We start from the raw sequence: 60948 nt of genomic DNA, 5'->3' as shown, positions 1-60948 counted from the left end.
GCCTGGAGAATCCCAGGGATGGGGGAACCTGGTGGGCTGCCGGCTATGGGGTCGCACAGAGTCGGACACGACTGAAACGACGTAGCAGCAGCAGTAGGGCTTCAAGGAAGGAAAGGCATGAACAGAGAGTGTGTTTTCAGGCCTCTATGTATCAGGAACTGTCCAGCTTCTAAGATGTGAGACCTCCAAGTTTTCCAAAAGGCTTAACTTCCAGAGATAGGGCAGTGTGTCTCCCTGCACTTTCTGAGCCTTGTAAACACATTCCTAGGTCATACTGGGACTGCTCATGAGGAAGCAGGTTGCAGGAGTGTGTCTGAGGGTGATGGGTGCCATACTGTGGTTTCCTAGACAAGGTGATATTAGTTCAAACAGTAAATAATCTGCCTGTAATGCAGGAGACCAGGGTTCAATCCCCAGGTTGGGAAGTTCCTCTGGAGAAGGAAATAGCAACCCACTCCAGTATTCTGCCTGGAGAATTCCATGGACAGAGAAACCTGGCGGGTTACAGTCCATGGAGTTGCAAAGAGTTGGACATATCTGCACGACTAACACACACACACACACACACAGGGCACTCAAAAACAGTCATAAATTCCCCAGAACCAGAGCCACTCAGGGGTCAGGTAAGTTGTGACTCAGAAATGAACTGAGTTGCCATTAGTTTCCTGTTGGGCTGACCCCAGGACCGGGCACATGTCACACCTGCTAGGGAAGGACAATCAGGATGTGGTACAAATGGGCAAACAGTGGGTATGCTGTGGTTGTTCAAGTACCCAGTCATGAACACACAGAGGAAGAGAGAGAAAAGACATACAATAAAGAAACGTGAAAAAAGAAAGCTAAAAAAGAGACAGAGGAAAAAAGAAAGAGAAAACCATGAGTCAAGAAACTGTTTTTGTTACTGCTTAGTTGCTAAGTCAAGACCCTTCTTTTGTGACCCCATGGATGGTAGCCCCACAGGTTTCTCTGTCTATGGGATTCTGCAGGCAAGAATACTGGAGTGGGCTGCCATTTCCTTTGCCAGAGGATCTTCCTGGATCAGGGATCCAACCCACATCAACTGCATTGGGGGGCAGATTCTTTACCCCTGCCCTACCTAAGAAGTCTGATCCATGAAAGAAATAAAAGAAATTGGCACCGACTCTTCCAGAACTGTCACAGGAGCCACATTTAGTGCATAGTGAGTGTCACACACTGTCCTGGGGAGGAGCTTCAGGTGGGCAAGCTGACGCTGAGATCACCCCCACCCCCGCCAGGAGCATATCAGGGTCACATCTGAAAACACACGACACCAGCAGGAAGCCCCCTCCACCAAGGCTGTAAAGAACCATCCCCATGGAGCTGGGTGGGAAGGGAAGAGAAGCCATCAGATCAGGACTGAGTTCACAGGAGGGCCCCAGATGAGGAGGGGGGACAGGGAATTGGAGGTCCTCACTGCAGAGACCCGTGCACATCATGCACTGGGCACCGCAGCCCTGGGACGACCCCGGGAGGTCACAACTCCGCAGCTGCTGTGAACCCAGAGGGACCCACAGGAGGCTCCGGAACCTGACTCCTCTCCTGAGACATGCACCCGCTTCTGCTCCTGGAACAGATTGAAGGGGTCACCGGACGCTGCCCAGGACTTGGCCGATTTACTGGGCAGCCCATATGCCCCCAGCCCAGAGATGCCCCCCTCAGTGCCTCTGGATCCAGTTCACTCTCCCTGGGGCGAGGGCCACATGTGCTGGGCAGAGTGGGTAGTGGGGGATACAGAGTTGTATCAGACCAGCAGGACGTCTGGACAGGCCAGGATGGTCATTGGCTATCAGAGAGGAGTCCAAGGAGCAGTGTTCTGGAAATATCCTTCTCCATTTCCCTCATAGTAAAGTTCTTTAAAAGCCTGTGTGACAAGGACCCCCTGCCCCACCAGCTCTCTGAGTTGTCTTCAGCTCCTGTCTCCCCAACTCACTAAATCCACCCACATCAGCCAACTTGCTGGCCTTTAAATGTTCCATGAATATTCTTCCTTCCTGGAGTAAGTGTTTACTATTCCAGAGAAATGCAGGGAGCCACTATCTTTATTTTCAAGGCTGTTTGTAAAAGCAAGCCTGTTTGAAAAGGTATGTGAGGTGAAGGGGATTTGGTGTCTCTGCCTAAAAGATGTACAGAGGAAACGGGAGAGATTGTGCAGAATTATCTCAACAGACACTTACCCATTTCTAACAGCTAAATTCTCCTGATATCATTCACAGTCTCATTCTCCACAAGACTCAAGACATTTCTCATTTCACTTATTGACATTTATTGATATAACAATTTCTTACTAAAGAATGGTCAATAAAGTTTTCCTGAATGACCAATGAATAAACTCAAAATATGTAAGGATTCATCAATATGCTGAGCATGGGCAGACAAACAAGAAATTACATAAATGGGTAAGATGTGCTGCTTACTATACAGGAAGAAAAATATAATATTGGATTTTTTAACTCATATTTTTAGCTCACCAGGATACTTAGGCTATGTTTCAAGAGAAGTATACAACCTGTAGATTGAAGTTTATTTATCTTTGTAAGTAAACAAACGCACATATTTGTCTAAGAAAATCACAAGGTAAACGCATCAAAGGTAACTGTTATCCAATGGGTAAACACAGCTGATCATCATTGCCCATCCTGTCCCTTCTCTATCTAAATATTCTGTCATACATATGTATTATTTCAATCATCAGGAAGAAAGAGTATTCTTACTTTGAAGTCTATGCTGTTTCATAAACTGTTTATTTTTAAAAGGAAAGGCATGGTTTCAGAAGTTCAGACACTTGATTTAAACTTCTCCTTCAGGCACAAAAATTTTCTTCACCACTCTAGAAGTAACAAGTTATGGAAGAACCACAGTGAGAGCTGAGAGTCAATATTCTTCAGAGAATGGATACTCAGGGTAACTGACACCACTGGAAGACAAAGAGATGGATTCATTTATGAAACCTGACATCATTATAACACCATCTTAATTAATATATTCCCCTGACATAAATAGAATTAACAATTAAACATGTTCACTGGTCACTGAAAGAATAATCGGCTGCAGGCATTGTGCCCTTTGTGTTTCCTGGCTCCCTGGGCTCTGAGAGGAGGTACACCAGGCACAAGGTTAAGGGGAACAAACTAGTGAATTCATTCACCTCAATGTCAACTGTGGGAGTTTTACTGATGGGCTGTCCTGGGCCCCAATCACATTTCTGTTGATCAAGGATGGAGCTCTGGAGGAAATCTGGTTTGAGGTCTGCAGGAAGTATCTGGCTGACTCCTACACTAGAAATCAAGACTGTCTTCCAAGAATTAAGCTTTTTAAAAGCTTAGTTTCCCTGCTCACCTGCCTGTGACAAAAAAAAAACAAAAAACTGTGTATGTGAAACAGTCACTTACATAAGAAATTCATAGTATCTTATATTTCTGTTGAGGCCATCAATTGCTTTCATGTCATCCGGACTCAATTCAAAGTCAAACACCTGGAAGGAAGGAACAATCACATTAATCTCTCCCAGAAGGAGCTGACCTCCCCCTGGGGACTGGAGGACTTTCCAGCTGGATGGAGACAAGAAGAGGGGGCAGGAAAGCCATGTGTGTCCTCAGCTTACAGGAGAACAACCTGGGCACCTCTGCTGAGTTCTCACCTCTCCTTCCTACACCCTCTCCTTCTCTGTCCACCTCACAAACATTACAGTGCATCAGTCCCTTATCTTTCTGAGTGAATCACTTGTGACAGAAAACAAACTAAAACCTGCTTTTTCCAAACACACTGCTTTAGACACTCCTGATTTGATACTGAACCTGAGCTAACATTAGACTGTTTGCCTCTCCCCAACACGCCCTAAGGGTGACAGCATTCAGCTGAAGCAGTGTGGGAAGGAAATGCCCCCTTGCAATCCTGTTCAGGAATATGTTATGAAACTTGCTCATTATCTATGAGTAAATCTAAGGAAACCTATACATCAATGCCTTAGTGGAGGAGATCCCAGTGTTGGGAAAATGTCCTGGAGAAGGAAATGACAACCCACTCCAGCATTCTTGCCTGGAGAATCGCATGGACAGAGGAGCCTGGCAGGCTACAGCCCATGGGGTCACAAAGAGTCAGACACAACTAAAGCAACTAATGCTTTAGTGTAAACAGTTATGAATGAAAAGTGTTTAAAACATTAAAGAACAATAAATTATTAAAAATTCACATCACAGTCAAGAAAAAAAAAAAGCTCAACTTTCTAAAGAAATACATTTTCCAGAGTGATTCAGTGTGACATGAACATGACTTAAACACAGATTCCTTTGTGGAAATCAGTAAAGTGATACTAAATTTTAAGTAAAAGAACAGCTAGTCAAGAGCAGTCAAGACATCCTTAAAAACAAATGTACCATTCTGAGAAAGAACATTTATTTTCCATTTTAAAAACACAGAACAGAAAACTGAATAGTTAAATAGAAGAGAAGGGCCACAAATATACTTATGGACACTTGTTATATGACAGAGTTGATGATGAAAATCTATTAAATATATTTCAACAAACATATAGGCAATCATTTTTATATCACATTAGAAAATCAGTTTCAGGTGTATTTTTGAATCAAATTTGAATGGAAACAGAAAAACAAATTTTCCAAGGGCCCATGCACCTGACTCTTGACATGGGCTGACCTGTAACTTGCAGTGAGACTGAAATTTGCAAGCTGTGGTGACTTAGTTCTGAGCTGAGATAATGACATGGATTTTTTCCCACTCCCTGGCTTGAAATCACAGCGCTATCCTGAGATGAAAATCAAGTTAGTTGACCACAGTCTAGCCAAATATATATAAAAAACTGCATGGAAAGCTGTGCAGGCTCCTCTAAGAAGAGTCATATCCTCCTGCTACAGAAGAACTGCCAAACTGCTCTGCACTGAACTGCAAATGCATTAGGGAGCCCAGCCAAGAGGACAACAGTTGAGCTGAGTGCAGGTGGAAACTCAAACCACAGAATCAAGAGATGCATAACTGATCTCTGCATTAAATCTTAAAACTGGGGAGAGTTTTCTATACACTTATGCCTAAGGGTAGAGTAATGGTCTCTTACACAGAAAACAAATGAGAGACATCATGCAAAAGTGGACAAAGTCTTGAAGAGGAACTTCACAAAGACAGAAACTCAAGAAGGTTAAATATATGAAGATGAAACCTTATTAGTATTCAGGAAAATGCAAAACAAAACCACGATGGTTTGGAGATGAAAGATTGCTGCCATAATTTTCATGCCCCAAAATTCACATATGGATGGTGTTAGAAATGGAGCCATTCATGGGTGATTAGGTCATGATGATGGAGCCTTAGTGAATGAGATTTCAACAATATCACAGTCATCTAAGAAACTTGGGAGAACTCTGTTGCCCCTCAACCATGTTAAGATACAAGGAGAACCTTATGACCTAGAGGAGGGGCCATCACATGACCATACAGGCACCCTGACCTCAGACCTCCAGTTTCAGAAATGTGAGAAACAAATTTTCATTGTTTCTAAGACACCAAATCTGTGGCTTTTTGTTAAAAAAAAAAAAAAAAGTCCAAAAGGCTTAAAATAATCACATAATGCAATTTCATCCATTGAGAACAAAGGTAAGAAGACATCATTTGTACAAGGTGATAGGATAAATTGCAGACCTAGCACTGGAACTAAAATCTCCATTTTCTGTCCAAATGTATTTTCTTGGGCTCCAAAATCACTATAGATTGTGACTGCAGCCATGAAATTAAAAGACCTTTGCTCCTTCTAAGAAAAGCTATGACAAACCTAGACAGCATATTAAAAAACAGAGACATTACTTTACCGACAAAAGTCTGTAGTCAAAGCTGTGCTTTTCCCAGTAGCCATGTATGGATGTGAGAGGTACACCGTAAAGAAAGCTGAGCACCAAAGAAATGATGCTTTTGAACTGTGGCGTCGAAGAAGACTCTTGAGAGTCCCTTGGACTGCAAGGAGATCAAACCAGTCAATTTTAAAGGAAACCAGTCCTGAATATTCATTGGAAGGACTGATGCTGAAGGTGAAGCTCCAATACTTTGGCAACCTGATGCAAAGAACTGACTCATTGGAAAAGACCCTGATGCTGCAAAAGATAGAAGGCAGGAGGAATAGGGTAAGATAGAGGATGAGATGATTGGATGGCATCACCAGCTTGATGGACATGACTTTGAGCAAGCTCAAGGAGTTGATGATGGACAGGGAAGCCTGGTGTGCTGCAGTCCATGGGGTCGAAAAGAGTCAGACAAGACTGAATGACTGAACAGAACTGAACCTTCTCCAGCCAAGCCATCTCTCCTGTTGCCTCAGTAGAAGGAGAAAACCATCAGGAATATACATAAGGCATTCATGCACAGAGAAGAACAGATAATTCATCTTGTCTCAAGGAAAGTCTTGAGAGACAGACAAAGAATGACCCTCATGAAGGATATTCCTTAGGACCCCTCTGCCAACAGCCCCACTCATCACCTTTATGTTTTCTTTGATCCGCTTCTTGTTGTAACTCTTGGCCAGAACCACAACCCCACGTTGTATCTGGTAGCGAAGGGCAACCAGCGCAGGAGTTTGCTTGTGCTTTTTGGCAATGGCACAGAGAACTGGGTCCTCCAAGAGAACGGGGTGGTTCGTATTCACCCTGGAAGAAAATTCAGAAATGCTGAGATGCTGAGACTAAGTACTCACTTCGTGAGTAGTTTTTCCAAACAGATCAAGTAGGTACGCTCTACACCAGTGTTTCTCAAAGTGTGGTCCATGGACCAGCATGATCAACATCACCTGGGATTTTGTTAGAAATACAAATTTCATGGCTTAGCTGAAGAGAAACTGAATCAGCATCTCAACTGGATCACCTCCCATTCTGTGTTTACAAAGCTCTGCAGGTGATTCGGATGCATTATTGACCTGAAACCAGGATTGCTAAAGTTGTGGGGTTTTTCTTTAATTCTTAGAGGTTGTTTTTCTTCTATAATCAAGGGCATGAACAGAGAAACAGAAGGGAAAGACCAGGGATTTTTTTTAATTTCACTTTCCTAAGGTATTGATAAAAAGTAAGTAGTCTCAAAATCAGAGACATTTATTCCCTCATTACTCTTCTTTAGATATTTACAAAAATGGTTAAAGTTTAGTTTTTTCTATCATAATAGACCTGAGAATTGTATATTATTATCCCAATTTTAGGCATAAGGTAAATGAGACTTGGAATTTCTATTTTTAGAAATATGTTATTAGTTAATAACTACATAAATCATGATATAAGCTTGTGTCTCTGGTTCTAGCTAGGAGATTATATATACATTTTAATGAAAACATTTGTTAATGATGAGTCTACAAGCTAATACAATGCGTGAAAAATGGCTGGGTGATGGGAAGTTAGAAGAAAATATTCCATCCATCCCCTCTCTCCCCTCTGCTTATGAGAATTATCTGAGTACTGTATTTTAAAATATCTCATCAAAAATTGAATTTTAGGGAAACTCCCACTTGTCTTCAATAGGATTCAGTACCATCCTTTTATTCGTTGGGATCCCAGAGCACCGAAGGCAACAAGAACAATATCATGTGACTTGCAGAAATCCAACAGTTTGCTCTGATTGAGATAAGGGTGACATTCCACCTGTAGAATGTCAACAGAGAAGAGTGTCAGATTATTTGGAAAGGTAATATTAATATGACAGAGAAAGATTAAAAAGTTTTAAGTGCCTACAGGAAAGATAAACTGTGGAAAATTTTGAAAGAGATGGGAACACCAGACCACCAGACCTGCCTCTTGAGAAACCTGTATGCAGGTTAGGAAGCAACAGTTAGAACTGGACATGGAACAACAGACTGGTTTCAAATAGGAAAAGGAGAACGTCAAGGCTGTATATTGTCACCCTGCTTATTTAACTTACATGCAGAGTACATCATGAGAAATGCTGGGCTGGAGGAAGCACAAGCTGGAATAAAGCTTGCCGGGAGAAATATCAATAACCTCAGCTATGCAGATGACACCACCCTTATGGCAGAAAGTGAGGAAGAACTTAAGAGCCTCTTGATGAAAGTGAAAGAAGGAGAGTGAAAAAGTTGGCTTAAAACTCAACATTCAGAAAACTAAGATCATGGCATCTGGTCCCATCACTTCACGGCAAATAGATGGGGAAACAGAGGAAACAGTGGCTGACTTTATCTTGGGGGACTCCAAAACAACTGCAGATGGTGATTACAGCCATAAAATTAAAAGATGCTTACTCCTTGGAAGGAAAGTTATAACCAACCTAGACAGCATATTAAAAAGTGGAGACATTACTTTTTCAACAGAGGTTGTCTAGTCAAGGCTATGGTCTTTCCAGTGGTCATGTATGGATGTGAGAGTTGGACTATAAAGAAAATTGAGCACCAAAGAACTGATGCTTTTGAACTGTGGTGTTGGAGAAGACTCTTGAGAGTCCCTTGGACTGCAAAGAGATCCAACCAGTCCATTCTAAAGGAGATCAGTCCTGGGTGTTCATTGGAAGGACTGATGTTGAAGCTGAAACTCCAATACTTTGGCCACCCAAAGTCAGCAAAGAGCTGCTCATTTGAAAAGACCCTGTTGCTGGGAAAGATTGAGGGCAGGAGGAGAAAGGGACAACAGAGGATGAGATGATTGGATGGCATCACTGACTCAATGGACATGGGTTTGGGTGGACTCCGGGAGTTGGTGATGGACAGGGAGGCTTGGCGTGCTGCTGTTCATGGGGTCACAAAGAGTTGAACATGACTGAGTGACTGAACTGAACTGAAAGGAAAGATTGCAATATTAAATGTAAACTGGAAATATTAACATCTAGAGAGAAATAGAGAAAAGTGTGTTTATACAGTTAATTTTATGACAAACCATAGATGGGAGAACCAGTCCAAGACTGAGTGATCAAAAGGGATACTCTATATTTGAATAGATATTCCCAGGTAAATGTTTTATCTTCTGTTAGCGTCTTCACGAGCCTTTAACTTCACCCTGTAACATGGATGACTTTCATCATCACCAGCACATTTTTCTGTTCTGTGCTCCCTGTTGAGACTCATAAATGCTGAGACAACAAGACTAAGGATTCAGCCATCAGAACCCCACACAAACCCTTATCACCCATCTCAGCTGATTTGTTAATTTATTAATTTACTTTTCATTCTATGTTTTCATTGCTTCCTTCCTGTACACAGTTCATTTCAGGGGACTTTCCCATCCAATCTTGTCATCCTTTAATCTCAGGGAAACACCTCCTACCTCTAGTTCTAGGTTCTACCTACAATTCATCAGGATGCCCTCCCCCACCTTTTCCATCCAGACTACATAGAGATACTATTTTGGGTTCTATTCACACCATCCAGATAGAGATTCTGTTCTCTAGAGTCCTCTGTCCACAAAGGTTGGATGAACAGGAGGGGAGGATAGACAGATGTTTGGCTCCAGTGCTAGAAGGAGGGCCTGAAGAGCAGGAGGGACAGGAGCTGAGTTGCTCACCTGGTTGCAGACGGGCTTGTACTTGAGCCCTGGCTTGTTCAGGATCTTCTCCAGCTGCTTGTGGTTGAAGTTGGACACCCCGATGGACTTGGTCAACCCTGCGTCCTTACACTTCTCCAGGGCCTGGGGAAGAAGGGGTGGTGAGCAGTCACTTGGAACGGGCAATAGAACAAAAATACATGCTGAAAAAAATCAATAAACATGGTCATGTTCAAGAATTAACATTGAGCATCAAGAGGAAAAAACAGAAGAAAGTCAACATGTAAATTGAAGAATTACCATTTCCTCCATAAAAAAAAAACTGAAGAAGACATATCACATGGAAAGAAAAACGCATTGTCTTCATTGTCCAAAATTCTCCATTTCATTCCTCTATGTAAACATTTCAGCAATGGTTTCTTCCCCACAACCCCAGCATCCCAGCCCTTAGATTCATGAACTGCTGAGTCAGATGGTCCACAGCCCATTCTCACAGGTAGAAGAAATGAAGGAGGTTCCCCCTCTCCTGGCTCCTCCACTGGTTCTCTCCTCCCTGGACTCACCTCCCATGTGTGACAGAGATCCACCGAGTCAACTATCAGTTTTCCATTTTCATCTTTTGGAAAAAATTTCTCCCCTGGCTGGAACAGAAGCAAGAATATTAGGGATGTGACCAAATAATTTCTCCACAATTAGCCAGGCTGCAAGGCACCAGGAATTAAATCTCCACAAGGTAGGTTTACAACTTTCTACATACTAATATTTGTAAGGTGATTTGTGTATGGAGTTGTAAGAAATTTCTATAAGAGGGAGGCTTATTTTACTGTCTTACACTTATTATGTGTTACAAAAAATACAATTTTTCTATGTCCTAAAACGGACTTCCAGTGACTTCTGTGAATTTTGTCTGTTTCCTGTACTTGCCTCTCTTGAAATGTCTCTGGTCTGAGAATGGCAGTAAGTTCCATGCCATAATTTCCAGAATAAAATTTGCAAGCTACATCTGGGCTAGATATCAGATTTCCTTTTCCCTTCGAGCATCAGATGCCCTAGAGCAGGCATGTAAACCAGCAAGGCTCTCGTTAGGTTTATATGGAATGTGGAAGATCCAGACATGCTCTCAAATATTCAAGACCCAGAGCCTTGAAATGCCCCCAAAATTATATATGCCACCAATGGAAAATGTTCAATAAAAATATAGTAATGCCATGGTAAGGGATAGAAAAAGAAGACATTTCTGAAGAGTCCTGCAAATCCTCAAATTTCTCTGTGTCTGAGACTTGCAGCCTACATTGTCCACTTAGTTATTTTGCATTAGATGGCTTGAGTTGATGTTCTGTAACTTGAGATCAAAATTTCTAAGTAAACCATTCTTTCTTTTTAATTTCTTTTTTAATTGGAGCATAATTTCTTTACAGAATTTTGTTGCTTTCTGTCAAACATCAACATGAATCAGCCATAGGTAAACATATATCTCCTCCCTTTTCAACCTCCTTCCCATCTCCCTCCAAATCCCACCCCTCTAGGTTGATACAGTGCCCCTATTTGAGTTCTAAGTAAACATTCTTAATGACTAAGTGTGGTCTACAAATCTCTTTGTAAAGTCAGGCAGGATTGTAGACTATGTCTCCCAATTCCCTATAAAGGTACAAGGTTTAGATTCACCCAAGAGGGAACACCACCAAATCTGCTCAATTTAAAAGGATGAAAGACAAGATAAACTCATCATGTTCAATGTAAGGCAGTGTCATGCTCACCACGGCTGCACCAAACTCTTGGTTCATGAAATCCCCAGACACTCAGGAGTCATAACCAAGACTGTGTGCAGAACTCACCTATTTCTACTTCCTCAAGTTTTTCAGGCAGAGACTCTCAGATTATTAACTCCTTTGTCTGGGAGGCATGTAACAGATTCAAAGAAACTCGGTAAATAGATGACCACAAATGATTATTTGGGGGATTCTACTCTAGTGAAGAGCTGACTCATTGGAAAAGACCCTGATGCTGGGGGATGGGGGGGTTGGGGGCAGGAGGAGAAGGGGACCACAGAGGATGAGATGGCTGGATGGCATCACCAACTCGATGGGCATGAGCTTGAGTAGCCTCCGTGAGTTGGTGATGGACAGGGAGGCCTGGCGTGCTGCGATTCATGGAGTCACAAAGAGTCGGACACGACTGAGCGACTGAATTGAACTGAACTCTAGCATAATCATCCCTTCAATCTACCAAGAAAAATCTTAATTCAACCATCCATGCAAGTTGACACACATTCTAACACAAGATATAATATTGATGTAATCACACAGATTTCCAACCTTCATAGCCAGTGGAAAATGAATAATATAGAGATCGACATAGTCCAGTTGAAGATTTTTCAGTGACTTTTCCAAGGCTGGTCTGACCAGCTCTGGCCGAAGAAAGGTGCACCAAAGCTGAAAATATTAAAGAATAGAAATTTTATTAATAATAATTTATGAAATTTTCTTTTGATCTTCCCTTGTGGCTTGTCGGATATTACTTCCTTTACCAATGATGGTAATGTGCCAACTCTTAACCACTGAACACCAAGGATTTCTAATACCTTAAGAACATACCAAAAATCATAGTTCACCAATCAACTCTTCACCAAACAAATGATACTATTATGTATTAGTCACCTGGGCACACTCAGTAGCCCATATATTCACACACACAACACACAATACCTTTGAAGTGTAGAATATGTCTTCTCTCTTCACAGTGCCATCTGCAATCTTGCTTCGAATGGCCTGGCCAACCTGCTCCTCATTTTGATACAAATGAGCACTGTCAACATGGCGGAACCCAACCTCTATAGCGAATTTGGTGACTTCCAGAGCTTCACTCTTAGGAACCTACATGAGCAACAAGGCAGAATTTGAACATCCACATGATTAAGAGATTGTTAGCACAAGCTTTGATTTTCCAAAGATTCAACTTTTCTTCATGTCTTTGATTAGATCTGTATGTGTGGTGCTGAACCCTGGACAGTTTCCCTGAACATTCTTGGTCAGATTTTAAATACACACAGTAACCCTCACATCCCTAATGATCTGTGGTCAATCACAGGCATCAGAGGACCTGAAGCCCACCTCCAGTTTCAGTGGACCCAAAGGACTCAGCATAAAGTTGTAGTCATGAATATTATTTGTACTATAAGATTCTTGCAGTAAAATCAACAAAGGTATACGGTATATGGTAAAGACATTAAACTACAGGAGATAGTGTGAGACAGGGAGCCTGGCCTGTTGCAATCCATAGGATCACAAAGAGTCAGACATGACTTAGTGATTGAACAACAACAATAACAAAAAGCATTAAGAAGCAAGGTGAAAGCTTCTAAGACCACTGTTTACCAGTGAAGCTATGTGGAATACACCAAATGTAAACTGTATCTATTCAAGGTATACAAAGTTAAGTTCTCATATAAGGATCCATTGTTGATGATCACCAAAAACAAGCCAGTTAGCAGATCACTCATTTCACTTACCTTACTTTATGGAGTTTGTAAGAAAACTTAAGATCTAGTCTCTACAAAATCTCAGGGTATCAACCATTATTTATAACTATAGTCACGGTTCTGTGCATCAGGTCACCAACTTATTCATCTTATCACTGAAAGTATAGACTGTTGACAAACATCTTTCCATTTTTCACAGATTTGTCTTCAGCTTCTGGTCTCCATTTCTCTACTCTCTGTTTCTATAAGTTCCACTATTTTAGATTCCACCTATAAAGAGACTTCCTTGGTAGCTCAGACGGTAAAGCATCTGCCCACAATAAGGGAGACCCAGGTTTGATCCCTGGGTCAAGAAGATCTCCTGGAGAAGGAAACGGCAACCCACTCCAGTGTTCTTGCCTAGAAAATCCCATGGACAGAGGAGTCTTGTAGGCTACAATCCATGGGGTAGCAAAGAGTCGGACACGACTGAGCGACTTCACTTTCACTTTTCACAAAAACATCAAGTAGTATTTGTCCTTTTATTTCTGGCTTACTTCACTTAGTTAAAGTTCTCCCAGTTCACCTGTGTGGTTTCAAATGGCAGGATTAACTTTTTTTAATGCTGAATAATATTCCATAATTTTTCATGTGTCAGAATCTTTTCTACTTCAAGGAGATAGATAATTGGTGTAACCACCCTCTGTTGGGTGCAGTCCAGTCTTTCTGAAACACTTGGGCATTCAGGGATGTACTGAGGAAAGGACCAGTGAGCTTCAGTACTAGCCTGGACACTTTACTCCCCACACCCTACTTTGCACTACAAAATCCTGTCTTCTCTTTCCAAAATGCCTCTGAATATTTCCTTCTGTTCTCCAAATGATAAAAGTGAGATGCAAAGTTTCAGGATCAGACCTTGTCACAACCACATTCTCTAAAGACAAGATGGACAGTAAACTTTCTGGCTTCAGGTCTAGGTACTTGTCTGCTAGTCCCTTTTCTGTCCAAGCACTGAAAACTACACTTTAATAAAAAGACATTACAACACCCAAGAATACATTACACAACCTTGCCTGTAAGATGGTAGTTTATCCCCTCAAATAACACTATATTTTCCATTAGAAGAAGTTTCCAAGGAGCAACCAAAGTACAAGGCAAAACTTAGCTGGAGTGTCTTGCCTGGCACCTACCAGGCACCCCACAGTAGAAAAGCAGTTCTCTCCACTCTTTCCTATTCACCTCATCCTTAGGACCTTCCACCTCAAATACTTCTCTGGGTCACATCTTTTTTGAAGCAGATAAGAGTTCTGAAACTAATGAATTACAAAGAGAACCCCAGCCATTGCAATCGCCCTCAAAGCAAAGCAGTTGACAGTCAGTGATCTTGACAGCCGAATCTCACCTCTTCTACCAAGCTGGGAAAGAGACAGAAACTGGGGCAGGGGGCAGGGGGAACCAGAGTAATCTGCAGGTGAGCTCAGCCTCAGACCCTGATGCAGAGTGAAAACTGGATGCTCTCTCCCCTTTCACAGGGCATGGTTCTAGCCTGGTTAGTGGCTAGAGAAGCTAGCCAGGAGCCCAGTGCTTGACAATCCAAGTCCCTTCCACTCATGTTACATCCACTACTATTTATATCTCAACCTCAAACCACCTCTGTTACCTCTTTTCTTTCAGCAGTGCCAAATCCCAGGACAGGAATGAAGTGGCCATCATTAAGCTTCACTCTCTGGCCTTTGGGATCCATTGCCTGTTTCACCTCTGAATAAGCAGACTGATCTTTTCTTCTGCCTCCAAGGTTATAAATAACAGGAAGTTAACGCCCCACCTGACTGTCCAATGTTAGCAGGTACATTGGAGGAGGAGAGGATTAAACCAATGCCCATAGAATAGGAAGAGAATTGAAGCCAGTTACATTGGTAGTTTTTTTTTTTTAATCAGAATAACTTCAGTTATGTAATGGTGAAATGTGCCAAACAATTATTGCCCAAATATTACACAGAAACCTCCACATACCAGTCATTTTACTTTTCTAATTGTGAAGCCCACTTTTGATCAAACATCAATTGAAACAACTATTTCATAGTACAGAATGGCACACTAATCACACAATTAAAAAGTGTTGATTATTAAGCATTTTCCAAAATCTCTTAATAGAGAATCAAAATGTGAAACAAACCAAATTTGCCTTTTTAAATTTTCCAGCAGCAAAATTATTTTGCTTTAAACACCTATGGTGGTAGAGGTATAGTCAGTAAGTCATGTCCAACTCTTTTACAACCCCAGGGACTATACCCCACCAGGCTCCACAGTTCATGGAATTACTGGGCTAGAATATTGGAGTCGGTTGCCATTTCCTACACCACAGTATCTTCCTGATCCAGGGATCCAACTCAAGTCTCTTGTGTCACTTACATTGGCAGGTGAATTCTTACCACTGGGCCACTGGAGAAACCCTTATAGACTTGACTAGGGTGAAATTCTGAAAAGGATACCAAAACCAGACATGTTGGCAAAATGTTTCTTGGCATTAATCATTAATAATTTTAGATATCACATGCAGGTTCAAACAGACTCTTGAGTGTTTATACCTTGTACTGAGTTGCATAACGTTTTAGAGTACTCTTATTATGTAATCATTATATATTTTACATATTTTATTATCATGCTAAACATGCTAACAAGAAAAACCTATAAACAACTGAAATTACAACAAACTTGGGAAGAGTAAGGGAAATCATGATGCACTGGTACAAGCAGATATTGTGAAGGGAAATTCAATTTAACACATAGAGTGATGTCAGCAAAATAGTGAGCTTGGAGGAATGAAGTCTCCCTTGAAAAGGGAAGTATGGAGAGAAAGCAACTGAAAAATGTTGTAGGAGTTCTGGGAAATAGTAAAAAAAAAAAAAATCTATAGCAACAAAGTGTACACACAACGAGGGAAGATTCAAAAGACTGGAAGGACATTTCTGTATGTTTTTATTCAGACTCACCTCTCCCCTAACTTGAGTGGAGCCATCTTGATCTGTAAAGTATGGCAGCTCAGCACCCTGCTGCCTCCCTCAAAGCAGACTCATCGCAGAAATCCTTGTGTGCAATATTCTCCCCTACTTGGAGCTTGCCTGGAAACTGGTGTCCATTTCACTTAACTCTGAGTTTGAACTGAAGGGCAGCTGGAGTGGCTCATTACACCTGCAGGGGGGACTAGATAAATATGGGGCCAGGACCAGGGAGTAAGGGTGGAAACAAACACAAGACCATGTAAAACCCTGATAGAACAGGGGTGTGGATTTGGGGCATAGTAAGGCATTCAATCAAATCCCTTATGACTATACAGTGGAAGTGAGAAATAAATTTAAGAGACTTGATTTGATAGACAGAGAGCCTGATGAACTATGAATTGAGGTTCATGACATTGTACAGGAGACAGGGATCAAGACTATCCCCATGGAAAAGAAATGCAAAAAGGCAAAATGGTTGTCTGAGAAAGCCTTACAAATAGCTGTGAAAAGAAGAGAAGCAAAAAGCAAAGGAGAAAAGGAAAGATATTCCCATTTGAATGCAGAGTTCAACTACTACAGCTCAATTCCAGAAAAAATAAATGACCCAGTCAAAAAACGGGTCAAAGAACTAAACAGACATTTCTCCAAAGAAGACATACAGATGGCTAACAAACACATGAAAAGATGCTCAAAATCACTCATTATTAGAGACATGCAAATCAAAACCGCAATGAGGTACCATTACACGACAGTCAGGATGGCTGCTATCCAAAAGTCTACAAGCAATAAATGCTGGAGAGGGTGTGGAGAAAAGGGAACCCTCTTACACTGTTGGTGGGAATGCAAACTAGTACAGCCGCTATGGAGAACAGTGTGGAGAGTCCTTAAAAAACTGGAAATAGAACTGCCATATGACCCAGCAATCCCACTCCTGGGCATACACACTGAGGAAAACAGATCTGAAAGAGACACATACACCCCAATGCTCATCGCAGCACTGTTTATAATAGCCAGGACATGGAAGCAGTCTAGATGCCCATCAGCAGACGAATGGATAAGGAAGCTGTGGTACATATACACCATGGAATATTACTCAGCCATTAAAAAGAATTCATTTGAATCAGTTCTAATGAGATGGATGAAATCGGAGCCCATTATACAGAGGGAAGTAAGCCAGAAAGATAAAGATCAATACAGTATACTAACGCATATATATGGAAATTAAAAAGATGGCAATGATAACCCTATATGCAAAACAGAAAAAGAGACACAGATGTACAGAATAGACTTTTGGACTTTGTGGGAGAAGGCAAGGGTGGGATGTTCTGAGAGAACAGCATCGAAACATGTATATCATCAAGGGTGAAACAGATCACCAGCCCAGGTTGGATGCATGAGACAAGTGCTCAGGGCTGGTGCACTGGGAAGCCCCAGAGGGATGGGGTAGGGAGGGAGGCAGGAGGGGGGAATCGGGATGGGGAACACATGTAAATTCATGGCTGATTCATGTCAATGTATGGCAAAAACCACTACAGTATTGTAAAGTAAATAGCCTCCAACCAATAAAAATAAATGGAAAAAAACAAAGAAACAAAGAACATCCAGGAGAGACAAGAAAGCCTTCCTCAGTGATCAATGCAAAGAAATAGAGGAAAACGACAGAATGGGAAAGACTAGAGACTCTTCAAGAAAATTAGAGATACCAAGGGAACATTTTGTGCAAAGATGGGTTCGATAAAGGACAGAAATAGTATGGACCTACAGAAGCAGAAGATATTAAGAAGAGGTGGCAAGAATACACAGAAGAACTTTACAAAAAAGATCTTCATGACCTAGATAATCACAATGGTGTGATCACTCACCTAGAGCCAGACATCCTGGAATGTGTGGGCCTTAGAAAGCATCACTACAAACAAAGCTAGTGGATGTGATGGAATTCCAGTTAAGCTATTTCACATCCTGAAAAATGATGCTGTGAAAGTGCTGCCCTCAATATGCCAGCAAATTTGGAAAATTCAGCAGTGGCCACAGGCCTGGAAAAAGTCAGTTTTCATTCCAATCCCAAAGAAAGGCAATCCCAAAGAATGCTCAAACTACCGCACAATTGCACTTTTCTCACAAGCTAGTAAAGTAATGCTCAAAATTCTCCAAGCCAGGTTTCAGCAACGTGAACCATGAACTTCCAGATGTTCAAGCTGGTTTTAGAAAAGGCAGAGGAAGCAGAGATCAAATAGCCAACATCAGCTGGATCATCGAAAAAGCAAGAGAGTTCCAGAAAAACATCTATTTCTGCTTTATTGACTATGCGAAAGCCTTCAACTGTGTGAATCACAATAAACTGTGGGAAATTCTGAAAGAGACGGGAATACCAGACCACCTGACCTGCCTCTTGAGAAACCTGTATGCATGTCAGGAAGTAACAGTTAGAACTGGACATAGAACAACAGACTGGTTCCAAATAGGAAAAGGAGTATACAGTCAAGGCTGTATATTGTCACCCTGCTTATTTAACTTATATGCAGAGTACATCATGAGAAATGCTGGGCTGGAAGAAGCACAAGCTGGAATCAAGATTGCCGGGAGAAATATCAATAACCTCAGCTATGCAGATGACACCACCCTTATGGCAGAAAGTGAAGAGGAACTAAAAAGCCTCTTGATGAAAGTGAAAGAGGAGAGTGGAAAAAGTTGGCTTAAAGCTCGACATTCAGAAAACTAAGATCATGGCATCTGGTCCCATCACTTCATGGCAAATAGGTGGGGAAACAGTGTCAGACTTTATTTTGAGGAGCTCCAAAATCACTGCAGATGGTGATTGCAGCCATGAAATTAAAAGACACTTACTCCTTGGAAGGAAAGTTATGACCAACCTAGACAGAGTATTAGAAAGCAGAGACATTACTTTGCCAGCAAAGGTCCGTCTGGTCAAGGCTATGGTTGTTCCAGTGGTCATGTATGGATGTGAGAGTTGGACTGTGAGGAAAGCTGAGTGCTGAAAAATTGATGCTTTTGAACTATGGTGTTGGAGAAGACTCTTGAGAGTCCCTTGGACTGCAAGGAGATCCAACCAGTCCATCCTAAAGGAGATCAGTCCTGGGTGTTCATTGGAAGGACTGATGCTGAAGCTGAAACTCCAATACTTTGGCCACCTGATGCGAAGAGCTGACTCATTGGAATTATTGGTCTATTACCCTGATGCTGGGAGGGATTGGGGGCAGGAGAAGAAGTGGATGACAGAGGATGAGATGGCTGGATGGCATCACCGACTCGATGGGCATGAGTGTGAGTAAACTCTGGGAGTTGGTGATGGACAGGGAGGCCTGGCGTGCTGCAATTCATGGGGTCACAAAGAGTCGGACAAGACTAAGCGACTGAACTGACCTGAACTGAACTGAAAGCATTCAAAAACAATCATATATTTCCCAGAATCAGAAAGCCACTCATGGGCCAGGTAAGTTGTTGACTCAGAAATGAACTGAGTTTCCCTTAGTTTTCTGTTGGGCTGACCCCAGGACCAGGCACATGCCATGTCTGCTAGTAAAGGACAATCAGGATGTGGTTCAAATCTGCCAACAGTGGGTGTACTGTGCTTGTCCAAGTACCCAGTCATGAACACACAGAAGAAGAGAGAGAAAAGGCATACAATAAAGAAAGGTGAAACAACTAAGCTAAAAAAAGAGAGAGAGAGAGAAAGAGAGAGAGAGGAAAAAAGAGAGAAAACATGAGCCATGAAACTGTTTTTGTTACTGTTTAGTCGCTAAGTCAAGATACCTCTACTGTGACCCCATGGACCCCACAGGTTTCTCTGTCCGTGGTATTCTCCAGGCAAGAATACTGAAGTAGGCTGCCATTTCCTTTTCCAGTGGATCTTCCTGGATCAGGAATGCAACCCATATCTCCTGCACTGTCAGGCAGATTCTTTACCACTGCCCTACCTGAAAAGCCTGATCCATGAACATTGGGGTGCACGTGTCTCTTTCAGATCTGGTTTCCTCAGTGTGTATGCCCAGAAGTGGGATTGCTGGGTCATATGGCAGTTCTATTTCCAGTTTTTTAAGAAATCTCCACACTGTTTTCCATAGCGGCTGTACTAGTTTGCATTCCCACCAACAGTGTAAGAGGGTTCCCTTTTCTCCACACCCTCTCCAGCATTTATTGCTTGTAGACTTTTGGATAGCAGCCATCCTGACTGGCGTGTAATGGTACCTCATTGTGGTTTTGATTTGCATTTCTCTAATAATGAGTGATGTTGAGCATCTTTTCATGTGTTTGTTAGCCATCTGTATGTCTTCTTTGGAGAAATGTCTGTTTAGTTCTTTGGCCCATTTTTTGATTGGGTCATTTATTTTTCTGGAATTGAGCTTCAGGAGTTGCTTGTATATTTTTGAGATTAATCCTTTGTCTGTTTCTTCATTTGCTATTATTTTCTCCCAATCTGAGGGCTGTCTTTTCACCTTACTTCACTGTTTATAATAGCCAGGACATGGAAGCAACCTAGATGCCCATCAGAAGATGAATGGATAAGGAAGCTGTGGTACATATACACCATGGAATATTACTCAGCCATTAAAAAGAATTCATTTGAACCAGTCCTAATGAGATGGATGAAGCTGGAGCCCCTTATACAGAGTGAAGTAAGCCAGAAAGATAAAGAACATTACAGCATACTATCACATATATATGGAATTTAGAAAGGTGATAACGATAACCCTATATGCAGAACAGAAAAAGAGACACAGAAATACAGAACAGACTTTTGAACTTTGTGGGAGAATGTGAGGGTGGGATATTTCAAAAGAACAGCATGTATACTATCTATGGTGAAACAAATCACCAGCCCAGGTGGGATGCACGAGACAGGTGCTCCGGCCTGGTGCACTGGGAAGACCCAGAGGAATCGGGTGGAGAGGGAGGTGGGAGGGGGGATCGGGATTGGGAATACATGTAAATCCATGGCTGATTCATATCAATGTATGACAAAACCCACTGGAAAATAATAATAATAATAATAATAATAATAATAAAAAGATAAAAAAAATTAAAAAATAAAGAAAGAAAGAAAGATAGATAGAAAAGAAATCGGCACCGCCTCTTCCTGACCAATCACAGGAACCACACTTAGTGCACAGTGAGTGTCACACACTGTCCTGGGGAGGAGCTCGAGGGGGGCAAGAGTATACTGAGCTCAGCTCCCACAGATGCACCTTAGGGGGTCCCATCTCCTGAAAACACACGACACAAGCAGGAAGGCTCCTCCACACCAAGGCTGTAAAGAACCATCCCCATGGAGCTGGGTGGGAAGGGAAGAGAAGCCATCAGATCAGGACTGAGCCCACAGGAGTGCCCCCAGACGAGGAGGAGGAACAGGGGCTCACAGGTCCTCCCTGGAGAGACCTGTGCACACCACACACTGGGCACTGCAGCCCTGGGACGACCCCAGGAGGTCACAGCCCCGCAGCTACTGTGAATCCAGGTGGACCCACAGGAGGCCTGGGAACCTGACTCCTCTCCTGAGACATGCACCCACTCTTGCTCCTGGAACAGGCTGAGGAGGCGGCTGGACGTTGTCCAGGACTCAGCCAGATTACTGGGCAGCCCGTGTGCCCCCCGGCCCACAGATGCCCCCTCAGTGCCTCTGGATTCAGTTTATTCCCCCAAGGGTGAGGGCCGCCCATGCTGGGCAGAGTGGGCAGTGTGGGATACAGAGTCGGCTCAGACCAGCAGGCCGTCTGGACAGGCCAGGGTCGCCATCGACTATCAGAGAGAGGCCCAAGGAGCAATGTTCTGGAAATATCCTTCTCCATTTCCCTCACAGTAAAGTCCTTTAAAAACGTATGTGACAAGGACCCCCTGCCCCACCAGCTGTCTGACTTGTCTTCAGCTCCTGTCTCCCCACCTCACTAAACTCCACCCACATCAGCCAACTTGCTGGCCCTTAAATATTCCAAGAACGCTCTTCCTTCCTGGCAAAAGCGTTTTCTGTTCCAGAGAAATCCAGGAACCACTGTCTCTATCTTCAAGGCTGTTTTGTAGAAATGAAAATTTGTGTGGGATGAAGGGTAGTTGGTGTCTCTGCCTAATAGATGTACAGAAATGCAAGACGTTATGCAGAACTATCTCAACAGACACATACTCATTTCTAACAGCTAAATTCTCCTGCTACCATTCACAGTCTCATTCTCCACGAGACTAATGACTCAAGAATTTATTTCACTTATTGGCATTTCTTGATGAAACAATGTCTTTCTAAAGAATGTTCAACAAAGTTTTGCTGAATGACCAATGAACGAACTCAAAATATGTAAGGATTCATCAAAATGCTAAGCATGGGCAGACGATTAAGAAATTACATAAATGAGTAAAATGTACTGCTTTACAGGAAGCAAAATACAGCAACATTTTTTAAAAATCTCTCTTTTAGCTTACCGAGATGCTTATGCTAAGTTTCAAAAGAAGTATACAACCTATCGATTGAAATTTATTTGTCTTTGTAAGTAAACAAATGTGCATATTTGTATAGGAAAATCACAAGGTAAATATTTCAAAAGTAAGTATTTTTAAATGGGTAAACATAACTGATCTTTATTTTTATCTGGTCCCTTCTATTTTCCAAATTTTGTATAATTTGGAGGTATTACTTTAATGGTCAGAAGCAAGAGTTCTTACTTGAAGTCTTTATTGTTTCATGAACTTTTTATTTTTCAAAAAAGAAAGGCAAGCTTTCAAAAGTTCAGACACTTCATTTAAGTACCTCCACCAAGTACAAAAGTCTTCACCACCCTAGACGCAAGAAATTCTCAAAGAATCTCAGTGAGACTTCAGTCAATATTCTTCAGAGAATGGATACTCAGGGTGACCAACACCACTGGAAGAGAAGGAGGAAGATTTACTTATTAAATCAGTCATGTTGTCATAGAGCATTATTCTATGATGTGGTCAGGATGGGCTAAAACTCTCAATCTACAAACACATCCCTCCTTCTCCCCTGACAAGCACACATGCAGGTGTCTGCTCCATGTGCACACTGCACCTGCACGTCCAATCCCAACATTCACATGTAACATTCACTTCACAGTGACAGGTAGTTTGACTCAGGTTACAATTTATATGAGACCACAAGACCTGGCAGTAACTGTAGCAATCATTTCAGACACAGGTGAAACTTCTGCCCCTAGATGATGAAAAGGTGCACAGTGAACAAATTAGCTGCTTTTTTTCATACATCCATGGATAAGCAAATGAGCACTCCAAAAATCCATAGTGCCTGGAACTTGTCATCTATTGGAGAGCTACCACAAGCTCCTGAATAATCATATAGCTCAAAGTGGGATTATTGCTTTCTTAATTTATAATGTATTAAAACACTTGTTACTCAGCAATTAGTACTACTGCTGTTTTTCTTTTTTTCCATGTTTTCATTTTTCTTTCTGAATTTGTCCTTTTCAATTCATTAAATAGTGCACTCTGAGCAATTCCAAGTGCCAGGAGCTGTGCTGCTGAACTGAGCCCACAAAGATGAGTAAGTCTAGGCATTCACAGCCTAATGAAGAAGAACACAGAATTATACTTAAGCACCCCTAAGTACAGAAAAATAACCTGCCACCTTTTCTCTTTTAACATGGCTTTTCTCAGAAGCATGATACTGCTTTACAAACAATAGGGAGAGTTTTGAGATCCTTTATTAGAAACAAAATCTTCATTTTAGCAATAATTTATATTCCATTCTCTCTAAACTCCCTTCCAACTTCTCCCTGTTTGATCAATCATCTGTCTCTTCAGTCTTGACATCTTCCTGCAGTAATTAGGCAGCTGGAATCCCATGTTAGTGACTAAGTCAAAGTACAGGAGGTAGGGACTCCGAAGTGGATGGATCACTGATGAACAAATACAACACAGGTGTGAGGTGTGAGTCTTTACTCAAGAAAGCAGAAGACCCAGATGATCTTACCTGGGTGTGTCCTGCTAAGGACACAGCAGTCACTCACTGGAGGGTCAGTTAGGCTCATGATCTACTGGTAATTCAGCTTTGTGAGATAACAAGGATGAGGATGTGGGAGTTACAACAGGGGAAAAAGGCCAATTAAGAGACCAATTTGAAAGAAATGGATGATGTTTTGGAGAAAAATGCAAAATCCACCAGACACTTAGGGGACAGGGTGGAAGCAGGCCCCCTGTGACTTTGTAGCACAGATGCACATTGGGTTTCATGGGACCATCCTTCATAAAAAATATCAACAATACATTTTGTAATTTTATTAGGCATAATATGAATGTCTTCTTCCCAGGTTGCTCAGTGGTTAAGGATCCACCTGCCAAGCAGGAGACCTGGGTTCAATCCGTAGGGCCACAGGATCCATTGGAGAAGGCAACAGTAATCCACTCCAGTATTATTGCCTGGGAAATCCCAAGAACAGAGGAGCCTGTTGGGCTATAGAGCATGGGAGGGTAGAGAGTCATACAGGACTTAGAGATTAAACAAAAACAACAAAACATGAATGTAATGCCTGATGGATTCATTATTATATATTTATTATAAATATAATTATTTTCCCCTGATGTAAAAAGAATTAAAGATGAAATAAGTTCACAAGTCCCTGAAAGAATACTGGGCTGCAGACACTGTGCCATCTGTTTCCTGATTCTCTCGGCCCTGAGAGGAGGTACACCAGGCATAGGGATCAGGGGCACAAAGCAGTGAATTCACTATGATGTGAACTCGGGATTTTATTGATGCACTGTTCTGGGTTCCAATCACATTTCTGTTGGTCAAAGATGAACCCCTAGAGGAAAACTCTGGTGTGAGGTCTGCAGGAAGCCCCTGGTTTACTCCTATGCTGGAAATCAGGACTGTCTTCCAAGAATTTAGCTTTAAAAAGTTTAGTTCCCCTACTGAACCACCTGCTACAGAAAGTAACATATGTGTGAAACATCTGCAAGTCACTTACGGTAGAAATTCATAGTATCGTCTATTTCTGTTGAGGCCATCAATTGCTTTCATATCTTCTGGACTCAGTTCAAAGTCAAACACCTGGAAGAAAGGAAAGAACCACATTAACTCCCCCAAGAACTGGCATCTCCCTGGGGACTGGAGGACTTTCCTACCAGATGGAGACAAGAAGAGGGGACAGGGAAGCCTTGTCTGTCCTCAGCTTCCAGGTGAACAAGCCTGGGAGCCTCTGCTGAGTTCTCACCTCTCCTTCCCACACCCTCTCCTTCTCTGTCCATCTCACAAATGTTACAGTGCATCAGTCCCTTATCCTTCTAGGTGGATCACTTGAAAAAACAAACAAATTAAAATCTTCTTTTACCAAGCATGTTTGTTGGACACTCCTGACTCGATACTGAACCTGAGCTAACATTAGACTGATTAACTCTCCCCAACATGCCCTAAGAGTATCAGCATTCAGCTGAAGCAGTGTCAGAAGAAGGCTCCTCCATGAAAGCCTATTCAAGAATCTGATATCAAACTTACTCATTACCTATAATTGAATCTAAAAAGCTTTATGTAAATGCATTTGTGGAGAAAATTATGAAAAGTGTTTAAGACATTAGAGAACACCTAAATAATTAAAAATTCATATCATAATTTTGAAACAGAAAGCTCAATTTTATCAAGAAATTCATTTTCTCCAAAGTGATGTAGTGTTTCAGTGCAACATGATCCAAAGACTTAAACACATATTATTTTGTGGAATTCAGTAAAGTGATACTAAGTTTGAAATAAGAAATACCTAGTCAAGAGCATTCAAGATAGCCTTTAAGAAGAAGAATATACCATGCTGAGAAGCAGCACTTATTTTATACTTTTGTAACAGAGTACAGAAAACTGTATAGTTAAATAGGCCAGAAATGTATTTATGAACATTTGATATATGACAGAGTTGGCAGTGAAAATCTGCGGAAAATGTGAACACTTAGATTTCCATTTAAATAAATATATATATATATACAGGTAATCATTTTATATCATATTAGAAAATCAGTTCCAGGTGTATTTCAGAGCCGAATTTGAAAGCAAACACAAAAACAATTTTTCAGGGGACCATATAATTGACCCTTCACTTGGCCTGACCCATAACTTACATTGGGCAGTTAAATTTGCCAGAAGAAATGGTGAGTTAATTCTGAGCCTAGACATGAAGAGGATTTTTTTCTACTCCCTAGCTTGGGATCATAATTGGGAAATTAAAAGACACTTGCTCCTTGGAAGAAAAGCTATGATAAACCTAGACAGCATATTAAAAATCAGAGACATCACTTTTCTGACAAAGGTCCCTCTAGTCAAAGCTATGGTTTTTCCAGTAGTCATGTATGGATGTGAGAGTTGGACTCTAAAGAAAGCTGAGTGCTGAATAATTGATGTTTTTGAACTGTGGTGTTGGAAAAGGCTCTTGAGAGTCTCTTGGACTGCAAGGAGGTAAAACCAGTCAATCGTAAAGGAAATCATTCCTGGAAGGAATGGAAGAATCCTTCCATTCTTTGGAAGGACTAATGCTGAAGCTAAACTCCAATACTTTGGCCACCTGATGCAAAGAGCTGACTCATTAGAAAAGACCCTGATGCTGGAAAAGATTGAAGGCAGGAGGAGGGGAGGACAGAGGATGAGATGGTTGGATGGCATCACTGACTTGATGGACATGAATTTGAGTAAACTCTGGGAGTTGGTGATGGACAGGGAAGCCTGGCATCCTGCAATCCATGGGGGTGCAAAGAGTCAGACCTGACTGAGTAACTGAACTGACTGACTTGCTTGGGATCATAGGGCTGTGCTGAGATAGTTGTCACAGTGTAGCCAAATATATATGAATATATATATATATATACACACACACACACACACACAGAGAGAGAGAGAGAGAAGCGTGCAGGCTCCTCTGACAAGAGTCACTTCCACCTGGTAAAGCACTGAACTGCAAATGAACAAAAATGCCAAGCCTACAGGACAACAGCTTAGCTGAGTGCTGGCTAACACTGTGGATTGTCAAACATTGTGGACTGTCAAATCACAGACTCAAGAGATGCAAAAATGATCTCTGCATTAAATCCTAAAACTGGGAACAGCTTCCTGTACAGCTATGCTAAGGGTACAATAATGGTCTCCTACACAGAAATCAAAACACAGACAGCTTAGCAATAATAGGCACAGTCTAGAACAGGAACTCTGCAACAGCAGAAACTCAAGGAGATTAAGTGTGTGAAGTGAAACCTTACAGGATTCATGGAAATACAAAATAAATCCAATATTACTAGAGCTAATCAGTGAATATCATAAAGTTGCAGGATATAAAATTAACACACAGAAATCCCTTGCACTACTGTACACTAACAATGAGAAAACAGAAAGAGAAATTAAGGAAACAATTCCATTCACCATTGCAAAGAAAAGAATCAAATACTTAGAAATAAATCTACCTATAGAAGCAAAAACCTATATATAGAAAACTATAAAACACTGATGAAAGAAATCAAAGACGACACAAATAGATGGAGAAATACACCAAGTTCGTGTACTGGAAGAATCAATGTAGTGAAAATGAGTATACTACCCAAAGCAATCTATAGATTCAGTGCAATCCCTATCAAGCTACCAATGGTATTTTTCAGAGAACTAGAACAAATAATTTCACAATTTGTATGGAAACACAAAAAACCTCGAATAGCCAAACAATCTTGAGAAAGAATAATGGAACTGGAGGAATCAACCTGCCTGACTTCAGGCTATACTACAAAGCTACAGTCATTAAGACAGTATGGTACTGGCACAAAGACAAAAATCTAGATCAATGGGACAAAATAGAAAGCCCAGACATAAATCCATGCACCTATGGACACCTTATCTTTGACAAAGGAGGCAAGAATATACAATGGAGAAAAGACAATCTCTTTAACAAGTGGTGTTGGAGAAACTCGTCAACCACTTGTAAAAGAACAAAACTAGAACACTTTCTAACACCATACACAAAAGTAAACTCAAAATGGATTAAAGATCTAAATGTAAGGCCAGAAACTATAAAAATCCTAGAGGAAAACATAGGCAAAACACTCTCTGACATAAATCACAGCAGGATCCTCTATGACCCACCTCCCAGAGTAATGGAAATAAAAGCAAAAATAAACAAATGGACCTAATTAAACATAAAAGTTTTTGAACAATGTAGGAAACTCTAAGCAAGGTGAAAAGACACCCTTCAGAATGGGAAAAGATAATAGCAAATGAAGCAACTGACAAATAATTAATCTCAAAGATATAAGCAGCTCATGCAGCTCAATTCCCAAAAAATAAACAACCAAATTTAAAAAATGGGGCCAAAGAACTAAACAGACATTTCTCCAAAGGCATACAGATGGCTACCAAACACATGGAAAGATGCTCAATATCACTCATTACCCCCAAACACATGGAAAGATGCTCAACATCACTCATTATCAGAGAAATGCAAATCAAAACCACAATGACGTACCATCTTACGCTGGTCAGAATGGCTGCTATCAAAAAGTCTACAAACAACAAAAAAGCTGGAGAGGGTGTAGAGAAAAGGGAACCCTCTCACACTGTTGGTGGGAATGCAAACTAGTATAGCCACTATGGAGAACAGAGTGGAGATTCCTTAGAATAACAGAAATACAACTGCCATATGACCCAGCAATCCCACTGCTGGGCATACACATTGAGGAAATCAGAATTGAAAGAGACATGTTTTCCCCAGTGTTCATTGCAGCACTGTTTACAAGAGGCAGAACATGGAGGCAACCTAGATGTCCATCGGCGGAAGAATGGACAAGAAAGTTGTGGTACATATACACAATGGAATATTACTCGGCTATTAAAGGGAATGCATTTGAATCATTTCTAATGAGGTGGATGAAACTGGAGCCTATTATACAGAGTGAAGTAAGTCAGAAAGAAAAACACCAATACAGTATACTAACGCATATATATGGAATTTAGAAAGATGGTAACAATGACTCCATATGTGAGACAGCAAAAGAGAAACAGATGTAAAGAACAGTCTTTTGGACTCTGTGGGAGAATGTGAGGGTGGGGTGACTTGAGAGAATAGCAATGAAGCATGTATAGTGTCATATGTGAAACAGATCGCCAGTCCAGGTTCAATGCATGAGACAGGGTGCTCAGGGCTGGTGCATTGGGGTTACCCTGAGGGATGGGATGGGGAGAGAGGTGGGAGGGGAGTTCAGGATGGGAAACGCATGTACACCCATGGCTGATTCATGTCAAGGTATGGCAAAAACCACTACAATATTATAAAGCAATTAACCTCCAACTAAAATAAATAAATTAATTTAATTTAAAAAAGGAGGTTAGAGATCACTGCCATAAATGTGTGCCCCCAAATTCACATCTTGATGGTGTTAGAAAAGGAGTTTTTAAGAGGTGATCGGGACATGATTGTGCAGCCCTCATGAATGATATTTTAAAAATATCATATAAGAGCCTTGGGACAGCTCTGTGGCCCTTCCACCATGTTAAGGTACAAGGAGAAGCCTCTGACCTGGAAGAAGACCCTCCCCTGACCACACGGGCAACCTGACCTCAGACCTCCAGCTTTAGAACTGTGAGGAACAAATTTCACTTTTTTCTCAGTCACTCAGTCTGTAGTATTTTGTTAAAACACACAAAACAGTCTAAAAAAAAATCACTTAATGCAATTTCATCAATTGAAAACAAAGACAATAAAATATCACTTGTACAACGTGACAGAATAAATTGGAGACATAGCACTGGAGTTAAAAATCTCTGCTCTCTGTCCAGCCATAACTCTCTCCAGCCATGCCAACTCTCCTGTTGTCACATCAGGTGGAGAAAACCACCAGGAATACACACAAGGCTTTCATGAATGGGAAAGAACAAGTAACTCATCTTGACTCAAGGAAAGTCTTGAGAGATGGACATAGAATGACCCTCGTGAAGGATATTCCTTAGGACCCCTCTGCCAACAGCCCTGCTCATCATCACCTGCATGTTCTCTTTGACCCGCTTCTTGTTGAAACTCTTGGTCAGAACCACAACCCCACGTTGTATTTGGTAGCGAAGGGCAACTAGAGCTGGGGTTTGCTTGTGCTTTTGGGCAATGGCAGAGAGAACTGGGTCCTCCAAGAGAATGGGGTGGTTCAGGTTCACCCTGGAAGGAAATTCAGAAATTCTGAGGAGCTGAGACTCATTTGTCTCAGCTTCCCAAACAGACCAGAAAGGTCGACTGTAGACAGGGCTTCTCAAACTGTGGTCCATGGACCAATAGCGTCAGCACCACTTGGGATCTTGTAAGAAATACAAATTCCATGGCTTAGATGAAGACAAACTGAATCAGGACCTCAAATGTGTAACCTCCCATTCTGTGTTTACAGGGCTCTGCAGGTGATTCGGATGCATTATTGAGTTGAGACCAGGACTGCCAAATTCACGGATTATTCTTTAAATCCGAGAGGTTGTTTTTCTTCTATTATCAACAGCATGAATAGAGAAACAAAATTTAAAAAAAAAAAAAAAAAAACAGGGATCTTTTTTAAATTTCACTTTTCTAAGGTACTAATTGAGACATCTCAAAATAAGACACATTATTTCATCATTATTCTACTATAAATGTTTACAAAAATGGTTCATCAAAATTTTTTCTATCATGATTGATCTATGAGTTACATATTATTATCCTAATTTTAGACATAAGATAAGAGGCTTGGAACATCTATTTTTAGAAATGTGTTCCTTGGTTAATAAATAAGTAAATCATGACATAATGTGTCTCTGGTCTCAATTGGGGGACTATATGTAGATTTTAATGCAGACATTTATTACTGATGAATCAACAAGCTCATACATGTGGAAAAACAGGTTGGGTGATGGGATTACAAAAGAGGAGAATTCATTCCATCCCTCCCCGCTCTCCCCGCTGCCTATGAGAGCGATCTGAGTACCATAAAATGTAAACTATTTCATCAAAAATTGAATTTCAGGGAAAATTCCAGTTGTCTTCAATAGGATTCAGTACCATTCTTTTACTCGTTGGGATCCCAGAGCACCAAAGGCAACAAGAACAATATCATGTGACTTGCAGAAGTCCAACAGTTTGCTCTGATTGAGATAAGGGTGACATTCCACCTATAGAAGGCCCAAAGAGAACAGTGTCAGATTATATGCAAAGGTAATATTAACAGGACAGAGAAATATTAAAAGGTTAAAAAATGCTGAGGGAAAAACTATAACATTAACTGGAAACTTGAAATATTAACAGCAAGACTGAAATAGAGAAAAGTGTGTTTATATACTTAATTTTATGATGGAAATGGATGGAAGAACAAGTCCAAGATTGAGTAATCAAAATATGGACTCTACATCTGAGTAAAAGTTTCAGAGTAAATATTTCATCTACTGTTAGTATTACCATGAACCTTTAACTTCGCCCTCTAACCTAGACAGTTTTCATCATCCCCAGCACATTCTTTTCTACTGTGCTCCCTGTTGAAGGTCCATAAAGGATGAGACCACCAAGACTAAGGATTTAGCCATCAAGTTCATTTCAGTCACTCAGTCGTGTCCGACTCTTTGCGACCCAATGAATTGCAGCAGGCCAGGCCTCCCTGTCCATCACCAACTCTGGAGTTTACTCAAACTCATGTCCATCGAGTCAGTGATGCCATCCAGCCATCACATCCTCTGTCGTCCCCTTCTCTTGCCCCCAATCCCTCCCAGCATCAGGGTCCATTCCAATGAGTCAACTCTTCACATGAGGTGGCCAAAGTATTGGAGTTTCAGCATCAGTCCTTCCAATGAACACCCAGGACTGATCTCCTTTAGGATGGACTGGTTGGATCTCCTTGCAGTCCAAGGGACTCTCAAGAGTCTTCTCCAACACCACAGTTCAAAAGCACCAATTCTTCGGTGCTCAGCTTTGTCACAGTCCAACTCTCACACCCATACATGACCACTGAAAAAACCATACCCTTGACTAGACGGACCTTTGTTGGCAAAGTAATGTCTCTGCTTTTTAATATGCTGTCTAGGTTGGTCATAACTTTCCTTCCAAGGAGTAAGCGTCTTGTAATTTCATGGCTGCAATCACCATCTGCAGTGATTTTGGAGCCCAAAAAAGTGAAGTCTGATACTGTTTCCACTGTGTCCCCATCTGTTTCCCATGAAGTGATGGGACCAAATGCCACGATCTTAGTTTTCTGAATGTTGAGCTTTAAGCCAACACTTTCACTCTCCTCTTTCACGTTCATCAAGAGGCTTTTTAGTTGATCTTCACTTTCTGCCATAAGGGTGGTGTCATCTGCATATCTGAGGTTATTGATATTTCTCCTGGCAATCTTGATACCAACTTGTGCTTCTTCCAGCCCAGTGTTTCTCATGATGTACCCTGCATATAAGTTAAATAAGCAGGGTGACAATATACAGCCTTGTCGTACTCCTTTTCCTATTTGGAACCAGTCTGTTGCTCCATGTCCAGTTCTAACTGTTGCTTCATGACCTGAATACAGGTTTCTCAAGAGGTGGGTCAGGTGGTCTTGTTTCCCTTCTCTTTTAGAATTTTCCACAGTTTATTGTGATCAAAACTCCACACAAATTCTTAAGCCAGTCTTACATGATTTGTCTTTTTTATTTACTTCCCATTCCATCTTTTCATGGTTTTCCTTCCTATACATGTTTTGCTACAAGGCACTTTCCAGTCCAATTTCTGTTCATGCTTTCATCTCAGAAAAAATGCCCCTGGGTTCTACCCACAATTTACCTGGAAGCTTTCCCCACCTTTTCCACCCAAATTTATCAGACAAGGGATACCATTCTGGGTTCTAGTCACACCATCCAGACAGAGGGTCTGTGCTCTAGAATCTTCTGTCCACAAAGGTTGGATGAACAGGAGGGGAGGACAGACAGATATCAGGCTCCAGGGCAAGAAGGAGGTTCTGAGAGCAGGAGGAAGAGGAGCCGAGCAGCTCACCTGGTTACAGACGGGCTTGTACTTGAGCCCCGGCTTGTTCAGGATCTTCTCCAGCTGCTTGTGGTTGAAGTTGGACACCCCGATGGATTTGGCCAGCCCTGCATCCTTGCATTTCTCCAGGGCCTGGGAGGGAGGGGTGGTGAAAAATTACATGGAATGATAGAGCAAGAATAAATGCTGAAAAACATCGGTAATCACCATCATCCATCAAGAATTAGCATTGATTATCAAGAAGACAACAGTGGAAAAAGTCATGACACAAGAAGAATTACTGTCTCCTTAGAAAAAACCCTAGAGAAGACATATCACATGGAAGGAAAGAGATACCTGTCTGCACTGTCCCATATTCTACTCCTTCGTTCCTCTCTGTGAACATTTCGGCAATGGTTTCCTCCCCACAACCTCAACATCACCTCCCTTAGATTCATGAACTGCTGAGTCTGATGGTCCACAGCCCATTCTTACAGGTGGAGGAAATGAAAGAGGTTGCCCCTCTCCTGGCTCCTCCCTGGTTCTCTCCTCCCTGGACTCACCTCCCAAGTAAGACAGAGATCCACTGAGTCAAATATCAGTTTTCCATTTTCATCTTTTGGAAATAATTCCTCCCCTGGCTGGAACAAAAGCAGACATTTTAGAGATGTCACAAAACAATTTCCCAATATTTATCCAGGCTGACAGGCATCAGGAATTAAACATCCATGAGTTAGGTTTACAACTTTCTAGATACTAATATCTGCAAAGTGATTTGTCTATGGAGTTGTAAGCAGTGTCTTTAGGAGAGAGGCTTATTCTTATCTCCTATACTTAATATATGTTGTAATAAATATAATTTTTCTAGGTCCTAAAAGTGACTCACAGTGATTTCTGTGATATTTGTCTGTTACTTGTACTTCTCTATTTTGAAATGTCTCTCTTGAGCTAGAACTGGTAGTAAGTTACATGGGCTTCATTTCCAGCATAAATATTGCAATCACTTTCTTTTCCCCCTGAGGATCAGATGCCCTAGGGCAGGCATATGAACCAGCAAGGCTCAAGTTAGTTGGATATGGAATGTGGAAAATCCAGACAAGCTCTCAAATTCGTGACCATGAGCCTTGAACTGCCCTGAAGCCATATTTGCCACCAATGGAAAATGTTCAGTAAACATAAAGCATACCATGAGTAACGCCATGATAAGGGATAGAAATTAGGAGACGTTTCCAAAAAGTTCTAAAACTCCTAAAATCTGTCTGTGACTGGGACTTGCCATCTACATAGTCCACTAAGCGATTTTGCATCAGATGACTTGAGTTGATTTCTATAACTTGAAATCAAGAATTCTAAGTAAACTGTTCTTATTGGCTAAGTGCAATCTACAAACATCATCCTGAAGACAGGCAAGAGGGTAGGCAAGGTCTTCTAAGTCCCTATAAAGGTATGAGGTTTAGATGCACCCAGAGGGAGCACCACCAAATCTGCTCAACTTAAAAGTGTGAAAGACAAGATAAACTCATCATGTTCAATGTAAGGCAGTGTCATGCTCACCATGGCTGCACCAAACTCTTGGTTCATGAATACCCAGAGACTCACAGTCATAACGAGGACTGTGTGCAGAACTGGCTTATTTCCCAAGCTTTTCAGGCAGAATAACTCAGATTATTTAACACCTTTCCCTGGGAGTCTTGTAAGGGATTCAAAGAAACTCAGTTAAAAAAATGATCACAAATGATTATTTGGGAGATTCTACTCTACTGTAACCACCCCTACAACCTACTAAGAAAAATCTTCATTCAACCGTCCAAGCAAGTTGATGCACATTCTAACACAAGATACAAAATTATGTGATCACACAAAGTTCTAACCTTCAGAGCCACTGGAATATGAATAATATAGAGATCAACATAGTCCAGTTGAAGAGTTTTCAGTGATTTTTCCAAGGCTGGTTGGACCAACTCTGGTCGAAGGGAAGTTAACCAAAGCTGCAAGAGGTTAAAGAATGGAAGTTGTATCAATAACACTTTAGGTAACTTTTTTTCTGTACCACTTGGCTTGTGGGATATTGCTTCCTTGACCAAGGATAGATCTTGGCTCATGGCATTAAATCACCAAGTCTTAACCACTGAACCACCAGGGAACTCTAATACTTCAGGAATGTATGTAAGAATAGTTCACTAAACAATCTTTCACCAAACAATGATCCTATTAATTAACTGTCACCTGGGCAAATCACTTGCACACATGTGCACACACTCAACACACAGCACCTTTGAGGTGTAGAATATGTCTTCTCTCTTCACAGTGCCATCTGCAATCTTGCTTCGAATGGCCTGGCCAACTTGCTCTTCATTTTGGTACACATGAGCACAGTCGATATGGCGGAACCCAACCTCTATAGCGAATTTGGTGATTTCCAGAGCTTCCCTCTTAGCAGCCTACATAAGCAACAAGGTAAAATTTGAATATCTACATGACCAAGAGATTGCTAAGGAGCAAGATTTATCTTCCTAAGAATCAACATTTCTTTGTGCTTTTGGTTCATTCTGTAAGTGTTGTGATGAACTCATGGCAGTTTCTCTGAATGTTCCTGGCCAGTGATTAAATGGGCACCAAGGAACCCTTCAATCCCAGATGGCCAGTGGCTGATCACAGGCCTCAGAGGACCCCAAGACAACCTCCAGGTTCAGTGATCTGCTGGAAGACCCAAAGGACTCGCATAAAGTTATAGTCATGGATAAGATTTATACTGTGAGCTGTTTGAAGCAAAATCAATGAAGGTGTAAAATGCCTGGCAAAAGGATCAAGAACCATGTGAAAACTTCCAAGACTTTTGTCTCCCAGTGAAGCCACACAGAATACACCAAATAAAAAGCATATATGTTGAATAAAGTGATGTTTTCATATAAGTATACATTGCTAATGATTACCACAATCGACCTAGGCAACAGATCCATCACCTCACACACTTAAATTTAAGGTATGTTTGTAAGAAAATTTAAGGTCTAGACTCTATAAAATCTCAAGTTATAGCCCATTGTCTTTAACTATAGTCACCGTGCTACACATCAGGTGTTCAGACTTATTCATCTTAGGACTGATAGTCTGTACCCTTGACCAACATCTTTTCATTTTTCCTAGACTTGTCCCCAGTTTCTGGTCACCATACCCTACTCTTTCTTCTATGAGTTCCACTTTTTTAGATTCCACCTATAAGGAGATCATACAGTCCTTGTCTTTCTGTTTATGGCTTATTACACTTAGCTTAATGTTCTCCCAGTTCATCTGTGTGGTTGGAAATGACAGGATTAATTTTGTTTTTAATATTGAATAATATTCCATTTCTTTTTATGTGATTCAGACTCATTCCTGTTTCAAGGAGGTAGATAGTTGGTGTAGCTTCTCTCTGTTAGGGTTAGTCCTGGATTTTCTTAAATGCTTGGGTATTTGTGTGTATACCAAGGAATGAACCCAATGAGCTTCAGTAACAGTCTGGACTCTTCCCTCCCCTCACCCCAATTTGTACTACAAAGTACTGGCTTCTGTTTCCAAAATGTGTCTAATTATTTCCATCAGTTTTATAGATGAAAACTATGAGGCTCAAAGTTTAAGGACCAGTCCATTGTCACAACTACATACTATAAACACAAGATGGATAGCAAATTTTCTGGTTACAGCATAGAGACTTGTCCACTAGCTCCTCTTTTATATCCCAGCGCTGGAAACAATACTTAAATAAAACCACATTATGAAACACAAAGATACATTACAAAACCTGGCCTGTAAGATTGCATCTTATCACCTCAAATGATACTATAGTTCCCATCAGAAGAAGTTTCCAAGCAGAAACAGAAGCACAGGGCAAAACACAGATGGAGTGTTTCTGCCCTGGCACCTATTAGGTACCCCACAGTAGAAAAACAGTTTTCTCCCATTATTTTTCAAACACCTCATCTTTAGGACCTTCCACCTAAAAACTTCTCTGGGTCATATCTTTTTGGAAGGAAGAAAGAGTTCTTGAACTAATAAAATCTACAGAGAAACCCCACCATTGCAGTCACCCTTAAAGCAAAGCAGCTGACAGTGTTCTCCAGCCGAGCCTCACCTCTTCTGCCAAGCTGGAAAAGAGACGGAAACTGGAGGGGAACCCAGAGTAATCTGCAGGTGAGCAAAGCCTCAGACCCTGATGCAGAGTGGAGACTGGATGCTCTCTCCCCTTTCACAGGGTGTGGTTCTAGCCTGATTAGTGGAACCACATGACCCTCACAGAGTCACACAGGAGCTCAGTGCTTGACAACCCAAGTCTCTTCTGCTGTCACATCCACTACTATTTATATCTCAACCCACAACCAGTACTGTTACCTCTGGAGGTGCATAGGTTCCAAATCCAAGGACAGGAATGAAGTGGCCATCATTAAGCTTCACCTTCTGGCTTTTGGGATCCATTGTCTGTTGTTCCTCTGAGAAAGCAGATTGATTTTTTCTTCTGCCTTCAGAGGTTATAAATAACAAAAAGATAACACTCCAGCTGCACTGTCCAATGTTTACTGATGCATTGTAGGAGAAGTGTGATTAAACTAATGCCCAAGGAGTCAGAGAGTTACCTTGTTTGATTTTTTTTTATCAATATAATCTAAAGTATTATATAAAGTGAGATTGACTGAGCAATTAATGACCATTAGTTAAACTAGAAATTTCCACACACCAATCTTTTTTATTTTCTATTATAGGCCCAATCTCAATCAAACATAAACTGAAACAACTATCTTACAGTACAAACAGCACACTTACAACATGTCACAAAATGTAAAAGTGATAACAGCATTTTTGAAAATTTTATCCCTTAATAAAGAATCAAAACTTCAAATGAAAGTAAATTTTCCTTTTTACATTTCCCACCAGCAAAATTATTTTGCTTTACAGACCTGACAGTGGTGAAATCTTGAACAGGATACCTAAACCAGACATTTTGGCAAAGCGTTTATTGGAAGTTAATTATTAACAGCTTTAGGATACCATGTGCAGTGTGCAAAGAGACTCTGAGTGTTTCTGTGTTGTACTTAGTTATATAACTCTTAGAGTACACTTACTTTCCGGTGGCCCTAGTGATAAAGAACCTGCCTGCCAATGCAGGAGATGTAAAGTTTTGATCACTGGGTTCGATCCCTGGGTTGGGAAGATCCTCTGAAGGAGAGCATGGCAACCCACTCCAGTATTCTTGCCTGGAGAATCCCATGAACAGATGAGCCTGGCGGGCTACAGTCCATGGGGTTGCAAAGAGTCAGATGGGACTAAAACAACTTAGCACACACCCAGAGTACTCTCATGATGTAACTGATACATACTTTACATAATTTACTAACTTGTTCAACATTATTCACAAAAGAAAACCCTATAAACTACATGTGTGTTAGTCGCTCAGTCATGTCCGACTCTTTGCGACTCCATGGGGTGTGTAGCCCACCAGGCTCCTCCATCCATGGGATTTTCCAGGTAAGAATTCTGGAGTGGCTTGCCATTTCCTTCACCAGAGGATCTTCCTGACCCAGGCATTGAACCTGAGTCTCCTGCATAAACTACATAAATTATAACAAACTTGGAAAGAGTAAGGGAAATCATGATGCACTGATATATGGGGGTGTGGTGAAGTTAAATAAAATTTAACAAATACAGTGATGTCAGCAAAATGGTGGACTAGGAGGACTGAACTCTCCCATGGAAAGGCAAGAAAAGAAAGAGAAAGCAGCTGAAAAACCTCCTAAGATCTCTGGAAAACAGTCAAAGATCTACACCAACAAAGTGAACACACAATTAGGAAAAATCCAGAACAGAATGGTAGGAAATTTCATCGTGTATTACTTACCTATACCCTCTGCCTGCCTGGGACAGTGCAGTCTTGATCAGTCCCCAGTTGTCTCCCTCAATCCAGAGTGATCAAAGAAAACCAATTGTGCAATGTTCCAAGCAGCTTGGGGGCTGCCTGGGGACTGGTGTCTGTTCTACTTAACTCTAAGCTTAACCTGAAGGGCAGCTGGAATGGCTATTGCAGCTGCAGGGGATTGATATATATATATATATCACATGGAGCCAAGGACAAAGGAATAAGGGTGGAGACATAGACTAGACCATGTATTGATAAAACCCTGAGTAGAACTGGGGTGTGGATTTGGGAGCCATAGGGCATTCAAAAACAATCATAAATTCACCAGACTCAGAATGCCACCCACGGGCCAGGCAAGATGCTGACTCAGAAATGAAGTGAGTCACCCTTAGCTTTCCTGTTGGGGTGAAACAAGGACAAAGAGAATGCCAGGCAAATTAGTGAAAGCCAGTCAGGACAAGGAACAAGATCTACCAAGAGTGAGTATTTGCCTGCTGTTTCAGGTAGCCAATTATGAACACACACATATATACACACACACAGGAACACACACACATCAGGATGGAGCAGGGAGGCCAGACGGCCCCGAGAAGCAGGGTCTGGGGCTTTGACGGTGTGCCAGGGCTGCACCACATGCACGGCTGCCCGCACCAGGGGCTGCTCCAGCACGCCTCCCTCCAGCTCTGCCACCCTCTGGAGCAAAGGTGCCAGAGTGAGGGAGGGGAGTGCACACGTACAAGGGGTGGAACCAGTTTGGACCCAACCCTCAGAGTTCTCCATCAGCATCCTGGGACCTGCCTGGCCCAGTAGGATGGGGACAGCCACTGCACACAGGAGAAGCCTTTGCTCACACTGGGCTCTGGCTCTAGTCTGCCCCTCCCCCTCCCATCGAGGTGACAGTTGCCAGCACGCCCTGGGAAAGGCTGACCTCTGACCAGCTCAACTTCAGCTCTGCTCCAAAGCCTCTGGGCACACAGACTGCACAGAGACATGTACACACAAGGACAGCCCTACAAACCAGGACGGGTAACTATTTCACCTAATTTCACAGACACAGAGGATGTTAAGCAAAATGAGAGGACAGAGAAATCTGTTTCAAATGAAACAATGAAAAAAAAAAAAAAACCTGAAAAAAATCTGCTAATAAGATAGATATTAATAATTTACCAGAATTCAGAACAGTAATAAGAATGTTATTCCAACTAGGAAATAGAACATACTAACATTCACATGATGGGTGTTCCAGAAGGAGAAGAGAGAGGGAAAAGGGCAGAAAATGTATCTGATGAAAATATGGCTAAAATTTTCTGAACCTGGGACTTCCGTGGTGGTCCAGTGGTAAGGATTCTGTGCTTCCACAGCAGGGGGCACAAGTTCTGAAACTGGTCAGGGAACTACTTAGCAAAGGTGATTAAAACCATGAGATGGGGGTGTTCCTGGATTACCTGGGTTATCCTGGTGTAATCACAAAGTCCTTATACGTGGGACCTGGAAGTGTTGTAGTCAAAGAGGAGGTGGGAAGATAGGAGCATTAGATAAGAGATTCGAGGACACTATGTGCTGTCTCTGAGATGTTGGGAGAGTCTACAAGATCAAGAACAGAGTGTTCTGTTGTCAGTCCCTCAGTGGTGTCCAACTCTACCACAGCATGGACTGCAGCACGCCAGACACTTCACCCTTCACTGTCTCCCAGAGTTTGCTCAACCTCATGTCCATCAAGTTGGTGATGCCATCTAATCATCTCATCCTCTGTCACCGTCTTCTCCTCCTTTTCTTAATCATTCCCAGCATCAGGGTCTATTCCAATGAGTTGCCTCTTCTGGTCAGATGACCAAAGTATTGGAGCTTCAGCTTCAGCATTAGTCCTTCCAATGAATATTCAGAGTCTATTTCCTTTAGGATTGACTAGTTTGATCCCCTTGTTGTCCAAGGAACTCTCAAGAGCCTTCTCTGGCACCACAGTTTGAAACCATCAATTCTTCAGCACTCAGCCTTCTTTATGGTTCAACTCTCACATCTGTACATGACTACTAGAAAAACCAGAGCTTCGACTATATAGAACTTTGTCGGAAAAATGATATCTCTCCTTTTTAATATGCTGCCTAGATTTGTCATAATTTTTCTTCCAAGGGGCTTTTAATTTTATGGCTAAGGTCAGTGTCCACAGTGATTTTGGAGCCCAAGAAAATAAAATCTGTCACTGCTTCCATTGTTTCCCCATCTATTTGCCATGAAGTGATGGGACCAAATGCCATGATCTTAGTTTTTTGAATGTTGAGCTTCAAGTTGGCTTTTTCACTCTCCTTTTTCACCCTCATCAAAAGGCTCTTTAGTTCCTCTTCCCTGTCTGCCATAAGGGTGACATCATCTGCATACATGAGGTTATTAATATTTCTCCCCGAATCTTGTTTCCAGCTTGTGATTCATCCAGCTTGGCATTTTGTGTGATATACTCTGCATGTAATATACATAAGCATGGTGACAATATACAGCCTTGATGTGCCTCTTTCCCAATTTTGAGCCACTCTGTCATTCCATATCCAATTCTAACTGTTGCTTCTTGGCCTGCAATACAGGTTTCTCATGAGGGAGGTAAGGTGGTCTGGTATTGCCAACTCTTTAAGATGTATCCACAATTTTTTGTGATCCAAAATGTCAAAGGCGTGAGCCTAGTCAATAAAGCAGAAGTAGATGTTTTTCAGAAATTCTTTTGTGTTTTCTGTAATCCAATGGATGTTGGCAATTTGATCTCTGGTTCCTCTGCCTTTTCCAAGTCCATCTTGTATATCTGCTATTGAAGCTTAACTCGAAGGATTTTGAGCTTTACCTTGCTAGCATGTGAGACGAGCACAATTATGTGGTAGTTTTAGCATTATTTGACACTGCCCTTCTTTGGGATTGGAAATAAAACTGACCTTTTCCACTGCTGAGTTTTCAAAATTAGCTGCCATATTGAATGAAACACTATAACAACATCATCTTTTAGCATGTGAAATAACTTAGCTGGAAATCCTTCACCTCCAATAGCTTTGATCATAGTAATGCTTCCTAAGGCCCACTTGACTTCACACTCCAGGGTGTCTGGCTCTAGGTGAGTGAACATACTGACCTGGTTATCCAGGTCATTAACATCTTTTTTGTATAGTTCTTCTGTGTATTCTTGCCACTTTTTCTTAATCTCCTCTGCTTATGTTAGGTCCTTACAGTTTCTGTCCTTTCTGTGGTCATCTTCACATGAAATGTCCCCTTGGTAGTTCTAATTTTCTTGAAGAGATCTCTAGTCTTTCTCATTCTGTAGTTTTAATCTGTCTCTTTCCATTGTTCACTTATGAAGGGGTTCTTATCTCTCTTTGCTATTCTTCAGAACTCTGCATTCAGTTACATATATATTTCCCTTTCTCTTTTGCCTTTCACTCTTCTTCTTTTCTCAGGTATTTGTAAGGCCTCCTCAGACAACCATTTTGTCTTCTTGCCTTTCTTTTTGTTGGGGATGGTTTCAGTCACTGCCTACTGTACAATATTATGAACCTCCATCCACAGTTCTTCAGGCACTGAGTCAGATCTAATCTCTTGAATCTATTTGTCACTTTCATTGTATAATCATAAGGGATTTGATTTAGGTCATGCCTGAATGGCCTAGTAATTTTCCCTACTACAGGGAAGAACCACTGTCCCACCCATTAGCAGAAAATTGGATAAAAGATCTACTGAACATGGCCCTGCCCGTGAGAACAAGACTCAGTTTCCCCCACAGCCAGTCCCTCCCATCAGGTAACTTGCACAAGCCTCTTATCCTCATCCATCACAAGGCAGACAGAATGAGCAAGAATTTCAATCCAATGGCCTCCAAAATGAAAATCACAATCACAGATAAGTAACCAAAATGATCACATGGATCACATCCTTGTGTAACTCATGAAACTATGAGTCATGCCATACATGGCCCCCAAGATGGATGAGTCATGGTGGAGAGTTCCAACAACACTTGGCTCACTAGAGAAGGGTATAGCAAACCACTTAGAATTCTTGCTTTGAGAACCCCATGAACAGTATGAAAAAGCAAAAAAGATACGACCATAAGAGATGACTCCAACAGGACAGTAGGTGTCCAATATGCTACTAGGGAAGAGTGGAGAAATACAACCTGAAAGAATGATGAGGCTGAGCCAAAGCAGAAATGACACCTAGTTCTGGATGTGTCTGGTGGTGAAAGTAAATCTGATGCTTTAAAGAACAGTATTGCATAGGAACCTGAACATTAGGTCCATGAATCTAGGTAAATTGGATTTGGTCAAACAGAAGATATCAAGAGTGAATGCGGATTTTTTAGGAATCAGTGAACTAAAATAGATGGGAATGGGTGAATTTAATTCAGATGATGATTATATCAACTACTGTGGGGAAGTATCCCATAGAAGAAATGAAGTAACCCTCATAGTCAACAAAAGAGACCAAAATGCAGTACTTAGGTGCAATCTCAAAGTGACAGAAGGTACTTGGTCCATTTCCAAGGTAAATCATTCAATATCACAATAATCTAAGACTATGCCCCAACCACAAATGCAGGAGAAGCTGAATTTGAATGTTCTATGAGGACCTCCAAGACCTTCTAGATCTAACACCAAAAAAAGATGTCCTTTGCATCATAGGGGACCAGAATGCACAAGTAGGAAGTCAAGAGATACCTGGAGTAACAGGCAAGTTTGGCCTTGGGATACAAATGAAGCAGGGCAAAGGATAACAGAGTATTACCAAGAGAACACTCTGGTCTTAGCAAACACACTCTTTCAACAACCCAAGACCTGTTCTCCAAGAGTTGGATAAAGGAACAAAATGGATTTCCCCTACAAACTCCAGAAAAGACCACAAGCCTGCTGGGACTTTTATTTTAGACCTCAGAACTGTATTTTGAATTTCTGACCTCCAGATATGCAAATGAATACCTTGGTGTTGCTTCAAAGTTTTTGGTCATTTGTTATAGCAGCAGCATTAACTAAGACATTTATGGTTCATGTCAGCCCCACCTCCATCTGCTGCATCATGAGTTTTATTCTCTGCTGGAATGTTCCTCTGACCTCAGAGGCAGGTGGTCGTCTCCCCAAACATGGGAACTTCATCTCTTGATTCCACTTTCTTCCTTAGTAGCTGACCGATTCTGTGGTCCTCATTACAGCAAAGTCTTTGAAAACTGTGTATACTCTGTTCTACATTGGTCTCTTCACATCATTTCTTGAACCAACTTTACTCAGGGTTTGCCTTCACTACTCTTTCAAAGCTGCACTTGATCCTGCCAAGGTTAACTGCCGAATCCAGTGATCCATTTTCAATCTTCTCTTACTTGATCCATTGAAAGCACTGGACTGTTTTCTCCTGCAAACACTTACTTCACATGCCTTCTAAGAACAGTCCCTCCTACCTCACTCGCTGATCCTTTTCAGCCTCTTTTGCTGGTTCCTTCAGTTTTGGGGGGTTTTTTTGTTTTGTTTTTTTGTTTTTGGGTGTTTTTTTTTTCTTTTTTGGTTGTTGTTGTTGTTGTTTTTAAGCATTTTCTTAATGCTTATTTCTCATGAAGCTTGACTTCCCTGTCCACACCACTCACTGCATAATGTAATATCTCTGACTGGTTAGTTTCATGGCTTTAAGAGGCTATATTTGACAAATTTCAGATATGAATATTTTGTCTAAACCTTTTCTCTAATTTACTTGCATGTCCAACTCTATGCACACATCTTTACTTGGATATGAAAAGGCATTTGAAAGATATGTATCTATAACTGAACTTATGATCTTCCCACAAAATGAGATTCCCTGAATTTTCTCCATCTGAGAAAATGGTATCTGCATTTCCTGTCACTTAAACACAAACACCTGGAGTCAACTTTGATTCCCCTTTACCTTTCACCATATGTCCAACATTTTAGCAGTCTAATTAATGCTGCCCCTAAAATAAGCTCCTATTCCACTACCTCTGGCCATCTTTACTGATCCTTCTGTGGTTCCAGCCAACATCACCTCTCATCTAAATTCCTGTAGAGTCCTAATAAAGGGCTCTTTTTCCTCTTTTTCTTCTAAACATAACAACCAGAGTGATTTTTTTGAAAACAAGTCAGCTCATGTAACTACTGTGCCCAAAACCAAAATATCATTCTCCACTTCTCTCAGAGTAAAGACCTCTCAAAAACCTACATGACACAGACCCCATTGCCCCACTGGCTCTTCAGCTTGTTGTCAACTCCTGTCTTCTTCCCTTACTAAACTCCACCCACATCAGCCAATTGCTTGCCCTCAAATGTTACATGAACACTCTTCCTTCCTGGACTTAAAGTTTTCTGTTCCAGAGAAATGCAAGGAGCCACTGTCTCTATGTTTCAAGGCTGTTTCTTGGAAGACCCAGAGGAATCGGGTGGAGAGGGAGGTGGGAGGGGGGATCGGGATTGGGAATACATGTAAATCCATGGCTGATTCATATCAATGTATGACAAAACCCACTGGAAAAAAAAAAATAAAAAAAAAAATAAAATAAAAAATAAATAAATACAAAAAAAAAAAAAAAGGCTGTTTCTTGTACAAATGAAAAGTTGTGTGGGATGAAGGGTAGTTGGTGTCTCTGCCTAACAGATGGACAGAAATGTGAGAGATTGTGCAGGATTTTCTCAACAGGCACTTACCCATTTCTCACATCTCCTGATGACATTCACTGTACCATCCTCCACTAGATTATAAACTCAAGGATTTCTCATTTAGTTAATATTTATTGACAAAACGATGTCTTACTAAAGAATGTTCAATAATGTTTTGCTGAATGAATGAGTGAATGACAACCAGTGAATGAATGGCAAAATATATAAGTATTTATCGAAATGTTAATCATGGCCAGACAATTAAGAAATTAAAGAAATTAATCAGATGTGCTGCTTTACAGAGAGCAAAATATACTACTGGATTTTTTAAATCATATTTTAGCTTACCAAGATGATTATGCTAAGTTGAAAAGTATACAACCTGTAGATTGAAGATTATTTGTCTTTGTAAATAATCATGCACACAAATTTGTATAGGATTCTATAAGGAAAATGTACCAAAGTATTATATAATGGTGAATCACAGCTTATCTTTATTTTCTATCATGTCTCTTTTACTTTCCAAATTTCCTGTATTTTTTTTTAATTATCAGAAAAAAAGAACATTCTTACTTTGAAGTTTTAATTGTTTCATAAACTTCATTTTTTCACAAGGAAAGGCATTTTCAAAAGTTCAGACACTTCATTCAAGCACCTTCACCACTTACAAAAATCCTCTTCACAGCCCCAGAAGCAAGAAATTCTTGAAGAACCACAGTGAGACCCGAGAGTCAATATTCTTCAAGAAATGGATATTCAGGGTGACTGACACCACTGAAAGAGAAGGAGGATTCATTTATTAATTTTGTCATGTTGTCATAGACAGCATTACTCTGTGAGTGCAGTCAGGATGGGCTAAAATTCAAAACGTACAAACACATCCCTCCTTCTCCCCCAACAAACACATATCAAGTGTCTGCTCCATGTGCACATGTCACCTGCACATCCAGTCCCAACATTCACGTGTAATTGTCACTCCATGGTGACAGGTAGTTTGACTCAGGTTACAGTTTTAAGAGTGCCCAAGACCTGGGGCTAACTCTGGAGATCATTTCAGCCCCTTCATGGAACTTCTGTCCCTAGATGATGAGAAGGATCATAGCTAGCGAACAAATTAGCTGCTCTTTTTTTGCACATCCATGGATAAGCAGATACTGAGCACCCCCAAAAATACAGACTGTCTCCATTAAGGAAATTCTAATCTATTGAAGAGATACCACAGTCACCTGAATAATCATACAGCACAAATTGACATTGATATGTCCTTAATTTATGATGTGTTAAAACATTGGTTACTCAGTAATTAGTGTAACTATGGTTTTCGTTTTCTCCATGTTTCTACTTTTCTTTCTAAACTTGTCCTTTTCAATTCAATTCATTAAAGAGTGCATTCTGAGCAATTCCAAGTGCCAGGAGCTGTGCTGTTGACCTGAGCCCACAAAGAAGAATAAGTCTAGGCATTCACAGCCTAATGAAGGAGAAGATAGAATTATACTTGAAAGTCTTTAAGGACAGAAAAGTAAGTTTCCACCTTTTTTTTATTTATAATGTATTTTATCAGAATTGTGATATAGTTTTTTTTTTTAATTTTTTTTTATTATTATTATTATTTTTTTCCAGTGGGTTTTGTCATACATTGATATGAATCAGCCATGGATTTACATGTATTCCCAATCCCGATCCCCCCTCCCACCTCCCTCTCCACCCGATTCCTCTGGGTCTTCCCAGTGCACCAGGCCCGAGCACTTGTCTCGTGCATCCCTCCTGGGCTGGTGATCTGTTTCACCATAGATAGTATACATGCTGTTCTTTTGAAATATCCCACCCTCACATTCTCCCACAAAGTTCAAAAGTCTGTTCTGTATTTCTGTGTCTCTTTTTCTGTTCTGCATATAGGGTTATCGTTATCACCTTTCTAAATTCCATATACATGTGTCAGTATGCTGTAATGTTCTTTATCTTTCTGGCTTACTTCACTCTGTATAATGGGCTCCAGCTTCATCCATCTCATTAGGACTGGTTCAAATGAATTCTTTTTAATGGCTGAGTAATATTCCATGGTGTATATGTACCACAGCTTCCTTATCCATTCATCTGCTGATGGGCATCTAGGTTGCTTCCATGTCCTGGCTATTATAAACAGTGCTGCGATGAACATTGGGGTGCACGTGTCTCTTTCAGATCTGGTTTCCTCAGTGTGTGTGCCCAGAAGTGGGATTGCTGGGTCATATGGCAGTTCTATGTCCAGTTTTTTAAGAAATCTCCACACTGTTTTCCATAGCGGCTGTACTAGTTTGCATTCCCACCAACAGTGTAAGAGGGTTCCCTTTTCTCCACACCCTCTCCAGCATTTATTGCTTGTAGACTTTTGGATAGCAGCCATCCTGGCTGGCGTGTAATGGTACCTCATTGTGGTTTTGATTTGCATTTCTCTAATAATGAGTGATTTTGAGCATCTTTTCATGTGTTTGTTAGCCATCTGTATGTCTTCTTTGGAGAAGTGTCTGTTTAGTTCTTTGGCCCATTTTTTGATTGGGTCATTTATTTTTCTGGAATTGAGCTGCAGGAGTTGCTTGTATATTTTTGAGATTAATCCTTTGTCTGTTTCTTCATTTGCTATTATTTTCTCCCAATCTGAGGGCTGTCTTTTCACCTTACTTATAGTTTCCTTTGTAGTGCAAAAGCTTTTAAGTTTCATTAGGTCCCATTTGTTTAGTTTTGCTTTTATTTCCAATATTCTGGGAGGTGGGTCATAGAGGATCTTGCTGTGATTTATGTCGGAGAGTGTTTTGCCTATGTTCTCCTCTAGGAGTTTTATAGTTTCTGGTCTTACATTTAGATCTTTAATCCATTTTGAGTTTATTTTTGTGTATGGTGTTAGAAAGTGTTCTAGTTTCATTCTTTTACAAGTGGTTGACCAGTTTTCCCAGCACCACTTGTTAAAGAGGTTGTAAACAATAGGGAGAGTTTTAAGATCTTTCCCTTCAAACAAAATCTTCGCTGTACCAATAATTTGCATTCCCTCCTCTCTAAACTCTCTTCCAAATTTCTCTTCTGTCCCTTCAATCCTGACATTCTCCTGCAGTAATGAGGCAGCTGGAATTCTGTGTTAGTGACTAAGTCAAAGTCAAGCAGATGGGGGCTCCCCAGGGGATGGAGTTCTGCTGGACAAAGGCTAAACTGCAGTGTCTTGACTCAAGAAACCAGAGAGACCCAAATGATCTTACCTGAGTGTGTCCTGTTAAGGACACAGCAGTCTCTCACTGGAGGGTCAGTATAGCTCATGATCTACTGGTAATTCAGCTTTGTGAGATAACAAGGATGAGGACATGGGAATTGTAATAGGGAAAAAAGATCAATGAAGAGATTAATTGGAAAGAAATTGATTGTGTCTTGGAGAAGAAATGCCCCTAAGGGAGAAAATTCACCAGACCCTTAGGAGATGGGGTGGAGACCCATGTGATTTCTCAAAACTGTTGCAGGTTGGCCTTCATGGGACCTTCCTCCATAAAAAAGTATCAACAAGATGTTTTATCATTGTCTTAGGAATAACGTGAATGGGGGCTTCCCAGGTGGTCTGTGTAAAGGATCCACCTGCCAAGTAGGAGACATGGGTTCAGTGATTGCAAGATAACTTGGAGAAGAAAATGGCAACTCACTCCAGTATTCCTGCCTGGGAAATCCCATGGACCCTGGAGCCTAGCAGGCTACAGTCTGTAGGTCCCAAGAGTTGGACACAACTAAGCAACTAAACAAGAACAACAAAACATGAATGTAATCCAGAAATGATTCATTATTTTACAGTTTTTATTAATATAACCATTTTATCCTGATGTAAAAAGAATTAAACATGTTTGCAGGTCCCTGTAAGAATAGTGGGCTGCTGGCACTGTGCCCTGTGTTTACTGGGTCCCTCGGCCCTGAGAGGAGGTGCACCAGGCACAGGGATTAGGGCACAAAGTAGTGAAATCACCACGATGTCAACTCTGAGGATTTTACTGAAGGGCTGTCCTAGGTCCCAATCATTTCTGTTGGCCAGAGACAGAGACCAGGAGAAAACCTCTGGTTTGAGGTCTGCAGAAGACTCTGGTTGGTTCCTATGCTGGAATCAGGACTGTCTTCCTAGAATCAAGCTTTTAAAAAGCTTAGTTGCCCTACTGATCTGCCTGCTACAGGAGAAAAAAAAAAACCATGTGTGTGAAACATCTGCAAATCACTTACGGTAGAAATTCGTAATATCTTATATTTCTATTGATGCCATCGATTGCTTTCATGTCTTCTGGAGGCAGTTCAAAGTCAAACACCTGGAAGGAAAGAAGAATCATATTCACCTCTCTGCCAAGAAGACAGCCTTCCCCTGGGGACTGGAGGACTTTCCAGCTCGATGGGGACAAGAAGAAGGGACAGGGAAGACGTGTCTGTCCTCTGCTTCCAGGTGAACAAGCCTGGGACTCTCTGCTGAGTTCTCACCTCTCCTTCCCACACCTCCTTTTCTATCTGCCTCACAAACATTACAGTGCATCAGTCCCTTATCTTTCTAAGGGAATCACTTCAGACTGAAAAGAAATGTATTCTTTTGTCTTTGGACTTTCTTGCCTCAATACCTGCACCTGAACAAACATTAGACTGCTTCACGCTCCCCAACACACCCTAAGTGTGACAGCGTTGCACTGAAGCCATGTGGGGAGGAGTCTTCCTTGCAAAAGCCTATCCAAGAATCTGATATCAAACTTACTCTTTATCTATGAATAAATCTAAAAGAAACTTTATGTAAATGCCTTTGTAGATAAAGTTATGAAAAGTTTAAACATTAAAGAACCCCTAATATATTAAAAATTCACATCGTAATCATGAAATGGATAGCTCAGTTTATAAAGAAATTTGTTTTCTCTGAAGTGATCTAGTGTTTCAATGCAACATGAATCAAAGACTGACATACATATTCTCTTGTAGAAGTCAGTAAAGTGATACCAAATTTTAAATAAAAGAAGAGCCTGCAACCAATAAAAATAAATGGAAAAAAAAAAAAGAACCAATAAAAAGTAGCCAAGACATTCTTCAGTTCAGTTCAGTTCAGTAGCTCAGTTGTGTCCCACTCTTTGCAACCCCATGAAGCACAGCATGCCAGGCCTCCCTGTCCATCACCAACTCCCGGAGTCCACCCAAATCCATGTCGAGTCAGTGATGCCATCCAACCATCTCATCCTCTGTCGTCCCCTTCTCCTCCTGCCCTCAGTCTTTTTCAGCATCAGGGTCTTTTCTAATGAGTCAGCCCTTCACATCAGGTGGCCAAAATATTAGAGCTTCGGCTTCAACATCAGTCCTTCCAATGAATATTCAAGGTTGATTTCCTTTAGGATAGATTGATTTGGTATCCTTGCTGTCTTAGATTTCCATTTAGTAAATAAATATATATGTAACCATTTTCATATTATATTGGAAAACCAATTCTAGGTGTATTGCAAGGCCAAATTTGAATGGAAACACAGAAACAAGTTTTTCGGGGACCATACACTTGACCTTGACTTAGATGGATCTTTAACATTGGACAGTGAATGTTGCCAGAATTGATGAGTCAGTTCTGAGTCTAGAAATGAAGAATATTATTTTTTCCATTCACTGACTATGGATCATAGTACTGTGCTCAGTTGATAACCAGGTTAGTTGACCACAGTCTATCCAAATATATATGTAAAACTACATGAAGAAGCTTGCAGGTTCCTCTGACAAAAGTCATATCCACCTGCTAAAGCAGAGCTGCTGAGCTGCTCTGCACAGAGCTGCAAATGCATGAGCAAAACCAGCTAAGAGGACAGCAGCTGAGCTGAGTTCAGGCTGATTGTCAAAACACAGAATCAAGAGACACAGAAATGATCTCTGCATTAAATCCTGAAAGTGGGGAGAGTTTCTTGTATAGCTGTGACTAAGGGTACAATAATGGTCTCCTACAAATAAATCAAAAGAGAAACAACCTAGCTAAAGTGTACAAAGTCTTGAAAAGGAGCTTCACAAAGAGAAACTCAAGAAGGTTAAGTGTATATAGATGAAACCCTATAATATTCAGGGAAACACAAAATAAAACCATGATGGCTTGGGGGTTAAAGATTGCTGCCATAGTATTTGTGCCCCCAAACTTCCAAATAGGAAAAGGAGTACGTCAAGGCTGTATATTGTCACCCTGCTATTTAACTTACATGCAGAGTACATCATGAGAAATGCTGGGCTGGAAGAAGCACAAGCTGTAATCAAGATTGCCGGGAGAAATTTCAATAACCTCAGATATGCAGATGACATCACTCTTGTGGCAGAAAGTGAAAAAGAACTAAAGAGCCTCTGGGTGAAAGAGGAGAGTGAAACAGTTGACTTAAAACTCAACATTCAGAAAACTAAGATTATATCATCTGGTCCCATCACTTCATGGCAAATAGATGGGGAAACAGTGGAAACAGTGGCTGACTTTATTTTGGGGGCTCCAAAATCACTGCAGATGGTGACTGCAGCCATGAAATTAAAAGATGCTTACTCCTTGGAAGGAGTTGTGACCAACCTAGACAGCATATTAAAAAGCAGAGACATTACTTTGTCAACAGAAGTCGGTATAGTCAAGGCTATGGTTTTTTCAGTAGTCATGTATGGATGTGAGAGTTAGACTATAAAGAAAGCTGAGTGCCAAAGAATTGATCCTTTTGAACTGTGGTGTTGGAGAAGACTCTTGAGAGTCCCTTGGACTGCAAGGAGATAAAACCAGTCCATCCTAAAGGAGATCAGTTCTGGGTGTTCATTGGAAGGACTGATGTTGAAGCTGAAACTCCAATACTTTGGCCACCCAAAGTCAGCGAAGAGCTGACTCATTTGAAAAGACCCTGATGCTGGGAAAGATTGAGGGCAGGAGGAGAAGGGGACAACAGAGGATGAGATGGTTGGATGGCATCACCGACTCAATGGACATGAGTTTGGGTAAACTCTGGGAGTTGGTGATGGACAGGGAGGCATGGCGTGCTGTGGTTCATGGGGTCACAAAGAGTTAAACATAACTAAGCGACTGAAATGAACTGAACTGAACTGAACTTTACATGTTGATGGTGTTAGAAATGGAGCCTTTGATAGGTCATGATAGTGGAGCTCTCACGAATGAGATTTTAAAATAGCATATTCATATAAGAGACTTGGGAGAGCTCTGTTGCCCCCTCCATGACATTAAGATGCAAAGAGAAGCCTGTGACCTAGACGAGGGCCCTCAGCTGACCACACAGGAACCCTGACTCAGATCTCCAGCTTCAAAACTGTGAGAAATAAATTTCAATTTTTCTCAGGCACTCAATCTGTGATATTTTGTTAGAGCAGTTCAAATGGTCTAAAAAAATCACATAATGCAATTTCATCAACTGAGAACAAAGAAAATAAGATGTCATTTGCACGAGATGACAGAATAAATGGCTGACATAACTCTGAAACTAAAATATCTATTTTCTGTCCAACCTGAACCCTCTCCAGCCATGCCGCCTCTCCTGTTGCCACATCAGGAGGAGAAAATCACCAGGAACACACAAAACACATTCATGCACGGAGAAGAACAGGTAACTTGTCTTGACGCAAGGAAAGTCTTGAGAGACAGACAAAGAATGACTCTCGTGAAGGATATTCCTTAGGAGCCCTCTGCCCACAGCCCCCTCATTACCTGTATGTTCTCTTCGATCCGTTTCTTGTTGTAACTCTTGGCCAGAACCACAACCCCACGTTGTATCTGATAACGAAGGGCAACCAGAGCTGGGGTCTGCTTGTGCTTATTGGCAATGGCACAAAGAACTGGGTCCTCCAAGAGAACGGGCAGGTCCAGGTTCACCCTGGAAGGAAATTCAGAAATGCTGAGGAGCTGAGACTAAGTACTCAGTTTGTGGGTAGTTTTACCAAACAGACCAAGTATGTCCAATCTATACCAGTGCTTCTCAAAGTGTGGCCCATGTACTAAGAGCATCAGCATTACTGGGAATCTTGTTAGAAATACAAATTCCCAGCTTAAATGCAGACACACTGAATCAGAACCTCAACTGTGGCACCTCCCAATCTATTTTACGAAGTTCTCACAGTCATTTGAATGCATGTTTGAGTGAGACCAGAACTGCCAAACTCCTGGATTTTTTTTCCTTTTTTAATTCTCATTTGTTGTTTTTCTCCATTCATAGCTCTAAAGTTTGTACAATGGCACAAAAAGAAGTAGTGATGGGAAAAGACTGGGAATTTTTTTTTAATTGTCACTTTTCACAGGTATTGATACAAGTTGAATAGTCCAAAATATAGAACTATTCATTTCATCAATTTTATATTATTCAATTTTCTATAGATGTTTACAAAAATGATTCATAGTGAAATTTGTTACCATGATAGACCTGGAAGTTACATATTATTATCCCAATTTTAAATAAAAGATATGTGAGGCTTAGACATGTATTTTTAGAAACATGTTCATTGTTTAATAAATAAGTAAATCATGATATAAGCTTGTGTCTCTGGTCTCAACTGGGGGATTATATATAGATTTTAAGGCAGACATTTGTTATTGATGGGTCAACAATCTAATACAATGTAGAAAAATTGGCTGGGTGATGGGAAGATAACAGAGAAGGATTCATTCCATCCCTCCCTGCTTATCCCCTGTGCCTATGAGTTATCTGAGTAATATATGATTTAAACTATTTTATCAAAAATTGAATTTTAAATAAATTCCTCGTTCTCTACATTAGGGTTCAATACCATTCTTTTAGTCGTTGGGATCCCAGAGCAGCATAGGCAACAAGAACAATATCATGTGACTTGCAGAAATCCAACAGTTTCCTCTGGTTGAGATAAGGGTGACATTCCACCTGAAGAATGTCAACAGAGAAGAGTGTCAGATTATATGGAAAGGTATTATTAATGTGACAGGAAAAGATGTAAGCTGCAAATATTAACACGAAGAGAGAAATAGAGAAAATTGTGTCTATACAGTTAATTTTATGATAGACATGGATGGGAAAACCAGTTTAAGACTGAATAATCAAAAGGTGGGCTCTACATTTGAGTAAATGTTTCTGAGTAAATATTTCATGTAATGTTAGCATCACCATGAGCCTTTAAATTAACCCTCTAACCTGGATGATTTCCATCATCTCCGGCATATTTTTCTGTTCTTTGCTGCCTGTTGAGACTCATAAATGCTGAGACACCAAGATTTTGGATTCAGCCAACAGAACCCCACATGAATGCTTAACATCCATCTCAGCTGATTTTGTCTCTTTATTACTTCCCATTCCAGTTTTTTTTTTTTTTTTTATTGATTTTTTACTGGAGGATGATTACTTTACAGAATTTTGCTGGTTTCTGTCAAACCTCAACATGAATCCATTCCAGGTTTTCATTGTCTTCCTTCCTGCTTGCAGTTCACTCCAAGTCACTTTCACCCTCCGTCTGGTCATCCTTCCATCTCAGGGAAATGCCTCCTTCCTCTAGTTCTGGATTCTACCCACAATTTACCAGGAAGCCCTCCACACCTATCCACCCAGGCTTTATCAGAGATATCGTTATGGATTTCTTTCACAAAGTCCAGACAGAGGCTCCGCTCTCTAGAATCCTTTGACCCACAAAGGTCGGATGAACAGGAGGAGAGGACAGACAGACATCAGGCTCCAGCGCAGAAGGAGGTTGTGAAGAGCAGGAGGGAGAGGAGCTAAGCTGCTCACCTGGTTGCAGACGGGCTTGTACTTGAGCCCTGGCTTGTTCAGAATCTTCTCCAGCTGCTTGTGGTTGAAGTTGGACACCCCGATGGATTTGGTCAGCCCTGCGTCCTTACACTTCTCAAGGGCCTGGGAGGGAGAGGTGGTGATCAGTCACTCAGAATGGGCAATAGAACAAGAATAAAAGCTGAAAAAAAAATCTGTAAAAAGTGTCATCCAGCAAGAATTAGCATTGATTATCAAGAATGAAAGATGGGAAGAATGGCATGACACAAAAAGAAGAATTGCCATCTCCTCCTTGGAAAACCCTGGAGAACACATATCACATGGAAGGAAATAAATATCTGTCTCACTGTCCCAGATTCTCCTCCTCTGTTCCTCTCTGTGAACATTTCAGCAATGGTTTCCTCCCCACAACCCCAGCATCATATCCCTTAGAGGTCATGAACTGCTGAGTCTGATAGCCCACAGCCCATTCACACAGGCAGAAGAATTGATGGAGGTTTCCACTCTCCTGGCTCCTCCTTTAATTCTCTACTCTTGGAACTCACCTCCCATGTGTGACAGAGATCCACTGAGTCAGCTATCAGTTTTCCATTTTCATCTTTTGGAAATAATTCCTCCCCTGGCTAGAATAGAAGCAGTCATTTTAAACATGTCACAAAATAATTTCTCCACATTTAGCAAGGCTTCCAGGCACCTGGGATTAAACCTACATGAGGTAGGTTTACAACTTTCTAGATACTAACATTTGCAAAGTGATTGCATATGGAGACGTAAGCAAGGTCTTTAGGAGGGAGGCTTATTCTACTTTTTTACACTCAATACGTGTTGTAATAAGTACAATTTTTCTAGGTCCTAAAAAGGACTTCAAGTGACTTCTGTTAATTTTGTCTGTACTTCCCTCTTTTGAAATATCTCTGATCTGAGAATGGCAGTAAGTTACATGGCTTTATTTCCAGAATAAAAATTTCAAACTTGACCTGGACTAGATAATCAGATTTCCTTTTACCTCTGAGCATCAGATGCCCTAGGGCAAGCACATGAACCAGCAACACTCTCCTCTAGTTGGTACAGATTGTGGAAGATCAAAGTCTCAAAGATCAATGGTCTTTGAGACCATTGTGGAAGATCAAGGGTCTCAAATGGTCATGGCCATGAACCTTGAGCTGCCCCAAGGTCATATTTGCCACCAGTGGAAAATTTTCAGTAAAAAATAAGCAAACCATGAGCAACATCCTGATAAGCAATAGAAATCAGTAGAAATTAGGAGATATTTCTGAAGAGTACTGCGAATCCCCAAGCTGTCTGTGGCTATGACTTGTCATCTGCATAGTCCACTAAGCTATTGTGCATCAGATGGTTGGAGCTGCTTTTTGTAACTTGAAATCAAGAGTTCTCAGTAAACCATTCTTAACAGCTAAGTGCCGTCTACAAACCTCATCATGCAGTCAGGCAAGAGAGGAGGCAATCTCTCCCAAGTCCTTACAAAGGAACAAAATTTAGATGCACCCAGAGGGAGCACAACCAAACATGCTCAACTTGAAAGGGTGAAAGACAAGAGAAACTCATCATGTTCAATATAAGGCAGTGTCATGTTCACCACGGCTGCACAAAACTCTTGGTTCATGAGATCCCCAGAGACCCAGGAATCATATTCAGGACTGTGTGCAGAACTGGCCTGCTTCTACTTCCTCAAGTTTTTCTGGCAGAGACTCTCAGATTATTAAATCTTTTCTCTGAGAGGCATGTAAGGGAGTCATGTAAAGGAGTCAAAGAACCTGATTAAAAAGATGATCACAAATTATTGTTTGGGAGATTCTACTCTAGTGTAATCGTCCCTTCAACCTAGTAAGACAAATCTTAATTCAACCATCCATGCAAGCTGATGCACATTCTAACACAAGAAATAAAACTGATGTGATCACAAATATTTCCAACCTTCACAGCCAGTGGAAAATGAATAATATAGAGATCAACATAGTCCAGTTGAAGATTTTTCAGTGACTTTTCCAAGGCTGATTGGACCAACTCTTGTCGAAGGGAAGTTAACCAAAGCTGTAGAGATTAAAGAAAGGAAGTTTTATCAATAATACTTCAGGGAATTTTTTTTTTTTTTTTGCCTTACTGTGAGGCTTGTGGGATATTACTTCCCTGACCAAGGATCAAATCTGGGCTCATGGCATTAAAGCACCAAGTCTTAACCACTGAACCACCATGGAATTCTAATACTTTAGGAATTTACCAATAAGCATAGATCACCAAACAAATGATCCTATTATATAATTGTCACCTTGGCACAATCATTTGCATACATGTTCACACATAACATTCATAGCACCTTTGAAGTGTAGAATATGTCTTCTCTCTTCACAGTGCCATCTGCAATCTTGCTTCGAATGGCCTGGCCAACTTGCTCTTCATTTTGGTACACATGAGCACAGTCAATATGGCGGAACCCGACCTCTATAGCGAATTGGGTGACTTCCTGAGCTTCACTCTTAGCAGTCTACATAAACAGAAATGTTGAATATCCACATGATTAAGAGATTGTTAAGGTACAAGCTTTGATCTTCCCAAGGGTCAACTTTTTTGTGTGCCTTTGGTTAGTTCTATATGTGTGACGATGAACCCATGATAGTTTCCCTGAACATTCCTGGTGAGTTATTCCATGGACACCCAGGAACCCTTCAACCCCAGGCAACCAGTGGTTGATCGCTGACCTCAGAAGACCCAAGAACACCTCCAGGTTCAGTGATTTGCTGTTAGAAGCCAAAAGACTCAGCTTAAGTTGTAGTCATGGGTAGCATTTATACTGTGAGATGTATACTTACATACAAAGATATAAGGTGCCTGGTAAAAGCAACAAGAAACCAAGTGAAAGCATTTGAGACCTCTGTCTACCAGTGAAACTACACAGAATACACCAAATAAAACTGTATCCATTCAAGGTGTACAAAGTGATGTTCTCACATAAGAGTCCATAGTTAATAATCACCACAATCAAGCTAGGTAAAGGATCCATCACCTCCCATAGCTAACTATTAAGGTTGTTTGTAAGAAGACTTAAAACCTAATCTAACAAAATCTCATGTTATAGCACATTATCTTTAACTATAGTCACTGTGCTCTACATCAGTTGTTCAGGCTTATTCATCCTATAACTGAAGGTCTATACCATTGACCAACATCTTTCCATTTTTCCCAGGCTTGACCCAGCTTCTGGTCACCATTTCTCTATTCTCTGCTTCTACAAGTTCACTTTTAGAGAATCCACCTATAAAGATATCATGTAGTATTTGTCTTTCTATTTCTGGCTAATTTCGCTTAGCTTAATGTTCTCCCAGTTCATCTGTGTGGTTACAAATGGCAGGATTATTGTGTTCATAATGCTGAATAAATGTTCCATTTTTTTTTTAGAAATTATTGCTTTATTTGAGAAACTTACTTCCAAATTACTTCTACGTATTTTAAAAAGTCATAAAGAGCATCCAAGAGAAAAACATATACAGTTTCCATAGGAATAAGGACAAAAAAGTAGGGTTGATGATTGCCCCAAATGATATTTCCTAAAGGAAAAAAAATGTAATATTTAACTTCTCTTTCTCTCCTCTGTCATAGGCCATGGTTCTAGCCTGGTTAATGAACCAAATGACCCTCCTAGTGTCACATGGGGACTCAAAACTTGAGACCCCACATCCCTTTCACTCATGTTATATCTGCTATTTTTTTATATCTCAACCCTAAACCACTACTCTTACCTCTGGAGGTGCATAGGTTCCAAATCCCAGGACAGGAATGAAGTGGCCATCATTAAGCTTCACTTGCCTTTTGGAATCCATTGCCTGTTTCTCCTCTGAGTAAGCAGACTGATTTTTTTCTTCTTCACTCACAGTTATAAATAACAGGAAGGTAACACCCAGCTACAAGATCCAATGTTAGCTGATATGTTGTAGGAGGAGCATGACTAAACCAGTGCCCACAGAGTAAGAAGAGAACTGAAATCAGTTAACTTGTTTGATTTTTTTAATCAATATAACCTTAAGTATCAAATAGTGACGAGATGTGCTGAACAATTTTTAACCATTAGTTGCACAAGAAACTCTACACAGTAATCTTTTTTATTTTTCTATTATGAAGCCAATCTCAGTCAAACATCAATTGAAACAACTACCTTACAGTACAAACACACTCACATACAAAAGTGTTTAATAAGGAGTTTTCAAAATATTTTCCCTTAATGAAGAATTAAAACTTCAAAAGAACATAAATTTCCTTTTCTACATTTCCCACCAGCAAAATTATTTTGCTTTACAGATCTTACAGTGGTGAAATCCTGAAGAGGATACCAAAACCAGACATTTAGCAAAGTCCTTATTGGAAGTTAACTATTAATAGCTTTAGGACACCATATGCAATCTGCAAAAAGACTTTGAGTGCTTGTACCTTGTCCGTAGTTATATAACTATTAAAATATTCTCATAATGTAACTGATACATATTTTACATATTTACTTACTGTCTTATTCAGCATTACTCATAAAAGAATAACCTATAAACAACTTAAATTATAACAAATTCAGGAAGATTAAGGGAAATTATCATGCAATGTTACATGGTTATATTGTGAAGTTAAAAGTTTAATATATACTTGATGCCAGCAAAATGGTAAGCTCAGTTCAGTTCAGTTGCTCAGTAGTGTCCGACTCTTTGCCACCCCATGAATCACAGCACGTCAGGCCTCCCTGTCCATCACAAACTCCCGGAGTTTACTCAAACTCATGCCCATCGAGTCGGTGATGCCATCCAGCCATCTCATCCTCTGTCGTCCCCTTCTCCCTCTGCCCCCAATCCCTCCCAGCATCAGGGTCTTTTCCAACTCTTTGCATGAGGTGGCCAAAGTATTGGAGTTTCAGCTTCAGCATCAGTCCTTCCAATGTACACCCAGGACTGATCTCCTTCAGGATGGACTGGTTGGATCTCCTTGCAGTCCAAGGGACTCTCAAGAGTCTTCTCCAACACCACAGTTAAAAAGCATCAATTTTTCAGCGCTCAGCTTTCTTCACAGTCCAACTCTCACATCCATACATGACCACGGGAAAAACCATATCCTTGACCAGACGGACCTTTGTTGGCAAAGTAATGTCTCTGCTTTTTAATATGCCATCTAGGTTGGTCATAACCTTCCTCCCAAGGAGTAAGCACCTTTTAATTTCATGGCTGCAGTCACCATCTGCAGTGATTGTGGAGCCCCAAAAAAATAAAAGTCTGACACTGTTTCCACTGTCTCCCCATCTATTTCCCATGAAGTGATGGGACCAGATGCCATGATCTTAGTTTTCTGAATGTTAAGCTTTAAGCCAACTTTTACACTCTTCTCCTTCACTTTCATCAAGAGGCTTTTTAGTTCCTCTTCACTTTCTGCCATAAGGAAATTCTCTCAAGGAAAGATGAAAAAGGAGAGAGAAAGCAGCTGAAAAACCTCATAGGAGTTCTGGAAAACAGTCAAACAAAGAACTACAGCAACAAAGTAAACAGGCAATTAGGAAAAATCCAGAACAGAGTGTGACAGGGAATTTCATTGTACATCACTCACCTGTACCCTCCACCTGTTTGGAGCAGTGCAGTCTTGATCAGCTCCCAGTTGCCTCCCTCAAACAAAAGTGATCATAGAAAACCTGTGTGCAATGTTCCAACCTACTTGGGGGCTCTTCGGAGATCTCTGTCTGTTCCACTTAACTCTAAACTTAAACTGAAGAGCAGCTAGAGGGGCTATTACAGATTCAGGGGGACTTTATATATATGGAGTGAGTGTTAGTTGCTCAGTCATGTCTGACTCTTTGCGACCCTATGGGCATGGCCC

The 60948-nt window shown here is 41.0% G+C and overlaps 3 protein-coding genes across 9 annotated transcripts; all 3 read right to left on the bottom strand.

Moving 5' to 3' along the window:
* Window positions 1–2885: 2885 nt before the first annotated feature.
* On the bottom strand, window positions 2886–14689 carry LOC133044370 (prostaglandin F synthase 1-like). The gene is made up of 9 exons (XM_061125764.1): window positions 14606–14689; window positions 12194–12361; window positions 11804–11920; window positions 10052–10129; window positions 9510–9632; window positions 7534–7643; window positions 6500–6665; window positions 3411–3493; window positions 2886–2935 (listed from the first exon to the last, which is right to left on the bottom strand). The coding sequence occupies exons 1-9, from the start codon at window positions 14687–14689 to the stop codon at window positions 2893–2895; spliced, it is 972 nt and encodes a 323-aa protein (XP_060981747.1). The 3' UTR covers window positions 2886–2892.
* Window positions 14690–22530: 7841 nt separating this feature from the next.
* On the bottom strand, window positions 22531–38919 carry LOC133044369 (dihydrodiol dehydrogenase 3-like). Of its 7 annotated transcripts, none has more exons than XM_061125759.1 (10): window positions 38739–38919; window positions 37238–37335; window positions 35146–35313; window positions 34744–34860; window positions 33436–33513; window positions 32903–33025; window positions 30953–31062; window positions 29923–30088; window positions 24893–24975; window positions 22538–22812 (listed from the first exon to the last, which is right to left on the bottom strand). In XM_061125759.1, the coding sequence occupies exons 2-10, from the start codon at window positions 37319–37321 to the stop codon at window positions 22770–22772; spliced, it is 972 nt and encodes a 323-aa protein (XP_060981742.1). In that variant the 5' UTR covers window positions 37322–37335; window positions 38739–38919; the 3' UTR covers window positions 22538–22769. The 7 variants fall into 7 exon arrangements, 6 of the variants coding, with proteins under 6 accessions (XP_060981745.1, XP_060981744.1, XP_060981746.1 ...); XM_061125760.1 differs by lacking the exon at window positions 38739–38919 and adding an exon at window positions 37801–37829; XM_061125758.1 differs by having other exon boundaries at window positions 22541–22812; window positions 37238–37365.
* A 7188-nt stretch (window positions 38920–46107) lies between these two features.
* On the bottom strand, window positions 46108–58928 carry LOC133044368 (dihydrodiol dehydrogenase 3-like). The gene is made up of 9 exons (XM_061125757.1): window positions 58848–58928; window positions 57428–57595; window positions 57028–57144; window positions 55638–55715; window positions 55093–55215; window positions 54128–54237; window positions 53055–53220; window positions 49598–49680; window positions 46108–46150 (listed from the first exon to the last, which is right to left on the bottom strand). The coding sequence occupies exons 1-9, from the start codon at window positions 58926–58928 to the stop codon at window positions 46108–46110; spliced, it is 969 nt and encodes a 322-aa protein (XP_060981740.1).
* Between the last annotated feature and the right edge of the window lie 2020 nt (window positions 58929–60948).

Source organism: Dama dama, chromosome 23 (assembly GCF_033118175.1).
Source record: "Dama dama isolate Ldn47 chromosome 23, ASM3311817v1, whole genome shotgun sequence".
Classification (NCBI taxonomy): domain Eukaryota; kingdom Metazoa; phylum Chordata; class Mammalia; order Artiodactyla; family Cervidae; genus Dama; species Dama dama.
The sequence above is the reverse complement of the archived record's forward strand: the minus strand, read 5'-3'. Positions and strand labels throughout refer to the sequence as shown.

What these genes read in the sequence shown, in the direction of transcription:
- LOC133044370 (XM_061125764.1), bottom strand. Translation starts at nt 14,689, where the DNA reads ATGGATCCCAAAGGCCAGAGAGTGAAGCTTAATGATGGCCACTTCATT. An exon ending in GCACTGCTGAAAGAAAAGAG is followed by an intron (nt 12,362 to 14,605) that starts GTAACAGAGGTG and finishes TTGCTCATGTAG; the next exon opens with GTTCCTAAGAGTGAAGCTCT. An exon ending in ACATATTCTACACTTCAAAG is followed by an intron (nt 11,921 to 12,193) that starts GTATTGTGTGTT and finishes TAATATTTTCAG; the next exon opens with CTTTGGTGCACCTTTCTTCG.
- LOC133044369 (XM_061125759.1), bottom strand. Translation starts at nt 37,321, where the DNA reads ATGGATCCCAAAAGCCAGAAGGTGAAGCTTAATGATGGCCACTTCATT. An exon ending in ACATATTCTACACCTCAAAG is followed by an intron (nt 34,861 to 35,145) that starts GTGCTGTGTGTT and finishes AACCTCTTGCAG; the next exon opens with CTTTGGTTAACTTCCCTTCG. An exon ending in ATATTCCAGTGGCTCTGAAG is followed by an intron (nt 33,514 to 34,743) that starts GTTAGAACTTTG and finishes CTTTTGTTCCAG; the next exon opens with CCAGGGGAGGAATTATTTCC.
- LOC133044368 (XM_061125757.1), bottom strand. Translation starts at nt 58,928, where the DNA reads ATGGATTCCAAAAGGCAAGTGAAGCTTAATGATGGCCACTTCATTCCT. An exon ending in GAACCTATGCACCTCCAGAG is followed by an intron (nt 57,596 to 58,847) that starts GTAAGAGTAGTG and finishes CTGTTTATGTAG; the next exon opens with ACTGCTAAGAGTGAAGCTCA. An exon ending in GGATCGAAGAGAACATACAG is followed by an intron (nt 49,681 to 53,054) that starts GTAATGAGGGGG and finishes CTTTCCTTCCAG; the next exon opens with GTGTTTGACTTTGAACTGCC.